Source organism: Nicotiana attenuata, unplaced genomic scaffold (assembly GCF_001879085.1).
Source record: "Nicotiana attenuata strain UT unplaced genomic scaffold, NIATTr2, whole genome shotgun sequence".
Classification (NCBI taxonomy): Eukaryota; Viridiplantae; Streptophyta; class Magnoliopsida; order Solanales; family Solanaceae; genus Nicotiana; species Nicotiana attenuata.
The window spans coordinates 100,009-172,097 of NW_017670462.1; the positions used below are offsets into that span (position 1 = coordinate 100,009).

Genomic DNA, 72,089 nt, shown 5'->3' on the forward strand with positions numbered 1-72,089 from the left:
TTTGTAAAGGACATGGTGGGGGTAAAAGATGTACCCATGATGCATGCACCGAGAGCGTGCATGGGGGTACGCCTTATTTTGTGTTGGTCATGGTGGGGGTAAGAGATGTGTTGTATCCAGATATACCAAAAGTGCAAAAGGTCGTACATAATTATGCGTTCGTCATGGTGGTGTTAGGTGTAAGTTCGCAGGCTGTGCAAAGAGTGCACAAGTAAGCACCAATTTTTGCAAGGCACATGGTAGAGGAAAGCGATGCACTTGGGGACAGTTGGGATTGGAGTGTGGTGATCAAGCTGCTGTGGCATGTGATAAGTATGCTAGAGGGAAATCTTGCCTCTACGCTGCCCACAGTGCTCAGTTGTTAGATCAGCAGAGGAATGGCGGTGTAGTCAGTCCAGCACTTCAAGAACCCCTACGGCGCACATGTAAACAGACAAATGGTATTGCTGGTCGCGATCCTGATGGTACATTGGTTATTGGCTCGGTCCGTAATGGACATGGAGTGCTATCCCCAATGAATGAATTGCCAGCAAGCTTTTACCTGAGAAGTTATTCAGTAGATCAATTGTCACTGCCAGAAGGCAGAGTTCACGGGGTAGCTTAATGGCAATGCTAGCAGGGGACGGTACAGTAGCTGGAACAAGCAACAAGAATCAAGTGGCTGGTTTTCCGTTTGAGACTGCAAAAACTGATCACATACCTCTTTGGTGGGTGTAAGAAAACGTTTCTCGTGCATGGTACTATTAATTCATGTTTCTCTGCTTTGGTTAGCGGTGAGATATGGCTGTGTTGGAAAAGGAATTAAGAAAATATTATCTAATATATTTGCAACTGGGAAGAATGTGGCTGCATCTATTGTTAGTTGTATCAAAAGACATGAGTCGATGTACTACTCATCTTGCTTTCAAGTATATGCATAGTGCACAACAATGTAAATGGTTAAAAGAAAATACTTAATCATCCATATTATCCACTAAAAAATGTGTTGGATAATGAACTTTTTAAAAACGGGTCAAATATGGATAAGAACCATATTATCCATTTAGAAAATAGATAACCAATGGGTAACCAATGAATAACCAATGGGTCTAACTTTTACATTTGTAAAGCCTCAAATTGGGGTTCCTCAAGTTAGGTAGACCAACAATTCTCCCAAAAGTGATCACATGCAGGAAGTCATGGATAATATGGTTATGTGTGGCTATAATTTCATAGTTTCGTACATTATTTGCCTTGCACTTTATATGCTTTAATGACAAATTACACTTTATTTGCGCGTAATGAAGTCTATTTTATGTGTAGGTGAATTGGAGATGAAAGTAGAGCAAAAGGGATATAAACATTGAAAGTGTGCTCGAGAACAGTGAAAAGGAGAAAGCTAGTGAGGCCAGGCAAAGGCCAGCTCCACCAGGCGTTATGCCTGGCGACGCCAGGCCTGGGGCGTGCACATTCCGAATTTTGAAGACTTATTTCGTCTCCTGGTTTGACTAGGACTTGGCCTACACGTTTAGGTCTTTCCCTACATATATAAATAGACCAAAAATGCCACTTTTGAGGGGAGACAGACGAGAGACCGAGATCGGACAAGGAGACCGACGTTAGACCGGGGATTCGACCTAAGGAAGCAAGAACACACTAGGAGCAAGGGGGAATTCTTCTACGAGTTTTTCAATTCCTTCTTCCTATTTCTATTATTGGTTATGAATTCTAGTATTGTAGTTATGCATACTATTATGAATAGCTAATTTGTTATCTTGGGTTTTGATGGAACCTATTGGAGGATGATTTTCCTGTTACGTTAATATAGATTTGTTGTAGCTTTTTCTTTATTTGTTCAACTACGTTTATATTGTGGTTGGTTGAAGAGTTCTCAATCGACTGTGCCTATTTAGTGTGTATTACTCGGGAGAGAGTGCATATTTAGGTAGTTATTGAACAACATCACTCCTAACGTATATGAGGGATCAATACGGAGGGTTTAAAGGTGGGATTAGGGATAACGAAACCTTGGTGCGACCCGAGTGAGCCGTACTTAATGCTATCTAGCCTAATTCGGGAGAATATGTCTAGTAAATTGTGGTAGTTACTCGGGAGAGAATTACAACACTCAGAGCGCTCATGATCGGAAGAGAATACTTAGGCGAATTTATAAAAAACGTAGCGGAAAGGATTCCGACAATAGGGGAAATCATAACTCTAGACCTCCTTAATCTTGTCTTAATCCTTAGTATCTTTGGTTGTTAATTTACTATTTTAATTTGTTAGTTAATTAGTTAAACACAAGAATCTTAATATCTATAAGTTAGGAATTGTTCAAGCCTGTCTTCTTGGTGATAGTGAACAGCTGTAGCTAAGCCTTAGTTCTCTGTGGGATTCAACTCCGGACTTGTAAACCGGATTATACTTGCAACGACCGCTTAGTCTTTTTTATAAGGCATAGTTGGGCGTGATCATATGGTTACCCATATTATTCGCCGGTTAACTCGTTTTTTATTAAATACAGGTCGGGTCGGATAATTTATTATTTTTTTCACGTTTTGGACCAAACCATATCCGACTCGGCCTGCCGTTTGGCACTCCTATTTACAACAGTAATGGAGGGAAATGAGATAAATATGACATCGGAAAGCATTTCCACACTAGAAGTCAGACTTTTTGGGAGCTTTGCTGCTTGAGAGCCGATTGCGTGAATTAAGATGTTTATAGGTTGATGTTACAATTCGGAAAAAAAAGAACAAAAGAAGCAAATATAGTTGGTGAAGGGAAGACACAACTTTGGGATGGCCTGTTAAATTTTGGCCTACAGCCAACTAGCGGTAGAGTGAAGTATTAATATTGCTTTGGAATTAAATTCCTTTATTTTATTCAATCCTAGCCCTACCCTGCGAAAAGTGAAAAGGAATTTCTGCTTTTGGTTTAAATTTGTCATGGCCTGAAGTGGTACAACTGTAGAGAAGAGTTGTGGAGAAAGTTTGGCCCGCCGAAAACTTGGAGAATCAAAAAGGAATATTTGGCAAGTATGACTTAAATGTGATATTTGACGGCCGTTTAGTTTTTCTTCTCTCTATTCGAGTTTAGAAAGAAGGAACCGAAGCAAAAGGAAAGATAAGTTAGAAGTATTTTCCATATTACTTTTTATTGGAAATTTAGACTACGATATAATTAAAATTAATTTTCGTATGCAAAGAAATTATACTAAAGTTGATTTTCACTTCTTACGGCATTTATATACAACACATAATACCATATCCAAAAGAAGAAGAAAAAAAGGCAACATATTGTGTTGAAGATTTAATATGCGACCGATTAGTTTTGTTAATAAACAATATATCCATCTAAATAAGTTGGATATAATATTCGTATTCCACAAAATTCACATTATGATTTGTTTAATTTACCCTCTTCTTCACTATCCAGAAAAAAAGAAAAAAAAAATCTTCAGGTACCATAAGTCAATAATAAATGTGCTACTCACAAATTATGAGCTTAGCTATTATCGACATTTAGAACATAAATTCTAAATGCACAATAAAACTAACGAGTTCGCAAAAGTTTGTTTGTTCTATTCTCATAAGAAAGGTGTATAAAAAAAGTTTTTTTTGAGCTACTTAGAAGGAAAAGATTAAAAAAAAGTGCAAGTTTAATCTATTCAAAACCTAAAGTTCAAAGTTTACTAAGAAATAATTATATGATCAAAATATCATAATTTTGAATCGTAATATAATTTTAAAGATAACTTTTCTACACCATGGTTCATGAAGAATATGTCAAAAGGTGAAAGTGTAATATGAGGAGATCGAAAGTTTAAGTATATTTTAATTATACCGTTTAAAATTATAGTAGCGAATAGAAATTCAACATAACTTGAAATATTATGATTTTTTCAATTGAATCTTTCTAACACTGAAATTTTCGTACCATTGTAAAAAATATATGAAGTTAAAGTTTAAGATCAGGTACCGGCCATCCTTATTCGTAGTGATTGGGAATTCTCTCCAAACTACTAGGTCATCTCACAAAACAATAACAATGAGATACTCTAAAATACCTCTAATAAAAAAATAAAAATAAAAAGTTTAAGATCACGTGATGTATCACAAACGAGGAAACGTCAAACAAAACGACGCCGATTTAATCCAATTTGTTGGGAAGTTGCTGAATCACTTTTAGATAAAGACTAAAAAGAAATGACTCATATTTTCCCCAGTTCTGTAACACAGTTGAGCAAACCTCCAGCTTCTTTATATTTTCCTCTTCGATACACTCGAGGCCCCTCTCTTCGACATCTCCGCCAAAAAGTAGCGGCGATTTCTTCAAAGTCTCACACTCTTGCTTTCGCCTTTTATACTCTATAACTCCTCGTTCCCTCACACATTTTCTCACTCCCTTTCTAATTCTCCGTCCATTTCTCTCTCTGTCTAAACATGTCTCAAGTGGTGGCTACTCGCTCGATCCAAACTTCATTTTCCAGCCCTAGCCATGGATCTCTCCAGACCCAAGTCGAGAAGCTTATTAAGCCTTCTAGCTTCGCATCAAAAGTGCTAGCTCGGAATGAACGGAGCAAGAACTGTAACGCTATTCGTGTAAATATGCCGCAGATCACTGCTAGGAGATCTGTGCGTGCCGAGCCTCAAGTCCTCCCCGTTTCTCCTGAAGATGTTCCTAAGGTCCTCCTCTTTTTTCCTGCAAATTATCTCATAATTGTCTGTTTTTATCTTTAATGACTGTGGCTATGGTTCCGTGCTCTCCTACGTTTAGATGATGTGGAGCTTGTTACAACAGTCGATGAGCTGTTTGATTTTTTTTTTTCTATATATATGTTCCACTAGAAGTTGACAAGCATGTATGATGTACCGATCTAGAGCTAAACAAAATTTGTGAAGTAGAAAATTGAACCTTTTTTGGCCCCATGACTTTGGTCCAGCTTTAAGAGCTCAACACATGATGTGTGAGACAAAAGCCTGGTATTTACGTAGATATAGGTAGAGGGGAAGGCCCGTTATCCACCGAGTTTCGAATCCTCTGCCATTGGCCTTCAGGGATTTGCTGGGTTATAAAAAAAATGTGCCCTTTTGAGCTCAGTGGATATGTGAAAAAATAACTACTACAAATTTTCTTTTAAAGAATAATAACTTTGACAGCAAAATAAAGGATTATATCTCATTACTACCAATCAAAAAGGCTTCTATCTCATTACTTTTGGTTGTTGATGTTTCAGAGTGAGGAGCAACTTCAGTATCTTCAGGCAATTCAGCAACTTGGTGACACTTCTGTGGGCATGTGGTCTAAACCTACTGTAAGGCGCAAGACAAAGATAGTATGTACAATTGGTCCCTCTACAAACACAAGGGAGATGATATGGAAGCTGGCTGAAGCTGGAATGAATGTTGCTCGGCTCAATATGTCTCACGGAGACCATGCATCTCATCAGAAAGTCATCGATTTGGTTAAGGAGTATAATGCCCAGTCTAAGGACAACGTCATAGCCATCATGCTTGACACAAAGGTAAAATTTCCTTCATTTTTATGTACGCACTAGTTTAGTGGTAAAAAGAGGAAATTGTTTTCCACCAGATTTGAATCTAACACCACGTGTTTGAACAGTGGTGCCAAAGTGTTGGCCTAGTCATTGAGCGTTCAAATGATATGAGATTGGTTCTGTTAAACTGATCTACCACACGCTGTGGTCACAAGAGAGACTTTTTTTTGAGCTAGAACCCTTTTATGTTTAGGGAACAAGTTTTTCTTGGATTTGGTATTATTGCGTTAGTTTGTCAATTTTTAAAGATGTCATGCACAGATCATGACACTCCTTGTTTTAGGAGTAGATGAGTAGTACAACAAGTAGTACCACATTGATTCAGGCTTCTAAGAAGATGACCGTGGAGGTATTTGTTCCAAATAGAACAACTTTTTATTCCTTTCAAACAATTGGGGGAGTTGTGCGATTGGCGATTGCTACATTGTTCAGAAAATCAAAATTGATTAATGAAGCTAGGATGGACTGGGCAATTTGTTAAAGTAAGAGTTTATTTTTTATCGAATTTTGTGTATTATGTTTCCTGCTTATAAATTTGTTAAATGACAGGCCATGGGAGTGTAGTTGGTTTTCTTAGGGGCGTTTGTGGTTCATTTCGAATCGTTTTTTAACCAAACCAACTATGTCAGTTTGCTAAATCTATAAACCATACCAATCAAAGCATAAATCAGCTTTCTGGTTTCAGCATATTTGGGTTCTTTTTATTTGATCTTTTTTATCGTTCTCTTTCCTGTCACTTGAAATTCTACAAACCAATTTACTTTTCCTTCCTTGAATATTTTAATATCAAAGCACTAGTTTCTGAAGCTAACTGCATCCACAACTGTGACCGGGAACTAAGGGATCCAAATGACATAGGCTGAGAAGCAGCATTTCACATCTCTTGGTGTCTCATGTATAAAAAACCAAAGACTCATCTCCAGGGGATTTCAGTGAGAGACTGCAGTTAGCACCAGTTGACTCATTAACGAAATGAAGGCTCTGCTAAGATTAACCATAGACAATAAAAAAGCCAAAAATATACATTGGGTGAAAAAGACAGAAGCATCCTTAATAGATGTATCAGGATCTTCCGCAGGAGCCACATTGTATCAAAGACTGACAATATTCAGTGTAATCCTGCATTTAACTCTAAAATCATGAAGCAGAAGCACTATTCGTTTGGTAAAAGAAGTTGAACCGAGCAAGGATGAGAAGTAGCATAAATATCGCTTCATAGCTGTGCTTCATAGCTGTGGAACATACACACACACAAAAACCCACGCGGTATATATATATATATATATATATATATATATATATATATATATATATATATTGGTGGTTTAGGCTCTTTTTTTCTTACGTTAAATTAACACCAGATCAAATTATGTATTGTCTGTTTCTTTTTTCGTTTTTTTTAATTGTTTAATAATACCAAACTGTACCAAATCAAACTATGTGTTGGTTTTTTGTCAGTTTGATTTATTATTTGGTCCGGTTTGGTTTTTTGGTTAATTTTTAACGCCCCAGTTTTCCTGTATTCATCCCTTTCAAGTTAGGACTAGGAAGAAAAAAATGTTGTTCGCCTTCAAACTCATATACAACTTCAGAAAAATCTTGTATCACTGTCAATCAATGTTTGTTCATTACATATTAGTGAAATTGCTCGCATGTAATATGCATCATGAAAGATACCTTTCACCTCTCTTTATCACCTGATACTTAGCTGGATATGATCCTTTTTTGGGTTTCTGTTTTCATTTTATAGCCTCTTCTCACTCTGTTGTTTTGATGCTGACAGGGTCCTGAGGTTAGAAGTGGTGACTTGCCCCAACCAATCACATTGCAACCTGGACAGGAATTCACTTTCACAATTAAGAGAGGGGTGGGCACAGCTGATTGTGTCAGTGTCAACTATGATGACTTTGTAAATGATGTTGAAGTAGGAGACATGCTTCTCGTTGATGGTATGTGAAGTGGGTTTCTTTTCCATTTTACTATGTCGTCTGATAACATCTTATATCGTGTTGTCATTGGAAGGCGTTGAAATTGACAACATGATTCCTCATTTTGACTTGACATGAAATATTGTGCCGTAGACATTTTGTTAACGTGTCAGTAGGGAAAAAGTCATGGAGGTTATCTAGTTGTTCCCATTGCATTCTTATTCCCATCTCTTTCACCACTTGTGATTGCAATATGGTATACTTGTACATTTGCAGAAATCAGCAGGGTGGAGGGTGTGAGGAACACAACTTTCGTTTCATGGACTACAAAGTGAACTAAATAATAAACTAGAAGTCTCTCTGTAATAAAAATGACTCCTTAGAGGTCCAGAGATTGAGTCATCTTGGCAATATGAGGCCTAGCAGGTGACTGCCTCTATGAGAAGTCTTTGCTGTGGAGTTTCATTGTGTGAAGCAATAAACTTTGTCTCATTAAGACGCAGCCATCTCATTTTTCCGAAAATAGATTGAGTCATCATGGCAATATGAGGCCTAGCAGGTGACTGCCTCTATGAGAAGTTTTTGCTGTGGAGTTTCATTATGTGAAGCAGTAAACTTTGTCTCACTAAGACGCAGCCATCTCATTTTTCCAAAACCAAAAAAGAAAAAAGAATAGGCATCCTTCTCACCTAGTTGCAGTCCAGATTTTTCTTTTTAATTTTTTTGTTTCTATTTTGTTTAGTTTTTCTTTTGACCGTTGCCTTTAAAATAATTGGCACAATTTTAGCTGATTCCTCGTGTTGTCCAATGTAGGAATATGTCTTTTCTTGATTTTGTGCTTGCTTTGATTTCCTTTAATGAAACAGAGACATTTCATACTTGATTTGAATTAGAGATTTATCATTTGAGCCCTTTGGATGGCCTGTCTTTGCTGATATTTTATATCCACCTGCTAGTGTTATGGCACATCTCCCTGTTGCACTTGCGTAAATGTCCTGTATAAGGGTCCGTACAAACATGCTAAAAAACATTCAGCCATTGAGAGACCAAATTGCTATAACTTAGGCACCTTCTTTTACCTTTGTTGTTGGTGAATTGGCGATAGCATGGTCACATCAAACATTTTTTATTGTAATGCTAGTCTTTTGAGGGGAAGGTAAAGTACCATATAATAGGCATGACTCAAGTGATACTTTACTGTTCTTTTTGTGTCTATTTTTCATGATAGATATACCTGAATTTTTTGCAGACTTAAGATAATTGTAGTTTTTTTCTGTTATAGGGGGCATGATGTCTTTACAGGTGACATCCAAGACAGAAGAATCTGTGAAGTGTGAAGTTGTTGATGGGGGGGAACTTAAATCAAGGAGACATCTAAATGTTCGAGGGAAAAGTGCCACACTTCCCTCTATTACTGGTCAGACTACTTTTTTTGTCTATAAATTCATGTCTATCTGCATGTGAAAGCATGAAACTTTTACTCCATCAGAAAGTTCCTTGCGTTGCTAATACAGTAATCCTCATTGTGCAACAGAAAAGGATTGGGATGACATCAAGTTTGGAGTGGACAACAAAATTGACTTTTACGCTGTTTCCTTTGTCAAAGATGCAGCAGTGGTCCATGAACTGAAAAATTATTTGAAGAGTAATCCCATTGGGTCCATTTCTTTTTAGTGAGCACTGAAAGTGCCAATGAGTGCTTATCCATTTTTGTTTCAACATCCTTTGACTAGCCTTTTTCGTTTTTGATATGACAGGCTGTGGTGCAGATATTCATGTTATTGTGAAAATTGAGAGTGCAGACTCCATACCAAATTTGCATTCAATAATTACTGCATCAGATGGGGTAATTCTCTAAACCTTTATGTTGCTGGTTTATTGCTAGAAAAGATTTGGTGTCAGATCAAATATCTTGCTGGTAGTATTTCCTTTCTTCTTGGTTGATGAATTGGCACACACTGAAGCTGTCTACAACATTTTGGAAACCACCAATTATACTTGAATGGTTGAGCTTCTTCCTCCTTTTTCTCTGTCCTAAAGATTACGAGGATTTTAAGAGTTTTGGCTGGCAAGAATCAATGAATCAACTACCCTCAATGCCAAACGAGGGGTCGGCTCTTCTATATCTTTTCCGCTCTATTCAGGCCCTATGCAAAGGATACTTCATTATTATGCTATCTTTATGCTGGCTGTCAGCTGTGTACCTGCAGCAAACTCACCTCACCTATGCTTTGCATGCAGCTACAAGATACAGTATCGAAATCTGTTTTACCGGTTCTTAGACTTCAATGTAGTTTGTACTCCTCTGGAAACCTTTAACCGCCTTTTGTGGACTACCTGCTTGCATGTTTGTCCTGGATCGTAGCTTGTGTCTTCTGTCCTTTATTTGATAGACATCTAATTACCCAACTTAATGGTTTTTATTGTTATGCTCAGGCAATGGTTGCAAGAGGAGATCTTGGGGCAGAGCTGCCTATTGAGGAGGTTCCTTTGTTACAGGTAAAGGTCAATAACGGAGTAGCTGTAGATTCTACCGCAAGAATGCAAAACTGGACAGCTTTTACCATTTCGTAAGAGGTCTTAGCCATGTATTCTCTGTTTTTCCTTTGCTTGAAATATCATAATATGCAGGAAGAAATCATCAACATTTGCCGAAGTATGGGAAAAGCTGTCATTGTTGCTACCAACATGCTGGAAAGCATGATTGTCCATCCCACCCCAACACGAGCAGAGGTATCAGATATTGCGATTGCTGTTAGAGAGGGTGCTGATGCTGTTATGCTTTCTGGAGAAACAGCTCATGGAAAGTAAGTTACTTTTCAAGGTGTTATAATATTCTCTTTAAACTTAGGGCCTATTACATGGAATTTTGGGTGTGTGTCAACATGTGCGGTATGCTTTTATGCAGTTTACCCATGTCACACCTACACAATGTAACACATCTATGGGTATGTCAAGGCAAATGGGAGATCTTAGTTTTGGAATCGATTAACCGCCAATATTTGCTTTATAATAAAAGACACTGGTCAAGGTTCTTTCATGAGTAATAAGTATTTTTTCTGGGATCCTATTTTGTGAATCTAATGGTTTTGGGTGGCGAGAAATTGTCTTAATAACCTGTCAGCATCTCTAACAAGTTAAATTCATTTGGTTACAGGTTTCCCTTGAAAGCTGTCAAAGTTATGCACACTGTGTCGCTACGGACTGAAGCTACTATTGTTGGTGGTGAAACCCCTCCAAATCTAGGCCAAGCCTTCAAGGTAGATGACATATTTTACCTCCAACTTTTTCTTGAAAGTAAATTTTCTAAAGGAGCTAATACTTACCAAAACTTTCTTTTGTTTTGCAGAACCATATGAGTGAGATGTTTGCTTTCCATGCAACGATGATGTCCAACACTCTTGGAACCTCCATTGTTGTCTTCACTAGAACTGGTTTCATGGCCATCTTACTGAGCCATTATCGTCCTTGTGGCACTATATTTGCTTTTACAAATGAGTGAGTATTCACCTTGTTGGTCTATCTTTGATGTCAATATTTGAAAACAAACTTCTTCACCTGAACTGGTTTCATTACCATTACAACGAGCCATTTATTATCCTTCTGGCACTGTTATTGCTTTTACTATTGAATGAGCACTACTCGCTATGGTTACACCTTGATACCGGTAATTGATCTGTAGAAGATGAATGGGTTAAACACATCTTAAGACACCTAAGGAAACGTATATAGCGTTCTCTTTATGATAATAAAGCTCCTGTTTCAGTACCTAAGCAACTTGGGTTTAATTAGTTGCCATCTTTGGTATGTCCATGTTTTGAGGGAAATCTGAGAACTTCGTGAATAATTTCTATGAAGTAAGTGAATTTTAATCATTTGTTCCATAATTGGGTTGCAGTAAGAAAGTTCAACAGAGACTGGCTTTGTACCAAGGCGTATGTCCAATATATATGGAGTTTTCAGAGGGTGCAGAGGAGACCTTCACTAATGCATTGTCCTTGTTGCAGGTAAGATTCACCTTCAGCATATTATCATTTTTCATTATTGCTTAATCCACAGTATATGCATTGGTATTTGCTAATAAGCAATGCTAATAACTGATGCTTGAAGTTGCTCATGTGGTGGTCACAGAAGAATGGCTGAGTTGTTATTTGCTAATAAGCAATGCTAATAACTGATGCTTGAACTCATGTGGTGGTCACAGAAGAATGGCTGAGTTGTTATGTTTATGGCTGCTAGTATCCATGATTTGTAATTAAAAAACAATCTTGTAATGATAATTCAGACAATCAAATTTACCTTATAAAAAAATGATAATTCAGACAATCAATTCAATTAACTAGTTATACTCCTCTCTTCATCCATGAGATTATCCTGTATGGATGTGATCTGAATGTTTATGTTGCAAGTATGTTATTACTATCATTTTACTACAGTTGTATTCCTGCTATATCTGATGCCATTCTCAATCTACAGAAGCAAGGGATGGTGAAGGAAGGAGAGCAGGTAGCCCTTGTTCAGAGTGGCAGACAGCCAATCTGGCGGCTCCAATCTACTCACAATATCCAGGTCAGAAAAGTTTAGACAGATGAAAAGCCTGGAACCAGCTTAGGATTATTAGTGTTGGACGCTTGACGCTTCAACCTTTCAGTGGAAATATACCTCAGTCGGTGGTGTTACATGAATTTTTGTGCAAGATTGCTCGAGTCCTATTTATTGTATCTGCCTCGTGCTTCGTTATGTTGTGACCTAGGATACCAAGTTATGTTTTTTTTTCTTAGACACCAATGATACTGGCAGTTGAATGTGATTTTTGAATGAGAAAAATGTTGGAATGAGAACTCATTTTTCTTCCGGAACAGATGTAAAGAAGCAGCATTTGCGTTGATTACCAAAAACCTGCAATTGGTCCATTAAACAGATAAGTAGTGAAATTTGAGCTCGTCCTAGTACCTGCAATATCTCAAAGTGATATACACGCTCTTAACACAGGTATAACTAGAAAAGAAGCTCTGATGCGTACTGTTCTTAATCCAATTACTTCTGATGATGCGTACCTATTTTTTAAACATTTATGCGGGAAAACAAGAGAGAACATCAGTTTGCACATCTGGCATCTTTTGGCTTCAGCCGAGATTATATAGCATAAAAATCGGAAATCTAAATTTCCAGATTTAGCTATCTTCTACAATCGCATTTACGCCCAAGAAAAACAATTAACAATCTCTCCCTAACTTCCATAGCCTTTCATTTGTATTGTGCTTGTTGCAGATTGTTTAACTTCTACCTGTTTTATTCTTTCCTCTCTCTTTTTCTTTATGTTTTGTGGTTCTTGATAGTAGAGGTCTGTTGGAAGTTACATTCTCTTCAATTTTGGATCAAACCATATTTTGCTTGAATCTCTCTTTTTCTTTATGTTTTGTGGTTCTTAATAGTAGAGGTCTGTTGGAAGTTACATTCTCTTCAATTTTGAATCAAACCATATTTTGCTTGAATTATTATCGTCGGTTCCTGTGTATGTCAATGGATGTCAAATTCCTAGCAACTCATATTTCAACCGAAAATAAGTAGTAAGCTATTTTGCAATTTGTTCAAATCAAACTAAAGTAATACTTACTTATTAGACGATTAAGTTACAATTCACTAGCAAAACACCTAATTAACATACCAAATGCGAAAATTTAATTTTCACCTTACTCAACCTAGCCCTTTTCTGTTTACTCCAGACCTTGCTGTCGTCCGAAAAAAAAAAAGGTTACAAAGTACTACTCCATATAAGATAAGATTACATAAAGGAAGATGAGCTAGGGATTTAGAAAAGAAATATTTGATTTGATATAAAGGGAAAAAAACTTGTACTATAATTATTGTTAGGGTCATTCTAATTCTTAAAAGGATTTCTTTAATTTTCCTCCGTTTAAGGTCTTTGCCATCAAGAGTTCTGTGGCCTGAAGCCAAACTTTATGAGAGGCCTTAGTTTTTTTTGAAATTTTATTTATTTATTTATTTGAAGTCCATTTTTCTAGTGCTTCTTCAATACAAAGTTATTAATAAATTTCTTATACTCAATAACTCCTAATAAGTCTTTCTTAATTGACAATTTATCTAATCCATTTGACCTTTCTTGAGACATTGTCGATCTTAGGTAAGATTTTATCAATTTTAATTTTGAAAATTTCTTTCCGCTGAAGCGACGATAACAAGAGTTATTAACATTATTCCATAAGTAATGTAGGCATTGAAAAAAGAATCAAATTTTTTTATTTGACCGAGTGTATCAATTAAACTGTTATCTTCTAATTGTACTATTTTTCTTAATATTTTTAATTCCGAAAATAAATCTAAACCATCAATATCGAATTGATTATTGTGCTTTAAGGAACATTCAAGATTAAGGCAATATTTTTTCAAATTTCCATCATCTAGTGATCTTAATTTTTACCGCTAAATAAAAATCAAAATATTTCATATACTTCGAAATGTTCAAATCTATTTTGAAGTGAAAAAAATAGCCTTATCTACTATAGTACTATGTATAAAGTAATCAGCTCCGAAGGACTCTTCGAAAGGTTTTGAGATTTTATTATCAACATTCTCATAAAATTATTACTTCCTATATATCATACGTTTCTTACGAAATTCGAGTTCGATATTCATTTCAAGTGCCATTTTCGTGGCAGAAATCATAGCAGTTGCAAATCCTTCTCCTCTATACTTGTTAAAGAAAGAAATCAAACCTTTTCACTTCACAAAATCTTTTTTAAAACTTATACATAGTTTTTTAGGTTAATAAAAAATGAGGCCCCCACAAATGTGATGTCTAATGTAGTTGCTTTACTTGCTTTATGGAAGGGCCGTCGGTGTTTGCCATCAGAAAAAAAAAAAAGAGAAGAAAAAAGAAACCAAACAAAAAAATAAGATCAAATGAAGGCCTGCCACGTCACAGGTACTCGACTTCTTCGGTGGTCCTGACAACAGCTTATCCTTGCTCCAGTTACCACGTAGATTTCTTAAAGCGCGGGAAAAACTTTCAGATACCCCTTTGGCGCCATAAAAAACCCTAAGACTTATTACTCATCAAGTTCGTAAAAGATCCACAATTTCTTCCAGAATTACCAGTCAAGCTTCACACCAGATCCTTTTTGACACCAATTATACCTGAATCGAGAAAGTCTACCTAAAAAAAAGAAGATTCATTATCAATGGAAGGGCTGTCAACGATATGCGCTGGCCTCGGAATCATTGAAGAGGACGACGATGCTAATCGAATTGGCTATTCCAAAGGAGAGTACTGCTTAGGTTTGTTCACCTTGCTTTCTACATTTTTATATTTCTCTTTAACTTTTTGTGGTTAATTGTGAAATGAATACATATGATCCACATACTCGATCTCAGCTAGTTTAGGATTGAGGTATAGGTGATTGATTAATTGATAAAAAGTTATCATCTTAAAATTAATCTGTTTTTCTAGCTTCATATTATTTTCTGTTAGTGTAGGGGCTGTAACGTTAGTAAATGGATGTCACGTTTTATGGTTTTGTCTAAGGATTTGAGTTACATACACTGACAATGTAATGAATCTTTCACACTATCAGTGTAATTTAACTGTTATAGAAGGTTATTTACCTTTATTTTAGGTTATCAGTAAATGTATTAAATAGAGTTACCTAGTAACCTGATTATGTTAATTCTTGTACACCGTTAGTGCATAAATTATATGTCTAATTGGTTATTTTTTATCCTGTTCCCTGGCAGATAATTTGAAGGATTTATTGAGGTTTTTAAGGCGAGATGACCCTCAAACAAGAGAAGTTTTCAAGCAAGTATGTAAATGGAATATTGTGGGCAAAGATTTGATTCCTATTATTGAGTACTGTCAAGATGACCGAAATCTGCTGTTAAATGCAGGTATCTTACTTTAGTTTATCGATTTCATTTTATATTGGTAACCATGAAATTTGTTGTTTTCATTAATTTCGTCTGCCTTTGCTCTCCATCTCATTTTACAGTAAAGGTTATGGTGTTTCTAACGATGCCCATTGATCCTACATCACATGACATACCGCAACAGATAGAGCTTCTTTGGGGAGTAAAGTCATCAATTACCTATAGTGATGCCGTGCCGGTGATAATGTCTCTCTTGGAAAGCCCATTGGAAAATTTGGCTTGGTAACTGCAATCATCTTCTGGCTTCATATCTTTGTTTGTGCATAAATATGTAAAATTCCTTTGAACAGATGTATAAAATTGGGCTGACATGTTATAGTCCTTTCATTGGCTTTGGTGTACTTCATATAAGAATGTTAATCTTATATATGATAGCTGCTTCTTCTTCATGAATTCATATGTTGTTAATCTGGTTACAAACTTGTCTCACTATGTTAACAGCGAGGCCTTCACAGAAGATGACTGGAAAATGGTGCAGTTGGTGCTTAGTTTATTCCGTAATGTTTTGGCTATTCAAGACATATCAACCCAGCAGAAATCTGGTGGTTCGATGACAGAATTTGCATTTCTCAGAGACAGGTTTCTAGAGCTCTTGTTTAAAGAGAATGTAATGGATGTCATCTTAGTTCTATCACAGCATGTTGGTGGCTCTTGTACCTATCTCCGTCATGATAATTTGCTTTTGTTGGAGACATTCTATTATATATTCATGGGTCAGCTGCCGGAGTTGATTGCTAAAGCACATCTCAAGGATGCAAAGGTTAGTTTTTTACAGTATCATTAATGGCCACTATTTGAGTCCAATTTTGTCTACTGTTTTCTGTTTTTATTTTTTTATATTTTCTTTTTTCCTTTTTTTTTTTTGCATTTCTACATAAAATTGTAATTTTGATTAGAGATAGAACTTTAAATTGGACTGATCTTGTTATGGCCAAAATGCTATATGAAAAGTGGGATATGCAGGAAATTTTGGTTGACAACACTTCCATGGAGAAAGAAAAAAGAGATGCTTTTTCTTTTTGCAAACATGTCATTTATACTAGTACACTTTTTTAACACCGTTACACAATTCAATTTTGGTGTTTGACATCCATTAAGAGCTGATAGGTACATTTGGACGTAGGGATATTTTCAATAAGATGAAACGGAGCACTCACCTAAATGATTTTTTATACAATCTTAATATTTTATTGATATCTAGGTATGATTTAGTAGGAGACGTTCTGAGAGATAAAGATGTTACACATAGAATCAAAATAGGATGGTTGAAATGGGGAAGTGGTACCAAAATGTTATGCGATAGAAGGATACCTATCAAAATGAAAAGCACTTCTTACAAAATGTTATGTAGGAGGATACCTATCGAAATAAATGTTGCATGTGTGAATATTAAGATTGATGTGCGGTCATACAAGATTATAAATGATTTCTTTAGGTAGAAGGTGCAAGTAGCACACATGGAGGATAATATGAGAGAAGGCTGGTTGAGATAGGTCGGTCATGTCCAACATCAGACTCCAAACACATTGATCCGTAGGTTTGAAAACATGGTGATTAAATATCTTAAAATGGGAAGAGGTAAATCTTAAATCATATAGAATGATTGTCTTAAATGACCTACAATCTCTAAGAATCCACGCATTCTTAGCACATATTAGGACATAATAAAAGAAAAAGATCCAAATAGATGATACAAATTAGTTGTGATTGAAGTATAGTTTGCTAGGAGTCTTTTAGTCTTGTTAGAGACTTGTATTCTAGTGGAAAATGTATAAAACTTGTAATAGTAGAGAATCTAAATCTTCAAATTTTGGATTGCTATGGAGCTAATGGAGCAACTTAATTATTTAAATTTATATAGCCGACCCCAACTAGCGGGGATTCGAGGCGTAGTTGTACTCATAGAAGATGAAAGATCTCCGAATTTTGTTGTCATGTCCTATTTAAGTTTTAAACATTGCTCCTGGGCATCAGTGAGGTGAAGAGACCGAATCTATAACTTTTTGAGAAGCATAACAAGGAATTATTGCTTTGCCTTGTGAGTTATATACTTATTGGCCTGTCTTTTCCTTTCTAATCATGAGAACTAAGAAGTTATTGTGTATCCCGAGACTGATAAGCAGTTCTAAGGCTGTATTGTGGTCCGGGCCCGGGCCTAAATGGGCCAAACGGGCCTGGGCTTAGGCGGGCCGGGCTGAGGCGGTCCCGGGCTTAACGGGACAAATGAGTGGAACCGGCCCACTGCGGTCCTAAGCCCACATGGTCCCGGGCTAAATGGGCCGTGCCCGCGGGCCTAACGGGCTTTTTCGTTCCGGGCTATTTTTTTTAATTTTTTTTTATCTAAGGTAATTTCTTGTAAACTATATATGTATATACTAATATAAATTGCTTATATATAGCTATATAAATATATATAGTATGTATAGTATGTATATATAATTATATATATAGTTTATATGTATTAGAGATATATATAGTGCCTTATATATATATATATATATATATATAAAGCTATTGATATAGTTCAAATTAAAGTTTACATTTAATACTTCAAATTAAAGTTCAATACCTTCAACATAATACTTCAAATTAATCTAACAAACTAGAACATTAAGCATAATACGTCTAATAATTTTAAAATAACACAAATTGTCTCAAATCAACTTAAAATCTTAAATACGAATGTCTGGAGAACGCACAAGACAACTCTTTATATGCCTCCTTAAAGAGCATGTGCCCTCCTTTCGACGACGAGTGTAGACTCGACCACAGTTCTTGCACTTTATTATGTAAACTGCTTCATTTTCTTCTACCACATTAAAGTGTTCCAAAACAAATGGGTGCAATCTAGAATCACCGGGCATGATTTAACTTGAATTAAGAATTTGAGTTTGAGAAATGAGAGATGAGTTAATACTTGAATACTTCAATTTGAGTTTGAGAAATGAGAGAGATTGATGAATTTGTGAGTAAAAATGAAAGAATGAGGGGTATTTATAGTTGAGAATAGGGAAAAAGTGTAATTATAAAAAGTTTGGGATTAAAACAATGTTTGAGGGCCAAATGGCTATTTTTGAAAGTGCCAAACGGCTAAAAATGCAGGCCAACAGCTACATTTTAAAATTCTGACCGTTGGCCCTTTTTAAAAAAAATTCTTTTTTAAAAAAAAAATAGCCGTTGGGCCCGGTTGAACTGGCCCAGGCCTGCCTGCCGGTCCCAGGCTCGCGGGCTTTTTGGTAAGGACCGGCCCACTGTGGGCTTTTGCATCACTAGAGACCGGGCCCGTTTGGCCCGCGGTCCCGGGCCGGTCCCGGACTGGGCCCGGACCAAAATACAGCCTTAAGCAGTTCAGCAGCATTTGGCCTTTAGAAGAAAATTCTTCCATTGTTAAGAATAGATTTAATGTTTGAAATTTTGGTGGAAGCCTTCATCAAGTAGAGCACATATGCTTTTCTGCAAGCTTTTTTGATGCTTTTTCTAAGCCGGACTAGTTCATATTGTGAAGAAGCTTTTTTAAGACAGTTGGTCCCCCTTCTCTGGTTTCTGATTCATAAGTTGATTTTGTTCATCAGGTGGATGAAGATAGTGATATTTCAATTAACTCTCTCAAAGATATAATGGAAGAAGAACGTGAAAAGAGAAAAGTTATCAGACAACGAAACCTGGGTTGCTATTCTCAGTTCAGTGGAACTTTTACACGGTTTTCCCTGGTAATTTATCCTCCCGAATAAAGAAATGCTATTTTCTACACTAGGACTGATGGTGTACTAGGTTTTAATAAATGGTAGTTTGTAATAGTACTAATGTTAACCTTTTAATTTAACAGGATGGTTCTAAAACTTTAATTAAGGGCAATCCTTGCTCCGTTTCTCATGACCCCTTGATAATAGCTCACAAGAAGCATCGAGGTCCGGCAAAAAGGACCGTGTGGGACCAAGGAAGACTACCAGCAACCAAGAACAAGATTCTAAATTTGCTTTATGATTTTATTAACCAGTTCCTAGGAGGGGGATACAACGGTAAGATATGTGGTTAAATGATGCATCTGCTTTTGCTTTGTTTGCTTCTTTCTTTCTTTCTTTCTTTCTTTCTTATGGCACTACTCATTTTTCTATTCTCAGTTCTGATGCAGTCAGTTCGTGATGACATTGAAAAAGAACATCATGCTATTCAGAATAGCGATATTCTTATTTTCTTTCAGGTTGCTCAATTTGTTACTTCTTTTCAGTACCACAAGTTTTTGAATCAGGTAAGCAACGTTCTGTGCAAGTGATGTTGCATGGTTTGGGTGTGTCTGGATATCTGTAAATGTGCTCCATACAGTTACTCTTATCCTCCCTCTTTAATAGTTACTGCAGTTGCTAGAAACTGAGAGAAAATAATTAAGTTTGGGCTTACTTGCTCTGAGGAATATTTACATTTTGAAGCATTTGATCAGCTTTCTATGATCTCCAGTGATGCCTGACTGTTTAAACGGGTTTCGATTCCAAACTTGTCAACAAGTAGGGAAATATTTTTGTTACCGGACGGTGAAAACCCATCTAACAGAGCAAATTTAGGCCCGGGATACGTAGTATTATGTTGTGGGTTAAAACGAATTTAGGACAGTTATAATGTGGATCCTGAGTCCTTTCACGTTATTGATCAGATTTTGAATAGTTAGTGACATTTATTAATTCATTTAATCATTTGTAATCAGTAAGGAGTTGAACTAATAAAATCATTATGCAGTGAAATTTTTGCATTGGGAAGTTTGACTGAGCAGTCAACGGCTAATGTTTGCTATAGAGAGAATGCATACGCATTTACCAGCTAAACAACTTTTGTAGACCCCTCTTTCATTTGTAGCAAGCTTCTTGAATCATAATCATCATTTCTGGATAATACTAGTTTGCTGATCTATGTCCAAATATGAAGCTATCTAGAATGTGGAGAAGTAAGATATTCATACTCAGAACATTGGGTATCTAATTGTAACAACTTAGGTCTGGTGTCTGATTATTAGAGTTGAAACACTTAAAAGAGAAGTGTGAAGATGTAATAGTAAATGGTACTGGCTCTTGGAAAATTCTTTGTCGAACTAATTATGTGCTTTTCTTTTTTGTTGGAATTTCAGTAAGTAGTTTCCATTTACCTTGTTTTATCCTTGTCATCCCATATCTCAATCTTCTCTTGATTCTCTTACTTGATCAGCCTAACGAAGAAGCTGATACCCAAGAACCGATGGATTCTAGAACTGATAGCACATGGTTCAGAGGTTGTATATGTGGTCCTATTGCCGAGTCTTTAAATGAATCAATGTTCCAGCTGGTTCTTTTGAGATGGCGCTATTCACTTGAGACCTTGAAGGAGACAAACGATCGCAAATTTCTCTATGTGGCAGGATCTCTTATGAAAACTATGGTGATCATGACTTTCCTCAAAGTTTTGTCTTTCCTCTTGGTTTAGTTTAGCGTTTAATGTTGAAGAAAAGCATGAGATGCTTCTGTATGGTCAAACAGGTCTAATATGCATATTGTAGGAGATGGATTCATAGAACAAAATAAAATGAGATTTGTCACACCTCTAGCAGTACCCAGTGTTTCCCAGCCCAAAAGCTGTTATTTATGATGCTTCAATATCAGCTTCAGCTTAAGGATTTTTTTAGTATGTTTGGTGTTATGATATGAATCGAACTTTGGGATCCTTCTCTGACTACTGTTTTTGGTTGGCAGCTTCTTATGCTGGAGATGGTGCTTAAGCAGTCTCCTGAAGATTCCAAGGAGCATCAAACAGCTCGAATCCTTCTTTACAAGTTATTCTACGATCAAACTGATGAAGGGATGACCCAGTTTCTCTTGAACCAGATCAAATCGTTTGATACCCATAAGCAAGCGAAAAGGTCTCCCTTCTAGCTCACAAGTTTTTTTTTTTAAATGATCTGTATTAATGAACTATATCATTCCTGAAATTAGGATAAGTGGTTAGGGGATGCAGTAAATGTGATGCCTCAGCCAAGTTCATTAGTGACATCCAGTATTGCATTATGGATGAAGAGCAAATCAACTTATAATTTATTAGGTGGAAAAGCTTAGCTTGATGTTGAAGCCAATTTCTGCAAATAGACAGAGGGATTAGCTCATTGAAGATCTTAATAGGTGTTACGCAGTGAAGGATACTCTTATTTTGAATTAATATATTCAACTGCCATAGTAAAGCCATCTTTGTGGATAAAATATGCTGCAATAGTTTGCTGGACTCTGCTCAAATACTTGCTTTCATTTCTAACCTTCTGGTGAAGCAATATCGGGTCTGTTCATAACAGTTTAAACTTTAAAATATAATTCCTTGTTGATAACTACTATAAATTTTTTGATCCATGTCAGAAAAGCTTTATTCTAGAATTTTCTTAGCTGCAGAAAACTTTACGTAGAAACTATAAACCATGTTTTGACGAAGGGTCTATGAGATAAGTTTGTTTGTTGGCTTCTAAATTCCACTGTACCAAGCATAAAATCATGTCAGCATGAATCAAAATGCACTTTTTGCTGTTTTTTGACTACCTGCAATTTATCAGGTTAATGCAATGTTGTTTGTGTGATTGGCCAAAAAGGATCTTTAACCTTGAAGCCTATATAATCTTCTCTTGCTAATATTTCAAATCTATTATTGCCAGTTACCTTGCTGATTTGGTAGAAATTATCAATTTAGTTATAAAGCTGATGGAGAACCTTCAAGCACGTGGTTCATTAAGGGTATTCCCTGATAACTTTTGTATTTGAATTTTTCATTAAGAAATAAATTTTGTTTTTATTTCTAAGGAATTTTATATTTGTTATCTTGAATGATTCAGTCACTTGTAATGAAACTTCAGCCTCTCTACCTGCATAAGGTAGGGGTAAGGTCTGTGTACACACTATCCTTTCCGGAATAGTGGCATGTTGTTATTGTAATCAAACTTCAAATGCTCATATTCTCCAGAAGATACTTACTAAGTAGATGTTTGTATGAAGTGAAAAACTTAATCGGAGAAAAAACACCTTGTTTGGATTTGAGAGAGATCGTATGAGTGCTCATTCAGTCAGATCTACATTCTGCAGTAAAGATATAATGGAGAAGTGAACCACAACAAGATAGCAGCAACCTTGACCCATGTTCTCTATATCTAAAGTAAAGCCGTTCCTTTATTTTTATATGATAGATTTGGACTTGTGTGTCTAGAGAGTAAAAGAGAAGGTTTATGGGGTAAATTTGGAGTTCTGGAGAGGTGTGGCATTTAGGTTCTAGACTATTACCGATTCACATGTCAGCTCTTTTTGAATGGAAGCAACCTTATGTAAAGGGGATGAACTAAAATAGTTTCGATTGTTTTTGGATGGTGCATCTCTGGCTAACTCTTTTACTCTAGACCTGAATGTCTCAAGTTGGATTTGGAATATATTGAGTCATGCACTTAAGGACACGTTTGTGCGTGTATATATATAGTAAGTGTGTATTTATCAATTTATTTACAGTGGGGAAGCGGGAGATATAGGACATATGAGTGATGATTTTTCTACTGTTAGTCTCAGAAATTTCTATTGTTAACCAGTGTTAATATGCTCGCAATGATACTTTAGCTTTACTGAGTGAAAAATTCTGGTCCTTTAGCTTAAGGAAATTCTTATCTTAGTACCACACTTTGTGGGGATGAATTACTTGGGAGCACAATTGAAGGCATATTCTGAATCTCAGTTCTTTTGCGCTCAAAGGAGCATTACAAAGAATTATGCTTAGCTACCTTGTGTAGAAATACTGAAGCTGAATTTAGTCGTAACGTTATGTATCTGCAGTAGTGGTGTCACCAAAAGCGAATGAAATAGAGAACATTCGACATGTGTCCTTATTTTGAATGACTCTCTCATGTCTCATGTAAGGAATGCTTGTTTCCCCAACCCCATTCCCCCATCATCCTACCAATACAATAGGGAATGATATATATGAAGAATCATGTTTGTTATCTTGCTATGTCAGAAAAAGCGCATAAGTTTGGCTCAGTATGCCCACAGCAGGATCTATATTTCATTAGTGCTTTAAGTTCCATGGATGCTAAATATAGTTTATCCGACGACAATTTTTTGCTTCAGCAACTGACATCTATTGATTTAAAAGGATTTATTTTTTTGTAGATTTCCAAAAAGTTGAGGAAGAAACGACCGAAGACAACAGTTACAGTTGACAAGAAGGATAATGATGAAATGACTAGAGATTCAGCCTCCTTTGGGATAGGTTTTGGCGGCTCTAGTCATGAATCTATAGATACCAGATTGGCTCACAATGGAGAAGATGCCATAGACTCCAATAAGGTTGATGAAGACACGGGTTGTACCACGGTGAACGAAGATCAAATGGTTGAGAGTACTGATACAGCTCAAAATAATGCTGCAGGCTCTGGATGTGAAAAGTCAAACAATCTTCATGCAGGTGGAAAGGGAGAAGAAAATATCACAGTCGTAGATAAGCTTAATCATCCTGTATCTCTTGAAACTAAGTCAGGAAGACACCAGAACTCTGTGCCGGAGACACAACAAAAACTTTCTAATGATGTTAATGACGAGTATGATCAAGGCAGAGATGATTCTTCTGGTGATGAAAATGTGTTAACTGCGGAAGATGATCTCAAGATATCTGCCTTGGTCTCTGCTCTTGCAAACAACTCCACCATTCACAACCTCTGTTGGTTGCTAAAGTATTACAAGAGCAACTCCATTATTACAAATAATTATGTGATATGCATATTACAAAAACTATGCGATGATCTCGAACTTTCGCCCATGCTATACCAGGTAATTTATTGAAAACTTTATGTTTCTATCTGAAACAAGATTAATGTGAAGCTTAAGTAGCAGATCTCATTTTTAATATTTTCTGCTTGATATACAGCTATCTCTCCTCACCACATTCTATGACATTCTAGAGGAGCAGAAGTCAAGGCCTTGCAGAGAATATGAGAACATTGTCTTCTTTTTGACAAACTTAGTTAGGAGAATGTTGCGCAAAATGAAGAGTAATCCCCTACTTTTCATAGAGGTTCTCTTCTGGAAATCTCGTAGAGAGTGTCATTATCTCAATTGTGATTCCATGCTAAAGGAGCTATCTCAATTTAAGAAAGATGGTAAAAATAGTTCCGGTGTTTCCATGACTGGTGAAATTGGCTCATCTGAAGCAAATGGATGGATCCGCCGAAGTATAGCTGATGCCCTTGGTGATGATGAAGCTGATTTTCCATTACCTTTTTCAGAGGCTGTCAGGTAAGATGTTTGCACTAATACTGGAAGGGTGCTATTGTGGTTTGCTGAATGCCATAGTGCTTGAATCAAAGAAACCAAGAATGTCATATGTTGAATTCTGTATTATTTAGACTGAATTTATTTTGGTGACAGACCTCATAAACTTAATCCAAGTTTTTGGATCATCAATTGTTTGACTTCTAATTTTGGAGATATTCTCTTTTTCTGACATTGATCATTCCTACTAAAAGAAAGTTAAAATAGCATTTGACAGTGTTGTAGGTCTTTTATTGTTAAGATAAAGTGCCAAGTCAACTTTTTTCCTCCAACAGAATCTTTTAATTCAGTGCTGTTCGCAGAAACAACACAGAGGTCACAAATAGGAGTAACCAAAGTTTGCTAGAGAGAGAGGAAAGTCCTACATCAATTTCAAATGATGGAAATGATGTGATGAATCAGAAACGACATTTGGAAAAGTATGATCCTCATTCATGCTTTTTTTCTCTTCTTGATTTCACAGTATAGCCATCTTTATTGTTTTTCTTATTGCAGACAGGAGCAGTCAGCTGAACAAGAGTCTCAGAGGGAACCTAAAAGACGAAAACTACAAGCTCTTAATGATGAGTTACGACGGAAAGTCGAGCAACTCTTTGAGAGGTACGTATATATAATTTTATTATTTGCGTGTTTGAAACCCTCTTTATCCTACAATGATAAAATAGAAGTGTGCACATACCTCGAGTGCACCAGATTAGCTCCCAAGTCTGCGTTGCCCTGTAACTGGTTGAATCTCTTTTGGAAGTGTTTGTGATAAGTTAAATTAGGCCGTAGATCTGGGAATTGTGGAGTAATAATATTGTCTGAAGGGTGGCATGCCGCATACCTACACATGTCATTGGTTGTAAAAATAAGATCAAGAAGAGATCTAAGTTCGTAAATGTGTATTCTACTATCTACTCATATTGTTTCACAAATGATGAGCCTTTTCTTACTCTCTTCCTGACTATTCTATAAATGTCTTCTGTTAATGATGTTCTCTATGCTCTAAATATACCTCTGATGTTGCAAAAATTTGATCTTTTAGAATAGGTATTGCTATCTCCAGCTTACATTTGTCTTTCCTCGGGCAACACCATCCCAAAGCAATTGGTTGTGAAATCGGCATTAGAGTTTATCTTTGGAGGACTACTTCCCCCTCCATTAACTTTTCAAGGTCTACCAATCTTGTCAGTGAGAAACAGACCTGGCACACTTCTATTATTAGCAGACTGCATGTTTCATGATAAAGGATACAACAGCAACCAAAACATTTGACTCAAACAATGAAAACTGCAAACTGCCATTTCCATCATTCTTTCAATCAATATTCTATATTGGTTCCACTCTTTGTTCTGAAGCATCTGATTTTTTTTGTTTGATTTCCAGGTATAAAGATAATCAAAATTGTTGTGATCTCATTGCGGAAGCCCTTGATCCAGATGGAAAGATTTCACCTCTCCAAATTTCCAGGACACTTAAACAGTTAGGATACAGAATCCCACGGAGGAAAAAGATAGTATATGCTAGTGCTCCTGACAAACCTGGGAATGAAGAAAAAGATCTAGAAAGTGATATCAGACTTCAAAATTCAGATATACTAGAAGAGGGTACTTCACAGAGAAGGCATCTGTAAGTGTCTGTTTAAAGCAATTGTGTTTATATGTTTCATGAACATGATTTAAATATTCTTGCTGTTCATTCTCAGGCACACTAGAAAGAGAGTGCAGGCATTTAGTCAGGAGCAGGAACAGAAGATCAAAGATTTGTTCGAGCAGTGAGTTCAATGAATAAGAAAGTGATTTTTTTGTGAGACATTTGCTTTCATAAATCTGTTCCTTATATCTAGGCTAATAATATGATGTGGTTTTACTATGAAAGGTTTAAAGATCACAAGAGGTGCAGCCACATGATTGCCAATGCACTTGATCCTGAGGGAACTTTATCTGCAGCTAAGATTTCACGAAAACTTAAGCAACTTGGCCTGTATGTCCCCAAAAAGAAAAGGTTAGAAACCAACCTGCAATTGATGGATGAAGCAGGTGATGCTTCTAAAGAAGGTTCAGACAACTCTGGTGATGAAACTTTGTTATCAATGAGAAGAAGGTATGATTAAGTTTGCAGATACTATTACTTGTACTCTCTGTTCTCCCTGATTCAGCATTTTTTTTGAAAAATAGTGGCAGAAGATATTCTAATGATACCTTTTCCTTCTCTCATCCTGCGTTGGGTTGTGATGTTACTGAATAGCATGTAAGATAGAAGATAAAAAGCACTATAATCTTAGCAATGAACATTATCATCCATCTTGCTAAGAGAGATGTTTTGGATGAACGGTAAACACGTTGAAATTACTGTGCTCCCACCAAATACTTGATAAGGGCTTTCATTGTTTTATGGAGTTTCAGGAGCAAATATCAGGGAAAAGCTAGCACTTCTGAAGGAAGAGAGAACCTGAAATCATCAGAAGTTGAGTCTGATGATGAATTGCTGACCTCGCTATTGACGTATGTTTTCATATGCCTTCTCCTCCTCCTCCTCCCTTTATACAAATATCATTTCTACATTACTTTGAACATGTTATTTGTTTGAGAATCAACAAACACAGTCTTTGTGGACATCCTTCTCCCTTTCTTACTGCTTTAGATGGTGGATTTATTCTGATTTATGTTTATAAAAGATAACACAATCCTTGATTATTAAGTGAAGGTAGCCGTGGGTCAAACCTCTAAGGCACTTTAGAGTTTCTGTTTAACTTTTGATAGAAATATCCCAATTTGCATGGTACAACCAAAGTTGCACGAATGTATGTAGGCTGGTCCATTTATTTACAATCTGTAAAGGTGAAAAAGTCAAGTAGGGAGGTGTACTGCATTGGTTGTTGGAGTACAGTTTCCGAATGGCCAGGTTAATATACAAGTGTTTACAGTGTAATTACTGCAACAATTCCTTCATGCGGTTGTCTCAGGTCCATAGTTTGTTCGAATCAAGATCTTCACCAATTCAAAGCATCAAAATTACCTATTTGACTTGTCCTATTCATTGACTTGAAGCTTGAATGTGGTCTAAGCTAAGGTCATGCTCCACATTTTTAGGATGGGAAGGAGGCATTTTCATTGGACAAGTTTGGGTTTCTTTACATGAACCGACTTTGTCATGGGGATTACAAAATCTTGTGTAGACTGTAGATTTCGCTGAGTTGGTTTATGAAGCATCCTAAATTACATTTGTCTTTCTTTCAGTAGTAAAATTACTATAAATATTGCAATGAATTATAATGTTATTTGATGCAGAAAAACTCAAAAAGCTGTTCCACAGCATGACGGGAAGCTAATTGTAAATTCAAGGAAGATCAGCAGCGAAGGTGACATTGAAGACAAAGATACTTATGACTCAGAGAGGTAAACTGTAGTTATGTTGTTATTGATGTCACCTTTTCCGGCACCACGATTGATAGTGCATGTCTGCCATTAGTATGAGCCTCTTATATAGTCACTCACCCTATCTTATTTGCTCTTTTGGAAGCCCTCTTTTTGCTTAGGAACTTTACAGAACTACTATGCCAGTTCTGTGTCCCCATTGAGTATGAGCCTCTCATAAAATCACTCACCTCATCCCTATTTCTTCTAGGGATCTTTCTCTATTTTCTGGAGAATTTTTAAAACTACTATGCCATCTTTCTTAGGCTTCTGAGCTCTTTTTGCCATCCTCGTCCACTTTCCTAAATTGCATCGCTTACTTCCTGTTATTTTTCTTAAACCAAGTTTTGCTATCTAACTACATTCACAACAGTGTAGAAGTAGGCTGTCTTGTTTTATTTTTGGTCTAAATAAGAATTTTTGAATGAGGTAGGAGACCTGATAGATTTTATAGGTAGCTTGTAGTTAGCTGTTACATCAGGTGCTCTTCTAATGCTCTTTTCGAGTTGTACATACTGTTATCAGCACTAACCTGGTGCTGATTTATTATCAAAATAGAAATTGTTACCTTTCGCAAAAAAGTAGGCTGTTTCTGTTTGAATTTATCATAAAGACGGCGTCAGGCATATATAGCTTGATATTTAAGCATTGTCAATTGATAACATACAATCTAGGGACCATTAATGTCTGACAATTACTTTCTATTTTCTCCGTTGGGCTCAGTTGGATTGCAGCAACAGCATTTCCGATATAAATAGTTTTCTTGCTATTTACATATTAGGACTTATTTTCCGCAAAAAAGCATCTCATGAATTTAGATCCATTGGCATTGAGTTATTGACAACTTAACTAACATGATGTTAACGTCTGGCATTTCAAGGGGAGAGCTTGATCAAGCTACTGCAATGGAGGAGGGTACAGAGATTAATAATACTGCCTCAGACGATAATGTTGATGCTGGAAACCTAACGACTGACTATAGCAGTGACCAAGATGTTCCTCCTGTCAATCAGGCCGATCAGCAATTGCATAACAAATTACATTCTGAATTGACTGATTTGGAAGATGATGATGCTTCACTTGAAGCCCCTGGTACTAGTGTATCGAGAAGGCGGCTGAGGATGGTCATTGATATGGAGGAAGATGATTAAATCATAGTCCGCCCGTCTCAGTAGCTTGTGGTCGACTAAGTGTAAATTTTTGAAGTATCTAAGATTGGTTGCTTGTGTAGATGAATGTCGAGCGCAGTCAGTGTTTTACTTATTCTAAAGGTGGAGAAACATCACAAATTTTCTTATAAGGTCCTTTAGAAGTATAATAGTAGAGTAAGCTTATTCCTTTTTTGTGCTAATAATTTTCTTCAAATTTTTGTTGCTAAATCAACTCACGAAAATGAAACGTCCAAAGTCTTTATATTTAACATACTAGTCTTAACTGGCTAATATCAATTTAATTTCGTGTTCACTCAACTATTATAATAAGATTAACTAGCGTCTTTATGTAAAATAAATCTATTAACATCCTGAAGCAAGATTGGCAACAGACCTAGCATTTTAGATTAAATACAGATACTGATATCACATGGAGTATGAATTTCGACCGTCACACCTGTACTTAATTAGTTGTAGCACAATTACACAGCCATAATTTAACCTAGTCATCACAACAACAAAAAAGCAAAAAGAAAAAAGAAAATCTCTGCCCGTATCAAATTTGGCCCAGTCTTAGTTAAACCTATCTATTAATGGACTATAGTTCAATAATCAGATATGATTATTTTAATGCAACAGTATGTGGCCTCTCTATTTTAAAATTTTGGGACAAGACTTCATAATTGCTGCTTCAGACAGAATTTAATGCATATTACACTATGCAGTATTCACCAGCAACGGATCTCACAAAAATCTGTCAAACACTCGAACCATTACAGCTTGCCACACAAATTTAAAGTGCATAGAATATGATTGAAATTCAGAAAAGTACAGTCCCTTAGGGGTACTCTATGTCTGGGCAAAAAAATACACTCAAACTGGTCATGCAAAATTCTCTGCAAATTTTGCTACATATGTATATTTTACTTGAAATGCACAATTTTGTTAGCTCTTGCAAAAACTTATTATTTCTCTTATGAAATGTTTATTATTCGTTGATGGACTTAAAGCTTATGCTATAGAAGCTGACATCAAGCTATTGGCTTATTTGAAACATCAATGGTTTTACATTTACATAATCCTAACAAAACTTCCTATTCCATTCAACCTTTTTTAACTATCTAGGTGACATTGTGGAGTAACTGCATGTAGCATTAGATGATGGTTGAGTAGTAATAGTAAAGGAGCTGAATTGATTGAGCTCCCTTTTCATAGATCTGTATACATGATCTAAGCCTTCTTCTATTAGCTCTAAAACTGTCTGTGGCATTGGAGGCATATTAATGTCAACTGATCCTTCCAACATCTTCACCACTTCCCCCATCGTAGGCCTCGTCGAAACTTCATCCTGAATACACCAAAAAGCTACCATTAAAGCTCTCATTACCTCTTCTTTTTCGATTGCTTCTTCAAGTCGTCTATCAACAACTTTTTCTGGCGTTCCTTCGCTCATTTCCTGAAAAACAAATAAACAACTTGTTTGGCCCTTTCAATACTTACAATTTTAAAAAAGGGAAATCTATGATTCATATAAAGGGAATTGCCCGTTTCCTTTAGAGTTTACGTTTTTTGCACTATCAGATCAAGTTGACCTACATCAACATGTAATTATTTTTTAGCCTGATATGATACCTTGGAAAATAGAGTAATAACCTGCTATAATCGGTTAAATTGCACCAACAAAGTAAAAATGATTTACACGGTCAGTGTATATAACTTAAACTCTTCTCTCTTTATCATAATTGATCAAGTGAGTACCTTGTAAGCCCATCCAGGGTAAAAGAAGTCCTCAGCATCACAAGTCATATCAAGATTTCTCCGGCCACCAACAATTTCTAGCAGCAGCATACCGTAGCTGTAAACATCAGCTTTTACAGTTATGGGTCGGTTGCTGACCCACTCGGGGGCTAAATAGCCTCTGGTTCCTCGGACCATAGTGACCACATGGGAATGCTCTCTCCCCATCAATTTAGCTAGTCCAAAATCAGAAACTTTGGGACAGAAATTCTCATCTAAGAGTATGTTCTCTGGCTTGATGTCGCAGTGTATGATTCTGTTCCTGCATTGCTCATGAAAATAGGCTATCCCTTGTGCAGTAGCAATGGCTATGCGAAAACGTGTAGGCCAAACTAGTAATCTATCTCGGTTACTATATGAATGGAATATCCACTTGTCCAGTGAGCCATTTTTCATGAACTCATACACTAGTAGCCTGTTAAAAGAAAATGCTCAGTTCATACTTACACATCTAAGTTGACACAATGCAACCATCAAATTACAATGAAATGAGTTACTTACCTTCGTGTTCCCTCAGAACAGTATCCGCATAGACGAACCAAGTTCATATGATGCATAGAGCCAATGGTGTTGACCTCTGTTATAAATTCCTGTTCCCCATGAGGTAAAACTTTGCCAAGCTTCTTTACAGCGATCAATGTTCCATCTCCAAGGCTTCCCTTGTATACACTGCCAAATCCACCTGTCAAACTTAACATTGTTACTTGTTATGATAAAACCTCCTTTAATCTATTGGAAAACCAATTGTCTTGGTTTTGATTTCCTGTGGTTCTGAATAATAGTCATGTCTTTACCTGTTCCAAGTAACTCAGAAAAATTGTTAGTCCGGTGTTGCAAGTCACGGTAGCTGAAACTAATCGGAGCTCCTGATAAGATCAAAGAGCCCTCAAGAGCTCTCTTTAAGGATCTTTTTCTATGGATATTGATATATAACAGACAACCGAGCAGCGCGATGAGAACTGTCATACTTAGGACTATAGGAAGTATCAAAACTTTATCGCGTGTACTCTGCGATTCGTCTGATGAATTCCCAGTTTGTTTGTCACCACTCACTCCAAATGAGCCATTAGCCTCAGCCTTCACGAATAGAGTTGAGCCAGGATCCTCGAATCCACCAAATTCCAAGTTTCTAAGGACCCAACAGTAAGGCTTTTCCTCACTAAGACCATAAACAGAAGCAACACAATCACAATTTGATAAGCAAGCATTCCCACATTTGGACACTGACTCTATATCACTATAATTTGCTATAACAGATGATCCTGAGAAATAGTAAGCAGTTTGTTGAACTGTAGAAATCTTGAACTGGGAAGTCAAATTTTCATGATGAGGTCCACATTTCCTTGTCAATAAAGAATTTACAGAACACGAGATATCGTTTCCCACCTTAGAAGTGCCTGGTAAGCATGTGCAAGAAGCATTCGTTTTACTTCTGTCTAAATTACAAATCCCATTGCCACAAATTCCAGCAATGCCACATGGATTGGACACAGCAGCCCACTCTGCAACCCATTGCCTCGATCCATTCACATCGTTGTCCCATCGATACAAACGTAGATTTCCATTACCCTCAAGAATTAACCTTCTCAAAACAGATGCTCTAGTCCAATCATTAGATTGATTCACAGCCGAGAATAGCCCTCCATAATCACCATCATTCTTGTACACATAAACTGCTCCATCCGAAGACGATCCATAAACCATACCAAAGCTTCCAGCTTTGTCCAAAACTGCAACAACATCTCCTGTCACATTTGATATATCAGGTCCTGACCAGTAAGAATAATTGCTATACAATTCAGGCGACATATGATAGGACTCGGGCACATTGTAGGTCAATGCAAGGTTTAATGAGGTGGGCTGCTGCAACATTTTTAACGTGTAATAACCTCCGGGGGAAGGCGATTTTGATGATGTTAGTTCTACTGACACTGTTAAAGGTTGGCCAGGTAATAGAGTATCTGATGGATGTGAAAAGCTCTGCCATACAATGCTTAGGTTGTCGGCGTAGAGAATGAAGTTGCCATTTTCAGACATGACAGCCGTCTCAATGCCAGCTTCTGAGGTGTTTGATGCCCATACAGTGGTGCCTCTGTCCATCAACATGAGATTTCCAGTGTTGTCGAACTCCAAAATTGCGTCTCTGGTGACTGGAGAGTTTCTATTTAGATGATGAACACAAAATGAAAGGGTTGGCCAAAAAGTTTATATATACCTGCAAAAGCTTTAGTAAAAACTAGAGATGGAGGAATACATTCTGCCTTTTTCCAACTAAGTCTAATATAAGAATAACATCTCTAAAGAACCTACCATTCAAACTTATGTTTACATGTTAAGACTTAAGCATTTTGATGAAATTCTAGTTCCATCTAACATTCTCTGTTTCTTGCCCCCTTTTTTAAGAGAAAGAAACCTGGACTACTTCACGTTGGGAAAGAAATAACGAGGCGTTAAACTTCTATACACTAACAATATAAAAAGTTTTACACAAGGTCACCTAAGCGATAACTACAAGCAATCGTCCATAAATGTGAAATTAGTAACTTTTAGTTTTTGGATGGTTGTTACCAATTGTATTGTTTCGTATTGTTACTTTAAATAGAATGTTGTTTTAGTTGTTACTTAAATTTTATTGTCTTTATGTAACAACGAAAAGTGTCACTTTTATGTAATGATTGATTAGGTGCGGTCGCGTTGTTGCCTTATTTTTTCTCTCATCTTGCACTTCCTTATAATAAAATAATCTTTTTTTTTATCTTTTAGCCTACCTTTTTATATAATAATTCTACTTCGTACCCTATATTTTCTTTGTAATATTGTAAGTTTATTTTACGTAATATCATGAAACGACATCAAACAATACAATCTTTCCAGATGTTGTATTCATAAAAACAATACAATACAAGATAATACGATACATCATGAAAGAATATGTAACAACCATCCAAAATGCTATAACAAGTCAAAAGATTAGTATATATAAGTTAAATCCTTAACTACGAGTTAAATCATGCACGACTTGAAGTAATAAGTTGACAAGCATTACAACTTAATGGACAAATTAAGTAGTTAAACTTACATGCTAGGTGACCAAACCAATGTGCGATCCCCTGGAAGTTGCGCAAACCAAATAGACAACTGATATTGATCATGTGATTCTGCTGTTGGTGTGAAGCCAAATGCAAAAGTTTTATTGTCAGAAAACCATGCTTTGTTCTCTTTAGCTAACAATCTTGAACCCAAAACAACCCTACTTGACTCAATGCAGCACCAAAGCTCTGCTATAAACAGCAAGAGCATTAAGGCCAAAGCAGAGGAGAGTAAGCCTGGAGCCATATGGCATTAAGTTGGAATTCTATTTCAAGAAAATCAGCTTCACTTAGAATAAGCATTTGGGTTCTATATATAATTAATAATGTCAAGAGAGGAAGAATGTCAATTAAATTTGGAGTCGAAGAAAAGTAGGAGATATGAACACGTGGACAATGGTGGGTGAGCTACAACGTTGAAAAATGACCAAAATTCTTGGATGTTTTGGTCGGTTCTGGCATTTAGCGGCACGTGTTTACTCAGCTTCTTTGTTGCTTTCAGCTATAAATCGACCAAATTGCCAAACTTTTAAAGCTGGAGAGCAGCTATTCTTGTTTTCACACTTCCTCTACCAGCATATAAAGGATAATTTAGAAGCAAATTCAAAATTTAGAAATGTTATGATTTTTGTATATACATATTTTTGTGACAACTCACCCTAAATAGGCATTCTTCACTTCCTGATCTTCAATGTTTGACTCTCAAAGAGTACGGATAAAATTGTGGGCTACTTTTTTAGCTTTCGTCTATTGACTATAACATTGAAAGCAATATATAGGACGGGGCTATTTTAGCTATTCTGTCAACACCTAACAATAAAGATTCGTAAAAAGGTTGTTTATCTGGACAAGTAACTTTAACAACCTGGAAATTTGGATTGTGACGATGAGGACAGTGAGAGAACAGTTTCTATACATCAATCTACGGGGCCGTTTGATGTTACTAATATGACAGTCTATTTCTGTTTATTTAGCAGGGTTACGTGATAACTGTTCATACGGATATTATTCCACTTCTTTAATTTAGGTTTCTATAATCTATATAATTTGCATTTTCATTTTATTCTTCAGGATTTGCCTTTAATTAGGTCTTAATTTCTTACAAAACATAAAATGATGGATTTATAAATATATACATAAATGTGATCATTCAATTTGTATATTCAGAAGTCAACTCGAGTTAGAGGTGAATCTAGAATATTTAGTTTATGGGTTCTGGACTATAATTTATTTTACTTACTGGGTTCTAAATAAACTTTTTATACATATTCAATAAATTATTTAACACATTAGATTTGAGCCAAAGCTAATGGGTTCTGCAGAACCCGTGACTATAAGGCTGGCTCCGCCCTTGACTCCAGTTCTCTGTTTCAAGTAAAGCAGGGACGGATCTATCATACATTTTATATGAACACAATAGTTTTGGCTGGAATTTTGACATATGTGTTAAAAACATTCACTAAATAAGTACAAATTATATATTTTGAACCTACTAAATCAAATGTAGGTTGTATTAAAATCCTGAACTTGAACCATAATGTTTAAACCATAAATCCGTCTCTTTAATTAATATGGCATATTAAAGAAGAGTACTTTTACTACATTAAATATACATAGCTTATTCGCAAAATTCTTTTCTTTACTTGACATATATATCCAGTTAAAAATCTCAATGTAATTAAATGAAACGGACATAGCTGCAAAATTTCGAGGGTAGAAATATTTCTCCTTCCCAAAATTTACTATACTTCTTAACAAAACTATTCGAGAGAAAAGACCACTTTAATTGAAGCAGCAGTTGGTGCCTAAGGTGAACTGATCATGAGATCAATTTGTATACGGCTGAAATCGGGGATAAGGCACCCCCAATTTCCACGTGGATCAAACAAAGTAAGAGCATGAATATATCAGATCGAAATCGAAGCTGTAAACTCTTTGTATCGAGGCCCGCCATCGGACTTGATAAAACGACGCACCCCGGACTCGGGGCGAGTTCTGAGACTTCGGAAAGCGCAGAACGATTGAGGGCGACCGATAGAGGGCCGTGACATCCGCAACCAACCGGATATCACGGCGTGGATCTCGCGTGGTTATGGATCAGTAATTAACAAGGGAGGAATTTTTTTACCTTTAGACTTATATTAGGGGGTGAAACTCTCCTACTATATAAAAGGGAAGTTTTTTCTTTGATAGGACACATTGTAACACGCATATCAAGGCAATACATATTCATTTTTCTGCTTTATAGCTAAGTTCTTATTTTACATCTGTTCTTTATTCACGATTGACTTCGAACCAAGGGTCCGATCGAGGGCAAAACTACTGTTCAACCTAAATTCGAGTCTGGCCGTAACATTACAATTGGTTTGATCACTCATTTATTCTTTAACTCGTTTATCTAATATTCTTGATTATTTGTGTTGAATCAATCCACATATCCTTAATACAACGTATAAATTCAGTTGTTATCCATTTTAAGGGTAAATAATTTAGCGCCTACCGTGGGGCTAAGAATAATAGTGGTGATTGATACAAATCTCCATAACACAATGTATTTTACGCTTGTTCTTTAAAGTCTTAATTTCAGGTCAGTTTAAAAATATCAAATTCTCAGTCTGCCCACTTGAACGTTGACGTTGAGTCTGGCCATCATGGCGAAAACAACAATCTGGTGCCTAGCAATGAAGTACCTCTTGCTGACCCCAATGGAGTCCTAGTTGCCGATCTGGTCAATGCTAACTCACAGGTGGCCATCGATGTCAACCTCCCGACTGATCTCGAAAACAGCATTCGCGGGGACCCCGACCAACGGCTCGAGAAGTGCCCGAAGGCGAAGGCGATGGGGTTAGACTACAGTTAATCTTCGGTTGCATGCTCAACATGCGACAATAGCACAACTGCAGAATCAGAGCCATGCTCCTAGAAGAGTTGAGCCCGAACCGTCCCGGGAGAACATCCGAAGGAATGGGTAGATCACCGAGAGGCCAGGTGAAGCTGAGTCAGGGGTCAATCCCGAAATAATGAAAATGCTTGAAGCATTAACGAAGCGGGTGGAATCAGGTGAAAGGAAAATTGAGGCTAATGAAAAGAAGGTGGAAACATACAACTCCAGGGTTGATCAAATTCCGGGAGCACCCCCGATATTGAAAGGGACGATTCCAAGAAGTTTATCTAGAAGTCCTTCCCTCCGAGCGCGGCACCGAAGCCAATCCCAAAGAGGTTTCATATGCCTGATATCCCAAAGTATAACGGGACCATGATCCGAATGAGCATGTAACCTCCTATACATTCGCGATCAAATGGAACGACTTGGAAGATGATGAAATCGAGTCGGTGTTGCTGAAAAAGTTCGGGGAAACTTTGTCCAAAGGAGCAATGATATGGTACCACAACTTACCCCTAAATTCTATTTACTCGTGCTATGCTTGCAAATTCTTTCATGAAGGCCCATGCTGGGGCCATCAAGGTCGAGACCAGAAAGTCAGACCTTTTCAAGGTTAAACAAAGAGACAACGAGATGCTCAGGGAATTCGTGTCGAGGTTCCAGATGGAACGGATGGACCTGCCTCCGGTCGCAGATGATTGGGCCGTTCAGGCATTTACCCAAGGACTTAACCCCTGAAGCTCCTTCGTTTCACAACAGCTAAAACAAAACTTGGTAGAGTACCCGACGGTAACTTAGGCCGACGTCCACAACAGGTACCAGTCAAAGATTGGAGTCGAGGACGATCAACTCGGAGCCTCTTCTGGATATGTTTACCCCCATCAGGGCCGACGACAAGTCTAAGAGAGCCGTTGATCATGACTCAAGGCCGGTCCGAGATCGGTACCAACCATACAAAGTGGACCGAAGGGGAAATGGGTCTGGGCGTCAGCCCATAAGGAACGAAAAGAGAGGCGATCGAGGGCCCAAGAGCCGAGGTCTAATGAGCAAAAATGGTTTCGATGGGACATTCGGGGGTAGCGAAGCACCTAGATTGTCAGAACAACTTCAACGTTGATGCGACCAGCATCGTATCGGCCATCGGGCGCATCAAGGAAACCAAGTGGCCCCGAACATTGCAGCCCGACCCTACCCGAAGAGATCCTAACTTGATGTGTAAGTATCATGGCACCCATGGCCATAGGACCGAGGATTGCCAACAATTGAGAGAAGAAGTTGCCCGATTGTCCGATAACGGGCACCTCCGAGAATTTCTGAGTGATCGAGCCAACAACCACTTCAGGAATAGGGATGCCAACAAACAGGCCAAGCAAGAAGAGCCTCAGCACGTCATCTATCCCCCAAGGGCCAATGATAAAGCGCACTAAAGTATCTATCATAAGGGAGAAACACACCCGAGATTATGTTTCGGAGGGAACCATTTCGTTCGGCGACGAGGAGGTCGAAGGCATCGTGCAACCACACAATGATGCGTTGGTAATATCCGTACTTATCGATAAATCTCTAGTTAAACATGTGTTGATTGATCTAAGTAGCCCGGCCAACATTATCAGATCGAGGGTCGTAGAGCAGTTGGGGTTATAGGACCAAATAATGCCTGCTTTGGGTGTTGAACGGATTTAACATGGCATGCGAAACCACTAAAGGGGAGATAACCCTACCAGTGAACACCACTGGGACGATCCAAGAGACAAAGTTCTACGTGATAGAAGGGGACATGAGGTAAAATGCCCTATTCGAAAGGCCGTGGGTTCACAAGATGAGGGTTGTACCCTCAACCTTACACCAGGCGCTGAAGTTCCCTACACTGGGAGGAGTCAAGATGGTCTATGGAGAGCAGCCGGCCGCAAAGTAAATATTCGCAGTCGACGAGGTAATCCCGATTCCGGCGGTTTTGATATCAAGGAATATAGAGCTGACCAAAAAAGAAGAAATTAAATAGCAATCACCGATGACGGTCTCGACTGAACCGGAAGAACGAGGAGTGGACGCGAAGGATGATTACGGAGTTCCAAGATCATTCATAGCTCCTGATGATACCGACGCCACCCGATCGACGGTCGAGGAGTTGGAGCAAGTCATATTGATCGAACACCTACCGGATCAAAAGGTATACCTGGGCACGGGATTAACTCCCGAGCTCAGGAAAAAAATCATTAATTTTCTTAAAGCTAACATAGACTGTTTCGCTTGGTCCCACCTTGACATGACAGGGATCCCACAGGAAGTAACCACTCACAACCTGAGTTTAGACCGGAAGTTCCATCTAGTTAAGCAAAAGAGGAGGCCACAGTCCGAGGTCAAGCATGCATTCATCAAGGACGGGGTATCCAAACTCCTTAAAATAGGGTCTATTCGGGAAGTTAAATACCCGGACTGGTCAGCTAACATAGTGGTAGTGCCCCAAAAAGGGAATAAGCTACGAATATGTGTAGACTACAAAGATCTAAACAAGGCCTTCCCCAAGGATTCTTTTCCTTTGCCTAACATCGATCGGATGATTGACGCGATGGCCGGGCATGAGATACTCAACTTTCTCGATGCCTATTTCGGGTACAACCAAATTCGGATGGACCTGGACGATCAAGAAAAGACTTCTTTTATCACTAAATTCGGCACCTACTATTATAATGTAATGTCGTTCAGATTAAAGAAAGCCGGTGCCACTTTTCAACGCCTAGTAATCGGATGTTCGAAGAACAGATAGAAAAATCAATGGAAGTTTATATTGACGACATGTTAGCCAAGTCCCTGCAAGCAGAGGACCATTTGAAATATTTGCAGAAAACCTTCGACATACTGAAAAATACAATATGAAGCTGAACACAGAGAAGTGCGCATTCGGGGTTGGATTAGGAAAGTTCCTCGGGTCATGGTATCTAATCGAGGGATCGAGATCAATCCCGACAAAATAAAAGCTATAGAGGACATCACCGTGGTGGACAATGTTAAGGCCGTTCAAAGGCTTACCGGGCGTATAGCCGCTCTAGGCCGGTTCATATCGAGGTCTTCAAACAATATCCGTCGGTTCTTCTCGCTGTTAAAAAAGAAGAATAACTTTTCCTGGACCCCAGAATGCTAGCGAGCTCTAGAAGAACTCAAACGCTACCTATCAAGTCCGCCCCTGTTCCACACTCCGAAGGCACACAAACAGTTGTACTTTTACCTGGCAGTTTCCGAGGTGGCGATAAGTGGAGTCTTAGTTCAAGAGGAAGAAGGTACGCAGTTTCCTATTTACTATGTTAGTATAACTCTAGGCGAGGCCGAAACAAGATAGCCTCACCTGGAAAAGTTGGCGCTCTCTTTGTTAAGCGCCTCCAGAAAGCTAGAGCCATACTTTCAATGCCACCCCATATGTGTCGTAACTTCTTACCCGCTGAGGAACATCATGCACAAATCGGAGCTCTCGGGCCGGTTGGCCAAATGGGCCATCGAAATTAGCGGGTACGATATCGAGTATTGACCCTGCACCGCCATAAAATCTCAGATTTTGGCAGACTTATTGGCTGACTTTACGCCAACCTTAATACCGAAGTCGAGAGGGAATTGTTGTTGACCTCTGGGACCACCTCAGGGATCTGTCCCCTTTTTACGGATGGTGCCTCGAACGTGAAAGGGTCTGGGCTCAGCATGGTATTAAAACTGCCTGGGGGAAATGTAATTATGCAATCTATTAGAACTGTAAAGTTGACTAACAACGAGGCCGAGTGTGAGGCCATGATTGCAGGCCTGGAATTAGCTAAAAGCCTTGGGTCCAAGGTGATCAAAGCCAAGTGCGACTCCCTCATGGTAAACCAATTTAACGGGACATTCGAAGTAAAGGAAGAACGAATGCGAAGGTACTTGGAAAAATTACATGTAACACTGCATCAATTCAGGGAATGGACCCTACAACATGTACCCCAAGATCAGAACAGCGAGGCTGATGCTCTGGTTAACTTGGGGTCATTGGTCAATACTGATGAATTCATTTCGGAAACAGTAGCGTAGCTCATGAAGTCGGTGATAGAAGAAGTCCACACCGAAGTAAACTCAACAAGTATAACTTTGGGACTGGAGGAACAAGTATATAGACTACTTGAAGACTAGAAATTGCGTTTGGATCCCAAAGAATCGAGAGCCCTGCGTACCAAGGCTGCCAGATTTAGCTTGGTCGAAGGGGCACCGTTCAGGAGACCTTCGATGGCCCGCTAGCCAGATGCTTAGGACCGGGAGAGACCGAATATGCCTTGAGAGAAGTTCACGAAGGCACTTGCGGGAACCATTTGGGGGAAAAATCTTTGGTTCGGAGACTGATTAGGGCCGGCTATTACTAGACCGAGATAGAGAAAGATGCAAAGGATTTCATACGAAAATGCGACGACTGCTAGAGACACGCCCCGATGATCCATCAACCGGGAGAAATTCTCCACTTGATTTTGTCCCCGTGGCCATTTACAAAGTGGGGAATGGACATTGTCGGTCCCCTACCATGGGCATCCGATAAAGCTCAATTCATATTATTCATGACTGATTATTTTTTCAAATGGGTCGAGGCCAAGGCATTCGAAAAGGTCCGGGAGAAAGAAGTCATTAACTTCATTTGGGATCCCATAATATGTCGATTCGGGATACCAGCCGAGGTCGTTTGCGATAATAAAAAATAATTTATCAGCAGCAAGGTAAGTAAATTTTTCGAAGATCACAAGATCAAGAAAATACTATCAACACCTTATCACCCTAGTGGGAACGGGTAGGTAGAATTAACAAACAAGACCATACTTCAAAACTTGAAGAAGAGGTTGACTGGTGCAAAATGGAAATGGAAGGAGATCCTGCCCGAAGTCCTATGTCGTATGTACGATCTCAAAATCTAGCACTGGGGCCACCCTATTTTCATTGGTCTCTGGAGCCAAAGCCTTGATATCAGTCGAGGTGGGAGAACCAAGCCTCAGGTTCCAATACGCAACAGAAGAGCCAGACGGCAAGGCCATGATCACAAGCCTGGAACTATTGGATGAAAGGCGGGAGGCCGCCCTTATCCGATTGGCTGCCCAGAAATAGCGAATAAAAAGGTATTACCACCGAAGAGCCAGCCTCTGACACTTTCAAGTTGGTGACTTGGTGTTGAGGAAAGTGACATTACACACCAAAAACCCGAATGAGGGGAAGCTGGGACCGAATTGGGAAGGACCATATCGAGTTGTCGGGATAACCGGCAAAGGCTCGTATAAACTCGAAACGGGAAACGACGTACAACTACTGAACAACTGGAATGTGGCACACTTAAAGTGGTACTACTGCTAAGGCACGAACTCAATTAATCTTTAATCATGTTATAATTCGGACTAACACTTGCAGGTAAACGGCCAAGGACGGATGTGACTATTAGGTCTGAAAGCATGCGTGTTGCACTCTTTTTCCCTTAAACCGGTGTTGTCCCAAAAAGGGTTTTTTGGTAAGATGTTTAACGAGGAAACAGTAAAACATGCTAACTTAGATTCGAAGACCGGTTTCGAACCGGAGTCAATGATCTTTCACTTCGTATCAACAGTATCCGAGCCCTCACGAGTTCAACCTCGAATACTGGGGGCCATCACCCTCAGATAAGGTTTTTAGCAAGGAAAAAAGGAAACTTTGTATGCTAAAAGCTAAGTCTTGGTGGTTATTATTCGTTGTAAGGGCCAAACGGTTGTATGAACCGTGCTCACATAGTCCACTCTAGCCATGACACTAGTCTTTAGGCGCTTTCAATCATGTACCTTGCACACTGAGAAATGAAAGAAAGTTTTGCTTTTGCTATTACGCACTTTTTACTTCTTCGACTCCGCACCCTAGAGCCCACGGGCTACCCCTACTCGGGGACTATCGAGCCGAAGGGATACCCCTACTCGGGGACTATTGCTGGAAGAAAACTCGGACGACCCAAGCTACCGAATCCCGGAGGCACCAAACCTATTACGATAATTCGAAACCTATTAAAAGGTTACCCTTGGCAAAAATATCGTCTAGAAACACTTAAGCATCTCAGAAACCTCCGGTCTCACCGAGGGTTTGAAGCCACGAGCAAACAAAGTGGCATCAAAGTCGGGCTTTGTTCGAACCTCCGAAAAACAAATGCCCCAGAACTACATCCTATCCTATGGTAAGGTATCAAAAATAATACGCGAATAAAAATTGCAAGAAGATGCTGGAAAAGTAAAATATTGCCGGTGTGAGCACGTGATTTTTGCCCTAAGCAATAATTCCCAAAATTTCAAACAAAATAATTTCATTAGTATTTTTGTAATTTTTCGTGAATTTGGTGGCATTTTTTGGTAATTGTTGCATTTTTATTCGTGCATCTTAATTCATATGAAAATACAAAAATATGCATTTTTTTTTTGCATTTAGGATTTAATTGCACAATTTTAGTATTAATTAGGTATTAATTAGTTTAGAACAAAATTTAAAAGAAAATTGCAAAAAATAGTTTCTTTGCACTTTTAATTGTTAATTGTTGCACTTATCTTTAAATAAAGTTTTAAATAATTTTAGGAGTTAGATAGTTTAATTAGGTCTTTGTTTTGTTTTGGCATTTTATAAAATCAGAAAAAATATAAAATACAAAAATGAAAGCAAAACAAAAATGAAAAAGGGAGACAATTAAAATAAAAGAAAGTGGGGCTTGATAAAAGACCAAAACTGGGCCAAAATTGGCTTAGCCCAAATTAAATAAACCCCTGAAACCCGCCTGGCCCATACCCATTCCCTAACCCGGCCTGCCCCCGTCCCAAAACGACGTCGTTTCGGCCTGTTAAATCTGGACCGTCGAGGTTACCAGATCTAACGATCGAGAAGCCTACGTCCATAATTATATAACTGTCCTAACGATACCCCTTCAGACCCCTGCCTCTCATTTCTCACACCCAGAGAACCCACCGTCGCCCACCGTAACACCACCCTCTACCACCGTCCCTCCGCCGTCCGCCGCCGGCCGGAAATCGCTCACCGGGCGGCGGCCGGCTCCGTTCCGTCCAAATTAACACCCTTAAATCTTTTTCTCCTCCTCTTTCCATATCTGGCTTTAGATTCACTCAAATCACAGCCGAGTTGCTCGAATTTTGAATCGAAACCTCCGGCCAAAACGCAAAGTCACCAAATCCAACCAAATGAACACCCTAGGACCGCCCTGTTCTCCTCTTTCAAACCCCCCAAACCCCGTCCCTCGAATCAACGCCGAACCCTTCGAAAACGGTTTAAAGTTTTCCGGCCCATGACATCAGTTGTCCACAAATTAACCCAAATTCACACCACAGAACCGCCCAAGCCTCCTCTACCCAAACCCCATAGCCACTTGTCTCGAATCTGCCCGGAACATTACAAATTCTAAATCCCAAATTCCGGCCAGAACCCTAACTCAGAAATCTTGGGGATTTTGGACCGTAATTTCCCTAATCACTGTTTTCTTTTGAAAACACACGATTAGGGATGTTACGTGTCAAGAATCCGGAGGATTCAAACGACAATGGTTGGCCAGAGTTCGTTCCATAGTCAGTAAGCCTTCTTGTTCCTTTCTTTGCTGATTTTGTTGACTTGTTTGTTTAGCTTTAATTAGGGTTTGTTTTTTCCTGCAATTAGGGCTATAGAGTTTCAATTTGACTGTTGTTTGTATAGATATATTTTGATTCTGGTTAGCTTTCGATTATGTTGTTCAAAATTCTGACAGATTAGTTTCATGATTAAGCTGCAATTTTGTTGTTAGTTTAGATCATTTGAATTTCCATAATTGGTATTAGCTAGGGTTAATTAGCTCAATTGGAAACTGGTTAATTAGGGCTTTTCTTTAAATTACTGTTTAAGCCTTAATAAATTTAGGTTTCAGGATAAATTGGTTAAGTGTAATTAAAACATGTTGGTAATTCTAGGAGAGGTTTGAGGGTGTTTTAGGGATTGAAAATGGCATGTTTTGCCAAATTGGTAATTTTAGAACCAAGGTAAGGATAGAATAGGAATTGTAATGGGTATAGAACCTTCTAGGATGGACTTTAGTATAGATTTCAATAAAATAGGTGTAGTTACTTGTGTAACAAGTCAGAAAACAAGAGACTAAATGAGTAAATAAAGAGGGACTAAAAGGCAACTGAAAATCTGAAATATTTCCAAAACTCTGCCTATAAAAGGCAGTGTATATTGCCTTGATTTAGAGGTTTTTTCTCAGCTCCAAAAATTCCCCCAAAAGGTGCTCTCTAAGTTTCAGATCTGATTTTGAAATTCAACATTCAAAACCAAAAAAAAAAACAATAGAAAACCTCTAGAAAAACCAAAAAAAAAATACCGTTCCATTAGATAATTCAGGTTAATTTTGACTTTTAGTTATCGATTTCCATTCTTCTGGTTCAATATTTGGGTTTTGAAACTTCAAGTGTTCCCTGGTCTGATTTCGAGCAATTTTGGATCTGTTTAAACTGGTTTTGGACGAGTTGTGCATCTGCTGAAGTATTCTAATGCATTTCGAGCTTATTTGGTTGCATTTCAAGTGGTTTTTGGGTTGATTTGTTAGTTTCTGCTTGGTTGTTGACTGTTTCTGGATTTCTAAATCCATTCCTGGGCTGTTCGTTATTCAATATTGCTGGAAACTGTTCATTACTGCTGCTGCTCGATCATTGTTTTGGCTGACCTCTTCTCCTCCATTTCTATTTCTATTTCCAGGTATTTCTTCAGCTCCAATTGATGTGTGATGGACTGAAGCAGAAATTTGGCTTGTGATAGCAATTTGTTTGTAGCTATGATAAGTTTAATTGTATCTACACGGTAGCTGTAGTGGAAAGTTAAATGAATGGACACTTTACTATTTGTAGTAAGTGGACTGTATAACTATTACTCTTTCGGACTTGTATTGTGAGTGGAATGCTTGATTTAGCCTTGTAGTTGTAAGAATAGGTTCAAATTGGTTGTAAGTCTCCGTAGCTAATTCCAGTAGTTGTGTAGTTGTAAAAAATAGGTTCGAAATGGTTGTAAGTTTCAGTAGCTAATTTCAGTAATCCAAGTCCAAAATATCGAAATCACTTGATGTGTTGAGATCTGGTTTAGTAGTTTTAATTTGAATTAGCCAATGAGTTGTTATTATTGTTAAAGTTGAACCATGTTTTAGTCTGATTTGCATTTGTAGTGATATTTGGAACTCACTAATAGGTAAATAAGTAGGCCAGTCCGAGTTGGAACTGGAATTCCAATGATCAATGCTTCATTAGTTTGAGTAGGTGAATGTTGTTCTTCCTTATCATAACTGTTGAGTGCACTTTGAATGATTTGAAGCAATCTTGGTGCATATTTTCTCAAATTGAATTGAAAATTGGTTTAGTTTAATAATCAAGGCTCAACAGTCGCCTCTCCTAGTGCAAGTAAAACTGGGCCAGCCCTTCGGTCTTAAAATCGTTAGGTTCAGACAAAATAATTAATTAAGTAGGGCCTTTCCTTTGGTTTTTTAGAGACAATACATGATAGAAAATTGTAGATTGCTTTAGGTTTGCCTTTTAATAATAAAACGAGATGAGCCTCGCCAAACAAAACAAACAAAATTGCGGGGCCCTCGATAAATGTTTATATAACAATACTTAGACTTCGGGATGAGCCGTTTAGCGAATTTCACGGCCTCCCCAAAGATAATAACACGTTAGCTACTTTAGGCACGTATTTTAAATAGTTTTACCTTCCTAAATACGGGTGCACATTTTTGTGACCCAAATCCAAATCTCAACGAAGTTGAAATGTGTTGACAATCACGGGTGCACTAGTGCGACGTGGTTCAAGACGCATTTTCACGACGTTGCAATTCTTATTAAAAATGACAATAAAAGCGGTTTACTACTAAAAGGCATATAGGTTGGACATGTTTTGAAATCTGATAAAATCAAATACAACAGTTGAGCGACCGTGCTAGAACCACAGAATCCGGGAATGCCTAATACCTTCTCCCGGGTTAACAGAATTCCTTACTCGGATTTCTGGTTTGCGGACTGTTAGCAGAGTCATAATTTCCTCGGATCGGGATTCAACCGGTGACTTGGGACACCATTAATCTCCCAAGTGGCGACTCTGAATGTTAATAATAAATCCCGTTCCGACTGTCCTTTAATTGGAAAAACTCCTTTACACCCTCACGGGTGTAGCGTAAAAAAGGAGGTGTGACAGCTCTGGCGACTCTACTGGGGAAAAGAACCCAGAACTTTGGTTCAGGGTTTAGAATTCGAGCTTAGATATATTGTTGTATTTGGCTTTATCTGATTTTTCTACATGTTTCATGCTAAATGTGCAAAATATTGCTGTTTACCGCTTTGATATTATCTGGATTGTATATAAACTGTGGCGAAACCCTTCTCTTCTCACCTCCGGGGATGTGCTTACTGGTTGAGACTCCCTATTCTGTTAGCGTCAATACCTTGAAATAAGAAAGAGGCCGGACAAGTTACTAAGCCGGATGGCCTTTTGGTTCCCGGTACGTAGCCCCCTCCTCGACTCGAGTTGTCCGCTCGGGTACACAATCTAGAACACATACCCAGGTTTTGAACATAGAATAACTTGACCCCATGCCGGATCCCTAGTAGGAACGCTTATCTGCATCACGTGCATTTTGACTTAGGGGACTCAACACAGGGGTTGGGTCCGTCTAGGACAGGTGTACCCGGTATAATGGACCATCCTGATGCATCCTACTTGTGCATTTATCTGTTTGGGACTCGCATGCTGACCGGCTTTAAATATCTGAAAAATTGGAAAAACAAAAGAGAAAATAACAGTGTAGAGAGTTAATTTCCCATATCAGAAAAACCAATGGCCAAGTAGTGCCGAAATGCTGCCGGATTTTTGAGACAGTGAAAAAAAAAGAAGAAACGTTTTTCGTTTGTTTTGTTTGCCAATGGAAAAGAAAACAAAAAGGAGCTTTAAATTTCAAATTAGTTTATTTATTTACCACTTAATAGAAAATATAGAAAAAAAAAACATCTTGCTTTCAGAAATAGTGTATTTGCCAAAAAAAAAAAAACAAAAAAAAAAGAGTCTTGTTTTCAAAAATAGTTAGATTTATTTGCCCGAACTACGCTGGTTTGATTCTCACCGGATGTGAGATACGTAGGCAACCCTCATTGGGTCCAACCTCCCCTTTTCAAAAATAGCCAAATATGCCAAATTTTTTAAATTTCGTCATGAATAAGTCGGGTGCCGCCATTCTTGTCTAAAACAAGCCGCATGTCCCTAAAAGGGCGCCGGAAGGCTGTTTTTGCGAGAACAGCCACCCTGAGTCAGTTTCAATGGTTAGCCGGCACAGCCTTAAAATCTTCTCCCCGAAGTGCTGAAAGGCCGTAACTGCAAAACCGGCCGTTTGTTTTAAAATTGGAGGTTTGAACAAAAAATAGTGTCACTTCTTTTCCTTTAGGTCATAAATAAGTGATTAATTCACCTTAATAAATGTGCAGGATGAGCACAGTTCAAAATAAGGGGAACTTGCATATAGGCCCGCGGCGAGACCGACCGATGTCCAGCGGGCACCAGGAGCTTTAATGTATTCATGATTGTCTGTATTTCCTNCTTGGGACACCATTAATCTCCCAAGTGGCGACTCTGAATGTTAATAATAAATCCCGTTCCGACTGTCCTTTAATTGGAAAAACTCCTTTACACCCTCACAGGTGTAGCGTAAAAAAGGAGGTGTGACAGCCGGAAAGGGAACAATCTTATATATATTCCAAAAATATATTTACAAAGGCCCGATAAAACGGCTTCAAAATAAAAAAAATACAGAAGGAAAAACAAAAAACTGAAGGAGTACTAAGGCATCTACGCCTGGTCTTCACCGGGGCCAGACTCGTCGCCAGAACTGTCGAAACCCTCAAATCCCTCAGAACCCGCCGAGCCTTTGGAACCCTCAGGCTCGTAGAGCTCCTTTGCCTCGGCCTCGAGGTCTTGGCTGCCTCCACATCGGCTTAGTACTGGGCTACCATTTCCTCGGCATCAGCATCAGTTGTGTCGAAGTTGGACCTCAATGCCGCATATTCTCTTTCGAGATCACCCCGTTCTGCGACGGACGAGCTCAGTTGTGCCCGGATATCATCGTTCAGCTTAGACCACTTGCCGACTTTGTCCTTTGCCACCCGAAGTTGGCTCTCAACCGACGCCAGCTCCGCCTTTGTAGTTTCCTTCTCCGAGGCCAGCAGGTCTATCCTGCCCTTCCACAGTTCGGCCATGGCCTTGACCTCGTCCATCTCTGTCCGCAGCTGGGCGATTAGGTCTATCTTCTATAGGACCTGCGAAGTTGTGTTGTTAGTCACCACAACAAGATCCTCATTTTTAGCTTCAAAGACCTTTACCTTCTCAACCAGGTCGGCGTGTTCCCGCTTTAGGGTAGAAGCCTCCTTCTGAGCCTTTTCTAGCTCCCGAAGCCTTGGAAGGTCTTTAAGGGCCTCGTGTTGCTGCTGTCACACCTCCTTTTTCCTACACCCCCGTGAAGAGGTATAATGGGAGTTTTTTCCAACTTAAAGTGACAATCGAAACGGGATTTATTTATTAAAAATTCAGAGTCGCCACTTGGGATAATTTTATGGTGTCCCAAGTCACCGGTTCAAATCCCGAATTGAGGAAATGATTGACTTTGTATTACAGTCCGCGAACACAGAAATTCGGGTAAGGAATTCTGTTAACCCGGGAGAAGGTGTTAGGCATTCCCGGGTTCCGTGGTTCTAGCACGATCGCTCAACTGTTATTATTGGCCTATTGTCTGATTTTAATACACTTTTAAACCTATGTGCATTTTTTATTCCTTTTAAACCGCTTTTATTTAATTATTTTCAGGAAGATTTTAACGTTATTTAAAACACGTCCTGAACCACGTCACATAAATGCACCCGCGGTCCCCGACATATTTTATCTAACATTATTGAGATTTGGATTTGGGTCACATAAATGTGCACCCGAGTTTAGGAAAGTAATATTATTAAAATAACGCGCCTAAAGCAACTACACGTTTTTAACTTTGCGAGGGCCATGGAAATTTGTTAAATGGCGCACCTCGAACTCTAACGATTTAAAAAAATAATTAAATTAGGGCCACGCATTTTGAGATTTTGTTGGGCGCGACACACCTCAATTTATTTTAAAAGGGAATTCAAACTAGATTTAGGAGGGCCATAAACTATTGATGTTGTCTAATATGGCACACCTCCACTATGTGAAAGCGCAATTAGTTAATTAAAAAAAATGCAGAACTTCTAATTACTCAAAATTTGCCTAAATGATACGTTGGAGACTAAAATGAAGATCCCACCTTATTCTAAATAAATGTCCAAACCCAACCAATGACGGCCCCATGGTGACTTCCCTCTGAATTGGGCCTGGGACCAGTCCTCATTTGATCAGAACACGACTCGAGTTCGAGTCTGGACGACACCAAGTCCATTTTGAGCCTCAAGAGCCTTAGACTTCGAATGACAGTACAAACCTCAAGCAATTCACTTGGCCATGCGGTGAAACAGCGAACCACAAACTACTGGGAATTCTCAACACATAAATTGAAGCAACCACTTGATTGAACATTTTTAGAAATTGTTACATAGTTGTTTCACTCACAGATCTTGATGATTCCCTCAAATTCAATATACATGCATTTTAACCAATAAACTAAGCATTAGCACAATTCCCACATTTAGTATACATGACTTGATGTATGTTCCTCCCTATTCCATTTTTCCTGTTCAAATCCTTATCCTATTCGACGTTCAAACCAACAATTGCTTCACCACACGTAAATGCTTATCAGTAATACTATAGGAGGCATGAGAATAAGCCTAACATGTTTTCTTTTGAGTTTTTTTTAAAACTATTCAGGTATAAAACAAATAGACTAACATTCTAAATTCAAAGTTTCTCAAATCAAAGAAGCACTTTGGTAGTCATGATTCACATTCCAAACTTACTTAAATCTATCCTCAATACAACAGATATAACTCCAAACTTAATTACCAGAAAACTAGACATGCTAACAAGGCTCAACTTGATTGAATCAACACAAACAACAAACCAATACTTGACCTCTAACAAATTCGCACGAAAAACAGAGCTGAAGCAACACCAATCTTTAGTAAACTAAATAAGAGTCCAGAATCCATAAGCAACCAAATTAGACCTCTGTTGCAACAATCTTAGCAGTCTCATGATAATATACAGTGACAATAACTAAATTTACTAAAAAAATAACATTAGAAAGAGATATGGCTGAAACACAGATAAGTTAACACAATGCTTTAAGCCTCTTGCTTTTCATTTCACTCTTCAAATCCAACTTCACAATCAATAGGGCTTTAAAGTGTGTACCTGGATACAACCAAAAGAACTACAGAATTTCAGCAAAGGAGGGTGAGATCAGCAGTAGTTTAGCAGCAGAAACCACCAGTAAAGTCAACTTCAAACCAGGAAGTGAGGTGCAGCAATTCAAAATAACAACCATAACTTCCAACCAAACTTTTAAACCACCAAACTCAAACCATTTTAGCCCCAGACAGAACAGAATCCATTTCAAGAATTGAAAATTTAAGAAATCACGGAGAGAGTTCAATGAAACAGTAAGTTTCAGCCGTTTGTATCTTTCTGAAATTTTTATCTCTTAAGTTCTCTGCCTTGAAAGGCAAGATAGGGATGCCTTTATAGGCAAGCAATAGGGCAGACCTAAGAGTTCAGTTTTTGCACTTCTAGTCCCTTTCTAATTCTCATTTTAGCTTAAAAGTCCTTCAATTACTGACTTGTTGGTCAAGCCAGCCTACTTTGCAGCTTCTAGGAAGCTTCTTCAGGTTGTTACTAAAAGATTCTTTAGGTGATCTACCCAATTTAACCCTAATTAACCCTGAAATTTACATTGGACTCAAATGGGTTGGGGGGTCAAATTGACCCGGCTAATGGTTTTACAGACCCAAATTAAGTCCCTTATCTGGGCTAATTCTCCTTTTCGGATTCAATTTCAAATCAACAAGCAAACAAGTACCAAAACAGGCCAACCAATTGGGCTCAAACAAATCTGTGAACCAATTTCCCTCTATGAACCAGGATTAAAATAAAATCAACTATACTAAACAAGCTAAACCAAAGCAGACTTAAAACAAAATTCAAATTGAGGAAGAAGCTTGGATTAAAGAGATTCATGCCAAGACGACACAGACGTAGAAGAACAAAATGAAGAAAGACTACCAAAAACCATGCAAGAAAAGAGAAAAACAAAAGAAACCAAAAAAATGAAACAGAAATACCTTTACATCCGGTCAAGTTTTGAAAATCTTCTTCAACCTCATGATTTTGACCAAAAGGGATCTCAAACATGTGTTTTCAATTGAAAACACATGGTCAAGGTCCATTGTGGCCTCAATCATCCATGAATCCCCTGATTAGGGCTCGACAACTTTAGGTCTTAGCTTCCAATCGAGATTCGACGAGCTAGGGGCGTATTTGAGGGCAGAAGGTGATGGATTTGGGATAAGGGAAGCCTGGGGGTTCTTTGGTGTTAGTTTGGGGTCGATCAGAGGTGGCGTCGCCGGCTGGTGGTGGAGGATTTGAGGGCGGCGGTCTAGGGCTTGGTGTTTCTGATCTAATATTTGAAGGATTCTATCCAGATTTGAGGCGTAAGGAGTGGAGGTTTGGAAACAGGAGGGTGAGGCGGTGATCTGGTGTAAATTTGGCGGCGATTGGACGCCGGCCGCCGCCGTGGGCGATTCCCGGCGGGCGGTGGTTCATGGCGGTGTTATGAGAGACGATGATGGGGGGGGGGGTAGGGGGGAGGGAGGGTTCTGAGAGAGGGGGGTAGGGGCATTTGGACACTTATATATTTAGTGATCCCAACTTCCCAGCCGTTGGATGAGAAAACCTCGACGGCTGGGATCATTCAGGGGCCAAACGGGGTCGTTTGGCCTGGGGTGGAAGTGGACCGGATTATGGATGGGTTCGGGCTTGGAATTGGGACGGGTTTGAGGGGTAAAGTTTGGGCCTGGAGATTTGGGTTTAAAGAACAGCCCAAAACTTTGATTTCTCACTTCTCTCCTTTTTGTTTCAATACAATTTATCCCAAAATTCCTTTTTTTTTTCTTTTTTTTTCAAAATTTATATTAAAATCAAAATTAATTCCTAGAACTTAATTAACTAAAAAAAACTAATTAATCCTAAAATGATAATTAACACAATTAATTAAAGGCAAATTAGCAGCAAAACTACTCAAAATCGAAGCTAAAATTAAAAGTGCAAATTGAACTATATTTTTGTGATTTTTCCCATTTTATAAAACAACTAAATTGCTAATTAATCCTAAAATGTAAAATTAAATCCTAAATGCAACTGCCACGTATTTTTGTATTTTTCACTAATTAAATAAAGTAAACATGCACAGACAATATGCAAACAATAACAGAAAATGCCACAAAAATCCACAAAATTGCAAACAATGAAAGAAATTATTTTGTTTTGAATTTGTGGGAGTAATTCATATAGGGCAAAAATCACGTGCTCACAGCTGCCCCTCTTTGCTCGGAAACACGAAGAGTTTTCGTGCAAAGATAAAGTGAGCGAATACGAGCGATTTTTGCCTGTTTGAATACTCCGTGGGAAGCATTTTTGAAAGAGTTGACCGCACCCTGCTTCCGAGGTTGCCTACATATCCTTGGCTATAAAGGAATCAGGTCCGTGTAGTTCGGGAAGTTTTGGTAGCTGGGACTACCATGAAGCTGTGATTTCACTGTTGCTGCTGCAGCTGCTACTGCTTACTGAACCCCTTATTACACCATGTCAAAAATAAAAAGAAGCTAGACTAGACTATGATCTATGCATTACAAAAATCCTATCTATATCTTCAAACTTGCTCTTGTGGTCCTTGTTGCCTCATTGACTTGTATTCTTCCAGTGAAATTCCTTTGTTAGTCTGAGATGTTTTTCCCTTTCTCCAGGGGGACGCCTGATTGCTGAACTCGAATTGTACTTTGAGGTGCTTTCCCTTTCTCAAGGTGGACGCCTGACTGCTGAACTTGAATGTATTCCCGTGCTCTCCAGGTGGGCGCCTGACTGCTGAACTTGAATGTATTCCCATGCTCTCCAGGTGGACGCCTGATTGCTGAACTTGAATTGCTTCTCCCTGTTCTCCAAGCGGGTACCTGATTTCAACAAAAATAGACAAAACGAAGAAAATTTTCTGCCCCAGTTTGGTAGCTGGGCACATAGGTGAGTGTTAAACTAAATCATTTTACCAAATATTACTAGGAATTTGAAAGCTAGGTCCTATTATCCAGGGGGTCCTGGCAACTCTTAATTAAACGACAATTATAAATCTAAGTTATATCTTCTAAAGGTGTGACTTTCGCTAAATCTTGTTATCTAAAAGGGTCTTAAACTACTCCCCATTAACCGGGAGGGTCCTGACAATTCCTAATTAAACAACAATTTTAAATCTAAGTTATATCTTCAAAAGGTATTATTTTCGCTACATCTTGTTATCTAACAGCAATCTTAAAGCTAGGTCCTATTATTCAGGAGGGTCCTAAAAACTCCTAATTGAATCCTATCTCAAACATGCAGACTTTGAAACCAACTTATATTCCTTTGGGGTACATTTATGCTAGATTATGCTACTCATGATTGTTTTGAATTTTAAACTAAGTCCCATTTTCTAGGAGGGCCTGAAAATTTACGGTCATACCTGTCTGGTGCTTGCCTTTCTTTACGGAGGGTTTCTCCGAAACAACAAAACTTTCTGCCCCTGTTTCAATCAAAGAAAAATCTTGTCAGTTTAAAATGTGGTGGTTAGTTGATGGCATTCTTGCTGAAGGTCTCTCCGCTGCCGTGTTTTGTTTTGACCGGCTTCCCCGAACTGGCCCTGAACCACTTGACTTTCTGACTGACCTTCAAACCTCATGACCTTTGATGACCCGAGTGTTCTATACCCAAACCTTTGTTTTACATCTCTGACCCCTTTATCCGAACCTTTGCATCTCCCATGAAATTACCAAGTCATTCCACCGATGAAATTTCCGGTGACTCCTTATATCCCACTTTACATCATGCTATCTTTGGTATGTTCTGGCCACACTGTGCTTTGCAATTTTGGAAGTTGGTAGTGAGCTTTGAAATCCTTTCTTATTTGCTTTGAACAAGACTGACATTGAAACATCTTAGAGAAACAAACCCCAAAAGAAATGAAATGCAATGACCTTGAGAGTTAAGGATAAAGAAAATCCAAAACCAGACGACTTGCTAAAAAGGAAAAAAGGAAAAGAGACTTATCTAAGTGGAACAGCTGGTACCATTGATCATGACATGCATTTCGGATTAATCGGCCCAGTCCGTCCAGCCAACCAAATTTCAGTTGCCATACTTTGTTGCCCCGGAGTTCCATAACCTGATTTCCTCGCCCAAACCTTGACCTTGTTCATCCTGCGGTGCCCTGAAAGGTTTTCACCAACAGACCTCCTTCATTTGTTCATCTCTCAACTCGTTTTCGCCTCAAGGTGCCCGTGAAGGTTTTCACCAATAAGACTCTCTCATTTTTATTTCTCTCAGCTCCCGCCACCTTACGGTGCCCGTGAAGGTTTTCACCAATAGGACTCTCTCATTTTTTATTTTTCCCGCTCGGACCCAGAGTGTTGCCCCTGACATGAATCACTTCTACTTGCTCGACTTGGCATTTCTCGAAGACTGATCAGAAGGTCTTTCTTTGGACCGTAACGTGGGCTTTTGGACAGGGTTAGAAAGAAAGGGTATCAAAGGCTCAAAACAATTCAACATGGGTTCAAAATTACAACTTTCGGAATTAGATTTCTTACAACAATCACAACTTCTGCCCCAGTTTCTTTGCTTGGGGACTTTTGGATTTTTACTTTGATGGGACCGAACCGTGAGGCTGCCTACGTATCCTTAAAAGGAATCAGGTCGAACGTAGTTCATGACATAGGACTTGCTTTGTTTTGTTATGATTTTCTCTTTTCTCTTTCTTTTCTTTCTCTTTTTCCTTTCTTCCTTTTTTCTCTTTTTGTTGTTTTGTTGTTCTTTTTTTTTCTTTACCTTTTTACTTTTTTTTTCTTTTCTTCTTCTTTTTCATCATTTTTCTTTTATCTCTTTTTCTTTACTTATCTTTTGCGCTTGCGTTTCTGAACTTTGCTACTGATACCAAAAGAGGGGTATGAAAGAAAATAAATAAAGCTCAAAGGGGTAACAAAGGATAAAGTGTTTAGATAGCAGAACAAAATGCCTTCGTCATTCCAATCTTCAAAACATGCCAAGTAAAAACAACACAATTAAACAAACCAAGGAAAACATTCGTAACATCTTTTGATTATACCAGACTTGATAACCATATCCACACATCCGCCTTCTACATTTGTCAATTTTAAAGCACCGTTGGACAACACTCTTCGTTACCACGAACGACCCCTGCCAATTTGGGGCAAACTTGCCGTTAGCTTTAACCTGATGCAGCATGATGCATTTCAATAGTGTTTCTTTATGTTCTATATTCCCCAGTTTCACATGGTTTGGGCTTCAAATGATCTCAAAATGTCCACATCTGTTCTTATTTCCCTCAAATGCCCCTATCATCTTCAAAATTGTTTCAATGCTTCATGACTAACTAACTTATGAGACCAGGCTGAGAATTACGCATGCATGTCATGTCACTAGAACCAGCAGGAAAGGAACTAAAAAGGAGAAAATAACTAAAAAAAAATGACTAGAAATAAAAGAAGACAAGAAGTTGCATTAGACAGACGGTTAAATGGTTAGAACAACAAAACAAGCAAACTAAACTGGGGTCACAACCCTGGAACAAACCTAGACAACACCTAACGAGTTACTACGACTAAACAAACCAGGCAAAATGAAAGGATAGAAGGGTTTGAGTCACAAGACAATATCCGGATTACGACCTTGAAATAACCTGGACAACAGAAATGACAACAAAATATACCACCAAAACTCCTCCCTGGCTAACCAAGAAAAGAGCGTCTTTCCAATTACCAAGCTCGGCATCTTAGCCACTGAGTTCCACATAGGTATTACCAAGACCATTACCAATTTCAATATTATCAACTTTAGTCAACATGTTCCCAAGAGAATTTGCGTGCTCCCTGTCACTGTCATTGATCACGATTACACCTTCTTGAATCATTCTTTCTATTTCCCTTTTTAAAGCACGACAATCTTCAATGCTATGCCCTTGGACATTAGAGTGGTACATGTACCGTACAGTAAGATCAAAGCCTTTTGCATATGGGTTCGGCGTATAGCTGAGGAGCAGCTCAATCAGGCCAGAATGTTTTAACTTTTCAAACAAGTTTGTGTAGGACTCTCCAATGGGCTTGAAATTATCTTTTTGCCTTTGTTTCCCTCTATGCCCCAGTTTTCTAGGGTTGTTGGATGCTTGCAAATGTATGCCACTTAACGACATCTTGACGAGTATGCCATTCCAAAGCTGCCCCAGTCAGGCTTTGGCTGAAATATGCCATCAGTAACTCATCTCTTCCGCCTGCTCCTCTCATCTTGCTACAAAAACCTCTCAAGTGTGCCACTGGATCACCGTGCCCATCGTACATATCAAACTTGGGCATCTTAAACCCTGCCAGCAATTGCACATCTGGAAACAGACATAGGTCTTTGTAAGCCACACTTACTTGACCTCCCAACCCCGACATGTCTCTGAATGACTGTTCTAAGCTTTTAACTTTCTTGAACATCTCCTCCTGTTCAGGATTTTTGGACGGTTTCTCAGCTTCTGCCGGGAGATCAAAATGAGAAGTGTAGGAATATGGTTCTGGAGCTTTGAAGGTAGGCTCCGGGGGGTAATACTTGTTGTCGTGAGTCTGAAATAGAGGCTCACTGGAAGATCGGTGTAATGCAGCAAGTGGAGGTGCCACAAAAACAGGAGTGACTGGTGGAGGAGGGTATGGGACTTGTTTGGGTGGTGGAGCTTGTGAGGTATGGGAAGTGGTGCCGTAGCATTGTTGGTAGAGGGGAAAGGCTGGAGATGAGTTCACAGTAGGAGGTTCTTGAGGTTGAGCCAATGGTGGGATATAAGCAGGGTTGGCGGGATAAACCGGTGGTGGGTGCCCTTTTGCCCAGGCCTGGTACACTTCAGCCATTTGCTGCTTCAGCTTATATAACTCATCTTTCAAATTAACCTCCGATTCATCCACCTCTTTTGACGGATCGACAATACTTGCCTTCAGTTCTTGGTTGGCCATGTTCAGCTTGTCTTTGGACCCGGTGTTGTAGGAGTGAGTTGCCAGAATGCCAATCAACTAACCACCTGCCTGGACTCAATACATTAATAACAACCTTGTTAGCGATTAGGGCTTTAACAGATTGACAACCGCACATTTTGGGGGCATGAATGCACCTAAGCAGTTAACCGTTTCTATTATGCATTTGATGGGTTACTTGCGTCATCCCGGCTTTCTTTATTTCCATTTTCAACTTCTTTTTCTTTTCTTCTTTTCATTCTTGCCTTTACTCTCTTTGTTTTTATCCTCTCATTTCTCCCTCTTGTTTTGCCATTGTTTCCTTCTTTCGGTTTCTTATTTTCTCTCTTTTTCCTTTCTTTTTCTCTCTTGTTTTTCCTCTCTTTCTTCTTTTCCTCTTTTTATCACTCTTTTTTTCTTTCTTTTGGTTATGGTCGAATCCTATGGAGATTGCCTACGTATCATGACCCCGCATGAATCAGACCGAGCGTAGTTCTGGAGGATAAAAATAAATAATGAAACATTTTGGGATTTTCAAATTTTCATAAAAATAAAATATTTTGATTACAACGATTCATCCTACCGAATTTTTACCATAAAAACTAACAGACTCAAAAAGGAAACTAACAGGAGAAAAATCAAGACTCATTTTGACTCAAAAAGTTATCACTATTTTTCAAAATTTTCATAAAAATATCCGGCTTTGCCAATACGACCTTTCAGCACTTCGAGGAAGAAGATTTTAAGGCTGTGTTCGCTAACCGGCCAAAACCTTGAAAAATGACCAAAGTCGGATGTTCTTGCAAAAACAGCCTTTCGGCGCCCTTTTGGGGACATTCGGCTATTTTGACAAGAATGGCATCACCCTACTTATTTACAATAAAAATAAAATTTTTGTTCTTTCTGGGCTATTTTTCAAAAAGAAAGTTGGACCCGATGGGGGTTGCCTACGTATCTCACACCCTGTGAGAATCAAACTGGCGTAGTTTGGGCAATTTTGACAAAATAAAAACCAACTCTTTTTTCTTTTCTAAAAACACAAAAATTTTCCTTTTCTCTTTCTTTTCTTTAAAAATCACAAAATTTCTTTTGTTTTTTCAAAATTTCGGCAGAGTTTCGATATGTTTTGGGACATCGGTTTTTCAAAACAGGCAATTATCCCTCTCAGCCTTCTCATTATCTTTCTCTAAATTTTCCCTACAAGCCGGTCAACATGCAAATCCGAAGCAAATGAATGCACAAGTAGCAAGTAAGATGTATCAGAATGGTCTTTTCATTTTGGGTACCCTGTCCTAGATAGACCCAACCCCTGTGTTGAGTCTCCAAAGTCAAATGCACATGATGCAAACAAACGTTCCTACTAGGGATCCGGCATGAGGCTGAGTTATTCTAGGTTCAAAACCTGGGTATTTGTTCTAGACTTGTGTACCCGAGCGGACAACTCTAGCCGAGGAGGGGGCTACGTACCGGGAACCAAAAGGCCATCCGGCTTAGTAACTTGTCCGAGCCTCTTTCTTATTTCAAGGTATGACACTAACAGAATAGGGAGTCTCGACCAGCGAGCACATCCCCGAAGGTGAGAAGAGAAGGGTTTCGTAGCAGTTTATATACAATTCAGATAATATCAAAGCGGTAAAAGCAACATTTAGCACATTAGGCCCAAACATAAAATCAGATAACAGATAAAGCCAAAATATAACAATTCATCTAAGCTCGAATTCTGAACCCTGAACCAGAAGTTCTGGGTTCCGATCCCCAGCAGAGTCGCCAGAGCTGTCACACCTCCTTTTTACCTACCCCCGAAAGGGGCATATAAGGGAGTTTTTCCAATTAAAGGACAATCGAAACGGGATTTATTTATTTGAAGAATTCAGAGTCGCCACTAGGAATAATTTATGGTGTCCCAAGTCACCGGTTCAAATTCCGAATCGAGGAAAGATTGACTCTGTATTACAGTCTGCGAACCAGAAATCCGGGTAAGGAATTCTGTTAACCCGGGAGAAGGTGTTAGGCATTCCCGAGTTTCGTGGTTCTAGCACGGTCGCTCAACTGTTATAAATGGCCTACTATCTGATTTTAGTACATGTTTTAGCCTATGGTGCAATTTTAAACCTTTAACCGCTTTTATTTATTTTTTAAAGAAAATTAGAACGTCATTTATAATATGTCTTGAACCACGTCACATAAATGCACCCGCAGTCCGCAACACATTTTATATATCATTATTGAGATTTGGATTTGGGTCACATAAATGTGCACCCGAGTTTAGGAAAGTAATATTATTAAAATAACGCGCCTAAAGCAACTACGCGTTTTTAACTTTGCGAGGGCCATGGAAATTTGCTAAATGGCCCGCCTCGAACTCTAAGGATTTAAAAGAAATAATTAAATGAGGGCCACGCATTTTGAGATTTTGTTGGGCGTGGCACACCTCAATTTATTTTAAAAGGGAATTCAAACTAGATTTAGGAGGGCCATAAACTATTGATGTTGTCTAATATGGCACACCTCCACTATGTGAAAGCCCAATTAGTTAATTAAAAAAAAATGCAGAACTTCTGATTACTCAAAATTGCCTAAATGATACGTTGGAGACTAAAATGAAGATCCGACCTTATTCTAAATAAATGCCCAAACCCAACCAATGACGGCCCCATGGTGACTTCCCTCTGAATTGGGCCTCGGACCAGTCCTCATTTGATCAGAACACGACTCGAGTTCGAGTCTGGACGACACCAAGTCCATTTTGAGCCTCAAGAGCCTTAGGCTTCGAATGACAGTACAAACCTCAAGCAATTCACTTGGCCATGCGGTGAAACAACGAACCACAAACTACTGGGAATTCTCAACACATAAATTGAAGCAACCACTTGATTGAACATTTTTAGAAATTGTTACATAGTTATTTCACTCACAGATCATGATGATTCCCTCAAATTCAATATACATGCATTTTAACCAATAAACTAAGCATTAGCACAATTCCCACATTTAGTATACATGACTTGATGTATGTTCCTCCCTATTCCATTTTTCCTGTTCAAATCCTTATCCTATTCGACGTTCAAACCAACAATTGCTTCACCACACGTAAATGCTTATCAGTAATACTATAGGAGGCATGAGAATAAGCCTAACATGTTTTCTTTTGAGTTTTTTTTAAAACTATTCAGGTATAAAACAAATAGACTAACATTCTAAATTCAAAGTTTCTCAAATCAAAGAAGCACTTTGGTAGTCATGATTCACATTCCAAACTTACTTAAATCTATCCTCAATACAACAGATATAACTCCAAACTTAATTACCAGAAAACTAGACATGCTAACAAGGCTCAACTTGATTGAATCAACACAAACAACAAACCAATACTTGACCTCTAACAAATTCGCACGGAAAACAGAGCTGAAGCAACACCAATCTTTAGTAAACTAAATAAGAGTCCAGAATCCATAAGCAACCAAATTAGACCTCTTTTGCAACAATCTTAGCAGTCTCATGATAATATACAGTGATAATAACTAAATTTACTATAAAAATAACATTAGAAAGAGATATGGCTGAAACACAGATAAGTTAACACAATGCTTTAGGCCTCTTGCTTTTTATTTCACTCTTCAAATCCAACTTCACAATCAATAGGGCTTTAAAGTGTGTACCTGGATACAACCAAAAGAACTACAGAATTTCAGCAAAGGAGGGTGAGATCAGCAGTAGTTTAGCAGCAGAAACCACCAGTAAAGTCAACTTCAAACCAGGAAGTGAGGTGCAGCAATTCAAAATAACAACCATAACTTCCAACCAAACTTTTAAACCACCAAACTCAAACCATTTTAGCCCCAGACAGATCAGAAACCATTTCAGGAATTGAAAATTTAAGAAATCACGAGAGGGTTCAATGAACACTACAAAAAAATGCTGCATTTGCGGAGGTTTATCTACATTTAGCAGTGGTCAAAAACCTCCGCAATACACTTTTACGGCGGTTTCCAAAACCCCCGCAATAATGTTCGCCACAACTAATTTGCGGGGGTTTTCTGACAGACCGCCATTATCATATAGCGGCGGATATATTACGGCGGTATAACCTCCTCTATTTGGTAGTTGGCTGTCGCTTAGTAAAACAAATAGCGGAGGTCTGAAACCCCCGCAATTTCGTTATTTAACCCCCAGAAATTTTATAACAAAATATTATCAAATGTTAAATAGCGGCAGTTATAACCTCCGTTGTTCATTGAATTTTTTCTTTTCTGCAATATAATGTTACTCCATAACTGTTCCAATTTTAATTATATTAATATAATGAAGCATCAACAAATTATATAAATTACTTAATTGAATCAAGTAACATCAATATATTAATAAATCACAAAATACATTAGTCTCAAAAATTTGCTTTAAACACAACAACTTCAACCATTAAACACAAAATATCAATATTGTAAGTCTTAAAACTAACATTAAACATAACATCCACTCCAACCATTATGGACAAAAAATCTACTATGATCATTCAATCGAGTACGATACTTAATTATCTAATACATTTGCAAGCAACTTCAATGGTTGTCGTTAGGATTACTTTCACCGGATGATCTTCTTATATTCGTGGGTAAAATGGATCCGCTAGCCGCATCACTTGGCTACAAAACAATCAAAAGAAAATATAATTAACAAAAAGTACCTCAACAATATCCTATAACTAATTATACTTGGACTGAACAATCATACTTTACAAAATTAAATAAGAAAGTTATCAACTATTCTTACTGTTGAACGAGGAGGAGAAACAAATATCCCTGCAAATTCTTCAGGTATCTTCCCTTCTTTGATTATCATATACGCCTTAAAAGCATTCATCATTTGAGTGTTAGCATTCATCATTTGAGTGTTAACATTCATCATTTCTATGTAGTTCTCCTGGCTTTGATTGTGAGCATTCAACATTTGATTGTACTTCTCTTGGCATTGGGAAGAACATGAACCATTATTATAACTTGAAGCATTCAAATCACTATAGCGAGGTCTTGTTTGTCTAAAAGCTCTGCTAGTAACAACTCCTAATCCTAAGCACCTTACCCTTCCAGAGTGCTCTTTTCCCAACACCTTACCAACAACATCATTTGGCGAAATTTCAGATTCATCCACGGTGCTTTGGGTCAATGCTAGTTCAATTTTTTCCCAAATACATTACACACCAAAGCAAGCGTCCTTACTTCAATCAGTGATTGACAAGTTAGCTACACATAGAAAAGCAAGCTATGAAATAAAAACTTGATCTTTTAGATGAAAAGAGACATCATGGTGGACATCATGTTAGTATAAGATTAATGCAGAAAAAGGATATGATGTCATTGAGAAAATGAAAAGCAAAAGCACTGACTCCGTTTCAAGGACAGTTCCTCAAGCAAATTAGTAAAAGAAATCCAACAAGATCATTTATAACATTGATGTACAATATAGAGACCAGGAATATGAAGTCTACCTATAAGTAAACAAAATCCAACAAGATCATTTTTAGCCTTAATGTATAGTACAGAAATCAGGAACATTCAAATGTTACCTCACCCCCCATCTCTCCCTACATGGGGCAGGGGATATTTACATTACCACCAATAGGATCTATTGTTATCAAGAAAAGTTGATGTCAATCAGAGACATGATCCCCAGCAGTGCAAATAGAGCCCAAAGAAAAGAAGGAAAAATCCTAACTTTTATGCGATTGTATGCAACAATTACCCACCAAAATCCTAACTTCTATGCGATTGTAGGCAACAATTACAACCTATCTGCACTGCTGCGAAGACCGTCATACATTACACACCAAAAGCAAGGAGTACTCATACAAGAAAATGTTGGAGAAATGAGAGTCTTACACATATCTCTTTTGCCGCCTCATTAACATATGATCCATCTTCATTCCTATGTGTAGCGAGATAAAGCTGTCCTCGTCCAGGCTTTTGTCCAGTCTCAGCCATCAATAAATGAAAAGGTCAAATTCGCATTAACTTAACTAACTAGGAATAAATGCTAGTTTAATTAAAGTATCCAAAATAAATTATTACCATTTCAGCCCTTCTTCTGGAGTTAGGTTTGGAGCCACCGATATGTGAAACAGTTTGTTTCTTCCGAATTTCAGCATTTCTTTTACAAGTTTCCTTACAAAAAGATAGCAAAAAAAAATCAACCAAACAGACATAATGCATCAACTGATTGTTCTTCTTCTGAATGAGGTGATCAACTGGTCATGGCTTGCTTTCTTTAGACTTAAGGTCCCAAAGATCTGATAAATCTACTAACTTTTCTACAATAGTTTACAGCAGCATGAATTGGTCCATACTCCCATTATTTTGTCAATGCTTTCTTCTTCTTGGTTGCTGTTTTGAGATTATATCCATATCCATGTGTTGTTCCTCTTTTTACTGCTTGGAGTGAATGATAAAGGATTTCTATGAAGAAAAGAACAGGGAATGATAAACTAATCTTTTTGGCAATTGAAATTGATAGAAATTGATGCATCATATAGGCCTTTACATGGCCAAAGGAAGAGGAGCAAAGGTAGTTTCAGAGGTCTCCATCTTTGGTTTTTATTCTAATCAAATAGTTTAACTTAGTAATTAAAAGCTGAAGCATTGAAATAAATACCTGTGTTTTTTCTTTAAAGTGGTAATCAACATAAGAAATCCATTGATCCGGTGGAATCACTAGTGGAACACTATCCATTATCTCAGCTCTGCTCTTAAGTGGATCATAGACCTTATCAAACAGCTTTAGCCTTTTTGCGCCCCACTTCTTACACATAGAATTATAAACATATCGTCTTGCATTTGACTCGGTTGTCCTAAAACAAAATCGAGGCTTCAAGAATAAACCAATGGTTAGATAATTATTACATGCAACAATACAGTCCAATGACATAAAACAGAGATATTGTATGCCTCAGTAATACCTTTATAAATCGATCATAACAACGGTTGAAGGTTGTCACAGGTATATCCGGCCATTTCTCAAAGTGAATTGGAAAAATGGAGCAGTCGGTTGCTAAAATTCCGCAAAAACCTGCAAGAATTCCTTGTCCTTCACCAATGGGAGAATCCATGTCGTCAAAATCAACCACAATGTTGAATTCCCAATATGGAAGATTGAAGAATATGCTTTTTTTTCTCCATTGTTGAGTTGCACTTTCCTCGGTACCTTTCTGTCGATTTCTTTTCCTTCTTTCATTCAATTCTGCTGGTTTTCCAAATGTAACATCAATTTCTTCCACTTGATTCAAAATATCTGACCTAGTTAACTTCCTTGGAGGATTTCTCTCTTCCGTATTGCCAAAAAAATGAAGCCTCATCAATCTAAATTTATGATTTCTTGCCAAAAACCGACGATGACCAATAAAGCACCACTTTCTACTATGACGAAGTCGGCAAGGTTCTGTATCAAAATTACAAGATGGACATGTAAAACCGGTATGTGTGTTCCAACAAGATAAAATTTTAAGTCCATGAAAGTCACTAACTGTCCACATAAGAGCTGCTCGCATTCTAAACATTTCATTCTTTGATGAATCAAAAGTTTCCACACCTTCACACCACAACTCATTCAACTCCTTAATAAGCGGTTGTAGGTATACATCTATATTATTCCCCACCGTACGTGGACCTGGAATGATCATTGAGAGGATAAAATTTGGTTGCTTCATACACAACCAAGGTGTAAGGTTATATGGAACCAAAATCACTGGCCAAATGCTATAATTAGCACTCATCATCCCAAAAGGATTGAAACCATCACTAGCTAGGCCTAATCGAACATTTCTAGGATCAGAAGCAAATTCAGGAAAAGTAGTATCAAATCTCTTCCATGCCTCGCCATCTCTGGGATGCCTCATGATTCCATCTCTGTTACTATCTTTCACATGCCATCTCATATGCTCTGCAATCTTAGAGCACATGAACAATCTCTGCAACCTTGGTTTTAGTGGAATGTAACGCAAAATTTTTGCAGGCATCTTTTGCTTCTTTTTCTTCTCTCTCATAGTAGACGTGTGATTGTTGTTGCTCTTCTTAGTTGGCTTCCATCTAGAAGTATGACAATGCCTACATGTTTCCTCATTAGCATCATCTCCCCAGTACAACATGCAATCGTTTGGACAAACATCTATCTTGATATAATCAAGACAAGCTTTTTGATGGTATTCTTGGCCTCATAAAAAGAATTAGGTATCCTTGCAAATCCAAATGCATCCTTCAGTAAATCTAGCATCATAGTCATTCCCTTGTCACTTAGCCCGGACAAACACTTTATGTGATACAACTTCAACAAAAATTCTAGCTTCGAGTACTTGGACCCTTCATATAATTCTTCACTTCCATCTCTAAGCAACTCAAAGAATTCTTTGTTATTTGAAGAAGGCAGATCATTTAATATTTCTTCTTCTCCCTCATGCCTTAAACCCAGGAATGCTTCATTTATCAACAACTCCATAGGATTTTCAGGAGGCAGTGCATCTGGGATAACCTCTGTGCTTCTAGAGTTCACCAATTCTTCTATTTTCCCATGAAGAATCCAAGTGACATAATTTTGAGGGAATAGCTTGATAATCAAATGATCGTACACTATCTCTCTAGTCTTCCACTTCCCAAAATAACATTTAGGACACGGACATTTTATTCTATCTCCTATAGAAGCATTCTTAAATGCAAAATTTAGAAATTGATTCAAACCAAGTAAATACTTTGTTGTATTTCTAGGCATTCCAATCCAAGATTTATCCATTGGAAAGTACTGATATATAACCTTTTAGAAGTGATTCCCGATAAGAATTTCTCTGAGCAAGAGTGTTTACTGTAACCTACAATATTTCCATGAGAAAGGATGATTTAGTAACCTATCAACACAATAACATTATAAATATTTATTTAATGTACAACACTTCAATAGAATATATATAGTTTAAAATATATATTCAACATATAAATTTACCATCAGATATCTAAACATGTAGATTCATTGAAATAAACAAAAAGCAAAACAATTGGATACAAGGAAAAAACAAATTGAATAGGAAAAGTTTCCAGCATAAGCTGCAAAATGCAGAAGCTTGTACTAGAAACAGAGTGGAGAACTGGAGATATTGGAAAAATAGGACATGTAGAGAAATGGAATTAAAGCAAGAAAGACACAGTTCCCATCTGATTGCCCACATAAAGTGTCCAATGCATTTGCCATTCCCATCTGCCAAGCAAGACACATTTCGAAATGTACAGATGATAAAACCACCCTTTAAGTTTGTATCAAATAACTAAAGAGGTACTTTTATGAACTCCAGTAACAAATCAAAACCTCTCCTACATGTCTCCAAGGGGATGGCTCGGGATTACATAACGCATGTTTTTGGACTGTAGCAGGCTGCCTGCTCATTAGTCGAGGTGCGTGCAAATTGGCCTGGACACAATCGTTATTAAGGAAAAGAAGGCATCTGGTACAAGCACATTCAATTTTCTTAGTGTATTTTGAAGGATCTACATAGTGCTCTCACTAACGCTCTTCGACACAGCGCATTAAGGTAAATGAACAATCCATGTAGCATTTATCAAACAACCATTTAATCATGAGCTTAAACTAGTGAAACAGGTATTTCTTGACCTTTGTGTTTTTCCTAGTTATCTACTTGTCTCATGCTATAGAATCAAAACTAGGAACTATCACAGAAGTTTATTTGAGTACACAGGAGGGTTTAACTTCTACACACTAACATCACGCAAGCTACACCTAACATCACATGGAAGCTAAGAGGCACTAATAAATAGTCAAAATCCTCACTTATTAATGCCTATGCCAACAGTCTTGTTTAACCAAGTGGAGAAATCAAGGTAGGCCAGGTAGGTCAGTTTCAAGCTAGTCTAAACTTGTCTACATGATCACTAGTCCATCAGATCATCAATCAAACACTCCAGGTTCATAACTAAATCTATATATACAGAGAACATCAACTAAATATAAAACACTGTCCATTTAAGAGGATAAGCAGGCATTAATGGATTTGTTTGAGCCTATGAGTGATAATAACAAACTCCTCATCCTAGATCCCATATTACTCAAACTATTGGATCATTGAGACTAGCAGGTCTCAATCTCATTCTTGATGAAACAGACCAAATGAAGCACATAGCAGTAGAAGCATGAAATTCCCTCAGATGAAACACATGCAAGGATTCATAAAGTATTTACTATATAAGCACAACATAGACGCTAACAGAAATTACCTAAACATATATACAGTGAGGTTCCTACAGAGTTTCAGGATCATAGGACATATCAAATAAGCAGATAACATAATAAATGAGTTGATGAATCCCTTGCAGGAGTTTGGGTTATAACAACAGGTTTATATGAGTTATTAAATGTGCACAACTGGTATGGTTCCAACATTATCAAAGTAGACAGGTTAAGTGTGTGACATGGAACATGCAATATAACATTACTAATTGAAGAATAAACGTAACAATTAAGTCTCCTTTAAAACTACATATTTGTAAACATATGCAAAAGGAAATATTTCAATTAAGTCTCAAATCACAGAAATTAACCTATAAAATACACAAAAATCTAAATTTTAGAACCTATAATACCTAATGCCAAAGGAGAAAGAGGACTTACATCTCAATTTCAACAAAGAGTGTTATATCCTTCTTCAAAATACACTGATTCTACCAAATTTCTGCTCCTTTCTGTTGAAAATCGAAAAACATCAATGCTACACGCATTAACAGAGAAATTACAGAGAAAGAAAGACACAAATTTTTTTGAGCCCTAACAGAGAAAATCAGTAAAGGAAAACACAAATTAATAGAGAGAATAAACTCAAAACCCACATGCATGAGAAAGAAAGACAAAGAAAGCAAAATCAAAGGACTGATAGAGATGATTTTGCTCTAATCACAATATTAATCCTACACGATTGAGAGCTTCAGATCTTTCGAGGAATCACAATATGAACTTACATCCATTTTCTGGGTTGATAGCTTTCTAGGTTGATTTTACAAAAAAACAAAATCAAAGCAGAGAGCAAAATCAATAGAGGAATTTGGACAAGTTATGGCAGAGAAACTACACCTGATGTGAAGTTATGGATTGAGCAAGTTATGGCTTCAGCAGAAAATCAAATAATTTTGTAAATAAGTGAAAAAATCGGAGATATTGGGGTTTGGGATGAAATTAAAGAGGGTTTTTTTTAAGAGAGCTGAAAAGGTTTGGGAATAAAAGAGAGGGAGAGGATTAAAAAACGAGGGAAATATTGGTAAGGGGGTGCTATTTTTTGTAAGGTTCGCGGAGGTTAGTGACCGTCGTAAAATGGAATACATTTGCGGGGGTTACTAAACCCCTACAATTTGATATAAATTGCGGAGGTTATAGTAACAGCCGCAATAAAACCTCCGCAAATTTGGCATTTTTTTGTAGTGGAAACAGTAAGTTTCAGCCGTTTGTATCTTTCTGAAATTTTTATCTCTTAAGTTCTCTGCCTTGAAAGACAAGTTAGGGATGCCTTTATAGGCAAGCAACAGGGCAGACCTAAGAGTTCAGGTTTTGCACTTCTAGTCCCTTTCTAATTTTCATTTTAGCTTAAAAGTCCTTCAATTACTGACTTGTTGGTCAAGCCAGCCTACTTTGCAGCTTCTAGGAAGCTTCTTCAGGTTGTTATTAAAAGATTCTTTAGGTGATCTACCCAATTTACCCCTAATTAACCCTGAATTTTACATTGGACTCAAATGGGTTGGGGGTCAAATTGACCCGGCTAATGGTTTTACAGACCCAAATTAAGTCCCTTATCTGGGCTAATTCCCCTTTTCGGATTCAATTTCAAATCAACAAGCAAACAAGTACCAAAACAGGCCAACCAATTGGGCTCAAACAAAGCTGTGAACCAATTTCCCTCTGTGAACCAGGATTAAAATAAAATCAAGTATACTAAACAAGCTAAACCAAAGCAGACTTAAAACAAAATTCAAATTGAGGAAGAAGCTTGGATTAAAGAGATTCATGCCAAGACGACACAGACGTAGAAGAACAAAATGAAGAAAGACTACCAAAAACCATGCAAGAAAAGAGAAAAACAAAAGAAACCAAAAAAATGAAACAGAAATACCTAGACATCCGGTCAAGTTTTGAAAATCTTCTTCAACCTCATGATTTTGACCAAAAGGGATCTCAAACATGTGTTTTCAAATGAAAACACATGGTCAAGGTCCATTGTGGCCTCAATCATCCATGAATCCCCTGATTAGGGCTCGACAACTTAGGTCTTAGCTTCCAATCGAGATTCGACGAGCTAGGGGCGTATTTGAGGGCAGAAGGTGATGGATTTGGGATAAGGGAAGCCTGGGGGTTCTTTGGTGTTAGTTTGGGGTCGATCAGAGGTGGCGCCGCCGGCCGGTGGTGGAGGATTTGAGGGCGGCGCTCTAGGGTTTGGTGTTTCTGATCTAAGATTTGAAGGATTCTATCCAGATTTGAGGCGTAAGGAGTGGAGGTTTGGAAAGAGGAGGGTGAGGCGGTGATCTGGTGTAAATTTGGCGGCGATTGGACGCCGGCCGCCGCCGTGGGCGATTCCCGACGGGCGGTGGTTCATGGCGGTGTTATGAGAGACGGTGATGGGGGGGTGGGGGTAGGGGCGTTTGGACACTTATATATTTAGTGATCCCAACTTCCCAGCCGTTGGATGAGAAAACCTCGACGGCTAGGATCATTCAGGGGCCAAACGGGGTCGTTTGGCCTGGGGTGGAAGTGGACCGGATTATGGATGGGTTCGGGCTTGGAATTGGGGCGGGTTTGAGGGGTAAAGTTTGGGCCTGAAGATTTGGGTTTAAAGAACAGCCCAAAACTTTGATTTCTCACTTCTCTCCTTTTTTGTTTCAATACAATTTATCCTAACATTCCTTTTTTTTTCTTTTTTTTTTCAAAATTTAAATTAAAATCAAAATTAATTCCTAGAACTTAATTAACTAAAAAAAATAATTAATCCTAAAATGATAATTAACACAATTAATTAAAAGCAAATTAGCAGCAAAACTACTCTAAATCGAAGCTAAAATTAAAAGTGCAAATTAAACTATTTTTTGTGATTTTTCCCATTTTATAAAACAACTAAATTGCTAATTAATCCTAAAATATAAAATTAAATTCTAAATGCAACTGCCACGTATTTTTGTATTTTACATTAATTCAATAAAGTAAACATGCACAGACAATATGCAAACAATAACAGAAAATGCCACAAAAATCCACAAAATTGCAAACAATGAAAGAAATTATTTTGTTTTGAATTTGTGGGAGTAATTTATATAGGGCAAAAATCACGTGCTCACAGCTGCTCACTAAGGAGCCTATACATATCCTTCTTCCAGACCTGCTCTTTGAGCTCGAACTCAAGCTAGCTGATTTCCAAGCGGTACCGGAGGAAGCTTTCGTGGTGAAGCACTCAGGCATGTAAAGCAACAGAAGTAGTAAGAGACATAAAAACTTAAGTGGAATTCATAAAGGGGTATAAATGTGCCGGCGCCTTACCTGGTTTAATGCTTGTTGTGCCTCGTTGAAAAGGTTTGAGTGCGCACCTCGTTCATTTTTGCCTGGTCCTCCTCGATCACCAGGCATAAGAGGTAGCTGGCTATGCCCACCGGAGCATATAGGACCCGAGCATCCTACGGGACTATAAGAACGACCTTTCTCTTTCGCCCAGGGTCCACGATCGGTGAGGGAAATTGCTTCACCAATTTCGAACTTGAACTCGACCCG

The 72,089-nt window shown here is 38.2% G+C and overlaps 3 protein-coding genes and 1 pseudogene across 6 annotated transcripts; 3 read left to right on the forward strand and 1 right to left on the reverse strand.

Annotated features, from left to right (window-relative positions):
- LOC109239788 overlaps positions 1 to 717 on the forward strand; it is a 6,180-nt pseudogene extending 5,463 nt beyond the window's left edge.
- A 3,479-nt stretch (positions 718 to 4,196) lies between these two features.
- LOC109239795 (plastidial pyruvate kinase 2) lies at positions 4,197 to 12,328 on the forward strand. The gene is made up of 12 exons (XM_019406388.1): positions 4,197 to 4,667; positions 5,219 to 5,506; positions 7,323 to 7,488; positions 8,750 to 8,884; positions 9,002 to 9,112; positions 9,225 to 9,313; positions 9,904 to 9,966; positions 10,099 to 10,274; positions 10,625 to 10,727; positions 10,817 to 10,965; positions 11,366 to 11,474; positions 11,944 to 12,328. The coding sequence occupies exons 1-12, from the start codon at positions 4,425 to 4,427 to the stop codon at positions 12,049 to 12,051; spliced, it is 1,740 nt and encodes a 579-aa protein (XP_019261933.1). The 5' UTR covers positions 4,197 to 4,424; the 3' UTR covers positions 12,052 to 12,328.
- A 2,152-nt stretch (positions 12,329 to 14,480) lies between these two features.
- LOC109239796 (protein timeless homolog) lies at positions 14,481 to 29,455 on the forward strand. Of its 2 annotated transcripts, none has more exons than XM_019406389.1 (20): positions 14,481 to 14,766; positions 15,223 to 15,375; positions 15,477 to 15,636; positions 15,856 to 16,174; positions 18,987 to 19,124; positions 19,241 to 19,433; positions 19,536 to 19,663; positions 20,608 to 20,817; positions 21,129 to 21,295; positions 22,070 to 22,148; positions 23,562 to 24,218; positions 24,316 to 24,683; positions 25,022 to 25,138; positions 25,215 to 25,319; positions 26,088 to 26,330; positions 26,407 to 26,475; positions 26,580 to 26,804; positions 27,101 to 27,205; positions 27,992 to 28,099; positions 28,998 to 29,455. In XM_019406389.1, the coding sequence occupies exons 1-20, from the start codon at positions 14,670 to 14,672 to the stop codon at positions 29,266 to 29,268; spliced, it is 3,912 nt and encodes a 1,303-aa protein (XP_019261934.1). In that variant the 5' UTR covers positions 14,481 to 14,669; the 3' UTR covers positions 29,269 to 29,455. The 2 variants fall into 2 exon arrangements, with proteins under 2 accessions (XP_019261934.1, XP_019261935.1); XM_019406390.1 differs by having other exon boundaries at positions 27,107 to 27,205.
- Positions 29,456 to 30,058: 603 nt separating this feature from the next.
- Positions 30,059 to 34,470, reverse strand: LOC109239797 (G-type lectin S-receptor-like serine/threonine-protein kinase At5g24080). Of its 3 annotated transcripts, none has more exons than XM_019406391.1 (5): positions 34,145 to 34,470; positions 31,860 to 33,226; positions 31,567 to 31,747; positions 31,027 to 31,480; positions 30,059 to 30,724 (listed from the first exon to the last, which is right to left on the reverse strand). In XM_019406391.1, exons 1-5 carry the CDS (start codon positions 34,399 to 34,401, stop codon positions 30,386 to 30,388), a joined length of 2,598 nt encoding a protein of 865 aa, XP_019261936.1. In that variant the 5' UTR covers positions 34,402 to 34,470; the 3' UTR covers positions 30,059 to 30,385. The 3 variants fall into 3 exon arrangements, with proteins under 3 accessions (XP_019261936.1, XP_019261937.1, XP_019261938.1); XM_019406392.1 differs by having other exon boundaries at positions 31,860 to 33,215; positions 34,145 to 34,295; XM_019406393.1 differs by having other exon boundaries at positions 31,860 to 33,280; positions 34,145 to 34,217.
- Positions 34,471 to 72,089: the final 37,619 nt, after the last annotated feature.

Coding starts and splice junctions, on each gene's coding strand:
- LOC109239795 (XM_019406388.1), top strand. CDS start 4,425: ATGTCTCAAGTGGTGGCTACTCGCTCGATCCAAACTTCATTTTCCAGC. Junction 5,507..7,322: donor CCATCATGCTTGACACAAAG/GTAAAATTTCCT, acceptor TGATGCTGACAG/GGTCCTGAGGTTAGAAGTGG. Junction 9,314..9,903: donor TAATTACTGCATCAGATGGG/GTAATTCTCTAA, acceptor TGTTATGCTCAG/GCAATGGTTGCAAGAGGAGA.
- LOC109239796 (XM_019406389.1), top strand. CDS start 14,670: ATGGAAGGGCTGTCAACGATATGCGCTGGCCTCGGAATCATTGAAGAG. Junction 24,219..24,315: donor TTTCGCCCATGCTATACCAG/GTAATTTATTGA, acceptor CTTGATATACAG/CTATCTCTCCTCACCACATT. Junction 26,805..27,100: donor TTGTTATCAATGAGAAGAAG/GTATGATTAAGT, acceptor TGTTTTATGGAG/TTTCAGGAGCAAATATCAGG.
- LOC109239797 (XM_019406391.1), bottom strand. CDS start 34,401: ATGGCTCCAGGCTTACTCTCCTCTGCTTTGGCCTTAATGCTCTTGCTG. Junction 33,227..34,144: donor TTGGTTTGGTCACCTAGCAT/GTAAGTTTAACT, acceptor TCATCTAAATAG/AAACTCTCCAGTCACCAGAG. Junction 31,748..31,859: donor TTCTGAGTTACTTGGAACAG/GTAAAGACATGA, acceptor TAAGTTTGACAG/GTGGATTTGGCAGTGTATAC.